This window comes from Acomys minous (assembly GCF_964271855.1).
Source record: "Acomys minous genome assembly, chromosome: 7".
NCBI lineage: Eukaryota > Metazoa > Chordata > Mammalia > Rodentia > Muridae > Acomys > Acomys minous.
Window position 1 is genome coordinate 55,348,836 of NC_140488.1, and position 72,089 is coordinate 55,420,924.

Here is a 72,089-nt window from a genome sequence, read left to right on the forward strand (position 1 = left end):
TCCTGTAATATCTTGTTATCTCCATCTATGGTTATTGAAAGTTTTGTTGGGTATAGAGTTCTGGACTGGCATCTGTGGTCTCTTAGGGTTTGCAAGACATCTGCCCAGGCCCTTCTGGCTTTTATGATCTCTACTGAAAATTCAGGTGTGATTCTGATAGGTTTGCCATTGTATGTTACTTGACCTTTTTCCCTTGTAGATTTTAATATTTTTCTTTGTTCTATACATTTATTGTTTTTATTATTATGTGGCAGGATTTTGTTTTGTTTTGTTTTGTATTTGTCTACTCTGCTTGGTGTTCCATAGACCTCTTGTATGTTTATAGGCATCTCTTTCTTTAAAGAAAGGGGGATTTTTTTCTATGATTTTGATGAAAATATTTTCTGGGTCTGGGAGCCGTGCATCTTCTCTTTCCTCAATTCTTATTTCTTAGGTTTCATCTTTTCCTGGTGTCCTTGATTTATTGGATGCTTTGTGTCAGGAATATTTTAGATTTAACATTTTCTTTTATAGTTACATCAAATTCTTCCATTGTTTCTTCTACACCTGAGATTCATTCCTCCATTTCTTATACTTGGTTGGTGATGCTTACCTCTATATCTCCTGTTTTCTTCTCTAACTTCTCTCTTTCCAGGATTTCCTCAGTTTTGTACTTTTGTTATTATTTCCATTTTTATGCACAGATCTTTCATTGATTTCCTTCACCTGTTTGCTTACATTTTCCTGAATTTTATCCAATGATTTATTAATTTCATCTCTATAGGCCTCTTTCATGACCTCTCTAAGGGCCTCAATCTGACGGTATCTTCCTGTATTTCTTTAAAGATTTTATTCATTTCTTCCATTATCATCTTCATTAGGAAAGATTTGTAATCATCTTGCTGTGTTTCACTTGTGTTATATTGTCCAGGGCTTATTACCTTGGGATAACTGGGCTTTGGAGATGCCATATCATTTTGGCTTTTATTGTTTGTATTTTTATGCTGGCCTTTAGCCATCTGACTCTTAGTGGCATTGTGTGGTAGTTTCTGATGTCCTTCACTAGCTGTTAGGAACACCACATAGGTGAATGGCTATAGGTTGAGAGCCCTCCCCTGTGGGGATATTGACACCCTTCCATGGATCAGTAGGGTGACCTGAGGTCAGATGGCAGAACTTTCCATGGACTGTCTGGATGACCTGATGTCAAATATACCTTTTTTTCCTCACCGCAGTGTCTCCTCTCAGCAGGGAGTCTCAGACACTAGTGTTTTATGGTCCACAGTTCAGTCTGAGACACAGAGTGTTAGTGCTATAGAGGAAGGCATGTTACTTGGCTTTGGAGCCTGCATGCACCTGGGAACTTTCTGTGGATAGGCTGGGTGACCTTAGGTAAAATCCACTTGTGTTCCAGACATGTGGTCTCTTCTGTGCTAGAAGTCCAAGCACTGGTGTTTTGTGCCCTAGAGTTCAGTCTGAGACACAGAATGCATGCATGCTGGCAGCTTGCTTGACTTTGGAGACTGTGCACAGGCCTACAGGGACCCAGGTGCATTCCTGTAGATTATATAGGTGGCTGGAGGCCAGACCCATTTGTGTGGGGTCAGAAGCTCTGCAGGGTGACCATCAAATCCAATGTGTCTAGACCCAGGAGGGTCTGTAAATACTGATGCACCAACCAATGACAATGCATGCAGAGAACCTAGAACTTCTGTTCAGATATAGGCAATGGGCAGTACATTTTCCACAGTTGGGAGAGGGAACAGGGACTGCCTCTGGCATGAACTCTAGTGCCCACCATTTGATCACTTCCCCTTGTGGGGAAGGCCCTGGGGACTGCTGGATTCCTGGTTGCTGGCATTCTTATGATGGCAATTAGACTTGCCCCAAGGAATTCAATGACCACAAAATAGTCTTGAGGTCTATGCCACTTTTCCTATCTAATCTTCTTTCTTACCTACCCCTAGTTTTGTGACGTTGGAAGGGATTAGTGTAGAGAAGGGTGATATATATATAGTAACCCAAATAAGTAGGCAAAAAGGCAGTTACAATATTATACATTTCCAATTCCAATTTTCATTGTTGGTTGTGGCAATATAGGCACTTGACTCTAGCAATGTTTATGTGGTACTGAGGATAGAACTCTTATTTATTCTTGACAAATACTATGAAACTCTATCTCCACTTAATTATTTAGCTTGTTATTGTGATCAATTTTGTTAATTAATTTTAAAACGTTGAACCATTTTATGCACCTGAAATGAATCAGACTTTGTGATGTGTAATTAATATTATATATTGAAATGTTCAGTTTGTTAATGTTTATTGTTGAAGTTTGTCACCTGTTTTCATAAAAAATCCTGATGTATATTTTTCAAGGCTTATATGTGTTTGATTATTATAGTTTTTTCCTCATAAAATATATTACAATATATTGCATTCTGTTTTTATGAAAAAAGATTGCAGAGAATTAGTGCCATTTCTTCCCTAGTAAAGTTGTGGCACCCATGCCACTGCGGTACCAAGTCAAGGGTGAGGAACTGCGGATGTAACTCATACACACACACACACACACACACACACACACACACACACACACACAATAACACAGTGGGTCCTTCATGCTAAGAGAGCAGCAGGTACAGCAGCAGCCACGGCAGCGGTTTATTCTTCTCTCTCCCAGAGTTCCAAAGAGCCTTCTTATAGGCAGCAAAACAGGAATCCTCCTCCCAGGAGAAATCCCTCAAGAGGTGATTGCACACAGGAGGAAAAGTCTCAAGGAAGGGAGGGGTGCATTCCCAGAGCAGTAAACATGACTAGCTAACCAAAATAAACACAGACATGGAAGCTGCTAGAAACAGGACATGAAACAGCAAGACAGGCAGGCAGCCCAGTTGGGCCTGGTTCCTACATAAAGTGATCTGATCCAGGTAATTTCTGTTTTAAAAAGACTATCAATTAAATGTTTTTAGAAACAAAGTCTCACTATGTCATCCACACAGGCTTGCAACTTGAGATCTTCATTTTTCAGCCTCCTCAAAAAGTAGAAGAATAGGTACAGACAACAATACATGGCTCTCATTTCTTTAATTATTATAGACATACTTAAGCTATCTAGTTTTCTACATTTTATTGTGTGAGTTTAAATAATGTGGTTCTTTCAGAAAACAACTTTATTGTATCTATGTTTCACTTACCTGAACACAGTTGGTTTTTTAAAAAAAATTTAAATACTTTTTAAGGTCAGAAGCTCAAATTTAATCCTTTCTTTTTGAATAAAAATAACCATGCTTTCATTGGTTCTTCTCATACTTAATAATTTGCTCTTTACTTTCCTTTGTAATTTTATTATGTTTTCTATTCGGTCTCTGTGTGTGTACGCACACATGTTGATGTTCTCCTTTCAATTTCACTGAATTCTATTCTAATTTTTATTTTTTAATAATTTTATGTTCAGCTTATATTTCAATTGATATTCCTTTTTTAATTTCTTAAGGTGAAAGCTTAGATTATTGATGTGACTAATTTTTTCTTCTCTAATATTTACAGTGAATTCTATAGACTTTCCTCTATTTTTTGCATCTTGAAATTTTTTTATATTTTTAATTTTCATATTGATTTTTTATGTTAGGGTTCAAAGAGCCTGTAAATATAGTGTAATTTTGCCATGTTTAAAAACTTAATGTAAAAGGAAAGGCTTTCTCTAGAATTTACCTTATCCCCATCAAATGATATTAGACCAGAAAGCATGATTACTTCCCAAACTTCCATTCATCTATGTGTTTTCTGAAATCCCATTATCAAAACAAAATCAAACAAAGTGACTGAAAGAAATAAAGAAAAGCAAAACAAAACAAAAAGGACTGAGAAATGACACCATGATTAGATGAACCTCACAATTTTTTAATTCCAGTAAAACCATTGCAAGCAGTGGGAAATTCCTCTTTGACTTTGCCATTAAAAATACTTCTATATTCCTCTTAAGATGTTCCCTTTAATAAATATGCTATTAAGAAAGAGATTGTTTAATCTATCAGTCTTTTGGGACTTTTCCATTTATCTTTCTGCTATTAATTTCTACCAACTTTTTCTAAAACACTGTACTTTTTATTCCTATCATTTTATACAGAATGTTGGAAATTTGTTTCTTCTCATGTTGAATATCTGTTTTTGCATTTTGTCATTTAGTTTTTATAGTTTATGTCAGAAATATTCTCCAAAGATTCATGTATTAAAAGACTTGCATCTTGATTAGCTTATAGGAAGTGCATTAACAACTTTCCTTATTATTGTGAAAAGTGGATTAAGGAAGGATGTACTTTGTCTCCAAGGCTTAACAATATAATGCTGATAGTTTTGTTGTAGTAGCAGAGTGTGTTCATCCAGGTGTGTCATGAGAAGGTGCATAGAAATTCGTCGTTCCACAACTTGAAGCAGAAGCTGAAGACACAGACAGGGTACCAGAGCTACACTAAGTTTAGTTAGTGAAGCCTGTGAAGTGCCACAATTCACAGCAGAACCTGTAGACAGAGGAAGGGGACTTGAGCTGTTCTAGGACAAGGTAGAAGGAAGAAGTAGACCCAAGGAAGAGACCAAAGCAGACCCATCATAAGGCACACACACACAGATAACATAACACATGGAAGAAGCTACAGAAAGTGGAAGACGGCCTGAAACAATGTAGGGTAAGGTGTTCAGTTACTGGAATAATCAGTGAACATGAGAAGTTGTAGAAGTAAGCATTGGGCCACAGCTCACTTATGGTTGAGAGTCACAGTAGATAGCAGCAGAAGCAGAGGCCAGCTACAGTATATTGATCTTTGGATAGTGACTGTTATTTCAGATAATAGTTGAATATCAGAAGATGAGGGATAGAGGGTGTGGCACTGAATAAAGAAGAAAAGGATATCTAGACTGCACCACAATGTAGTCCTTTCCCAATTATTGTAAGTGCTGCACTGAAAGAAAAAAAGATAACTTGAATATAAAAGAATTAAAAAAAAAAACTAACTCCAGATGCAGAAGTTCCAACACAGAAACAAAACAAGACAAAATATCTTTTCCAAATACTAATCTCATAATTATGCCCCTCCAATGAAATTGACATAGAACTTCCAGACAAAAAATTTAAAAGAATGATTATATTTATGTTTAAGTGACTCAAAGAAGACATAAATATACTCAGAACAAAAAGAAAGCTAAATATAATAAGGAATTCAGTTTAAGATATGAAATAGAATTCAATAAAGAGATAGAATTACTGAAGAAAACCCAAGCTGAAATGATGCTGGAAATGAGAAACTAAATGAGCCAAATAAAAGTTTCCATGGAAAGTCCCAACACTAGCATTGATCATGTAGAAAACATTATCAATACTTAAAGATAACATGGAAGAAGAATTCGGTAAAGAATAATATATATATATATATAACAGTATCAATATTTAAAAGTAAGATAGAGGAATTCAGCAAAAAATGTATGTATATATATATATATATATAACATATATATACATATATATATATAACATATATAAGAATTCATATATATTCACAAACACACACACACATACACACATGTGTGTGTATGTGTGGTGTGTGTGTGTGTGTGTGTGTGTGTGTGTGTGTGTGTGTGTATGAATGAATCAAACATGGGAGAACTTGGGACACTATGAAAAGACCAAAAAATAAAGCTTTTGACATAATGTAACATCTTTCATTATAAGAGTCATGGAGAGCTTAGGGTTGGAGTAAGTGCACTTCAAAATAATGAAAGCTATGCAACAGACCTATATCCCCCCATATCATGTTAATGGAGGAAAAAACCCTCAAAACATTTCCAATAAGATAAAGAATAATGCAAGTATGTCTACTCTCTCAACTCCTCCTATTTAATAGTTTTTGAAGTCTTAGGTAGTATAATCAGACAAGAGAAGAAAATGAAAAGGATAGAAATAGAAAAAGAAGTCAATGTGTTGCTGTTCACAGTTTATGCGATTCTCTTTATAAGGCTCTAACAACTACATTTGAAAACTCTTAGACCTGACAAATGCTTTCAGCAAAAAGCAGGATAAAAAATTTATACAGAAAAATCAGTAGTCTTTCTACATATGAAAGACATTCATATTGAAAAAGAAATCAGGGAAACAGCCATCCAATTCACCAACACACCAATCAGTACAAGTACATGGGGCATAAGGACAAATCTAGTGAAGGCAACAAAAGACTTCTATGTTGATATCTTTAAGACAATAAGGAAATGAATTGAAGAAGATATTAGAAGATGGAAAGATCTCTCATGCTCTTAGACCAGAAGAATTACTACTCTGAAAATGACCACCCTACCAAAATCAATAGCTATATTCAACAAAATTCCAACAAAAATTCCAGGACCACTCATCACAGATATACAAAAAAAATCTTAAAATTTATATATAAACATGAGAGGTAAAAAGAGCCAAAAACATTGAATAAGAAGAGTATTATAGGAAGCATCACCATACCTCATTTTAAGTTACAATAAAGAGCCATAGTAAAGAAAACAGAAAAACAGACAAATTGGACAATGGAGCAGAATTGAGGACCCTTATAAATGTACACAAATCTATAGCCACTTGATTTTTTTAACAAAGACATTAAACATACACATTAGGTCTAGATACATGTTTTGAGTTGATAATGATGAGATATGATAGGCATAGATTTACATTCAGAATTTTAGATTCACCAAGATAGGCAAGATGATTTCTTTTTTTAAAATAATACTTTTATTTTATTACACATGTATAAAACAAACTACATACAGCAAGGAGAACCATGTGACAATCATGAGAATAATGAGTTCTATATATGTTACATTCATAGTGACTAGGCCATCTGTATTCATCTTGTTTGAAGTAAGTGTTTTTTCTGTCTTGTTGGGTCTAGATTTCCGAATGAGATTCAATATATATATTATCTCAACTCTAATAGCTTAACTTCTTTAGCAAGATGATTTCTTCAAGGTTGCCAAATACAAATAGCCCTGGTGGCACTCAGAGGAAGGGAAAGCAGGATAGCAGGATGAGACCTGATAGGCTATGATCATATGATGGGGGAAGAGATCCCCTTCTGTCACAGGCCTAGAGGAGGGGAATAGGGTGAAAGAGGAAGGGATGGGGAAATGGGAAGATACAAGTGAAGGGATAACAATTGAGATATAATCTGAATAAATTATTTAAATTAAAAAAACAAATAGCCAAAACACTATGAATGTAGCATTTATATAATTCTTGATTGTTTTGTGATTCTTCTTGTTGTAGGTAGCTTATATATGTGTATATATATATGTGTGTGTGTGTGTGTGTGTGTGTGTGTGTGTGAATGTGTGTAATAATATGAGTATATATGTAAAAATGGAAAAACAATAAAATTAATAAACAAAGGACACATTGGAGAAAGGCAGCAACTTTAAGAGTTGGTGTTCTGAAACCTGGATTTCAACATTCAGGAATTGCAGCAAGATTCTCATCACTTGCTCTACATAAAACAACTCCAAACTGATCAAGGACTTCAACATAAGACCTGGTACCCTGAAACTGATATAGAAAAAGTAAGGAAAATGCTTGAATTCATAGGCATGTGTAAAAATTTTCTGAACAGGACAACAACATGGGAAGACCAACAAGTGGCTGACAGGTCTTATGAAATAAAAATATAATGGCAGAAAATCTTTGCCAGCTGTGCATTTGACAGAGTTATTATCTACAATATAAGAGAAGTCAAAGACTTAAACATTTAGATCCAAATCTTTCCATCACTAAATGGCCTAATGAGCTGAACAGATAATTTTAAAGGAAAAGACATAAAATACCTGAAAAGGTGTTCAACATCCCTTGAATCAGGGAGCTGCAAATTAAAACTACTTTGAGGTTCCTTCTCACTTCAGTCAGAGTGGCTAACATTAAGGAAACAAATGACAAGTAGTGACTTAAACCAGACCCAGAATTCACTCACATCTTCTTCTCTGTCATATGTAGATCATAGCTTCACATGTTTAAAATAAATGCTCATAAATAGAGAATGCCTATAGATATGGGCTGCAAAAAAAAAAAAAAAGATTATGGTGAGGAGAGAGAAGCTGAAAGTACAATGCATATGGTATGAAAATAGGAGGCAATACTAGGGGTACCAAGGTTTCAATAGGAATGGTATGTGGGAAATGGCATATAGGGGCACCTAAACTAAGACTTTAAATAGATGTCATATGGAAGCCAACTATAAGCTAATCTTAAAATATAGTTTTAAAAATACTTTTTAAGGGTGATTTTAAAGTTTTTATCTGAAGTATTTTATGTTCAGCCTCACAGCTTTAAACTTGAAATATTTTATTTTGTTTGAATTAAAGATTATTTCTATAACAATACATAGAAGCTGAGAAGTATACTTTGAAGTAAATGTATAAAATAAGTTCTAAATATCTGCTTAAAAGGACCAAAACTATTTAGCAAGTACATTATGAATGCTTTCAGACATACGTGTAGTCTTAAAGTCTCCCCTATGAAGTAGTGTTATTACTCATAACTCTTTTCCTAGAATATACTTTCATATTTGCCCAAGAACATAGTCCTAATATGTTTGTGAAGATGGCTTCATTGATTTGATTCTTTTTTTTTTTATTTTCTTCAGAGCAAGGGGATTACTGTAGAGATGCAATGCAAACAAATTATAATAAAAAATTTAAAGACTTTTAATGGTGGTGCCATGCATTAGTGGATCATACCAATACCAGAACTAAGTTATTGAATGAAAAATTTGTGTCCGGTTTGGGACACCTCCCAGAAATTATTGAACAGAATGTTACTAGATATCCTTAAAACATTACAAATATGGCCATTGTTATTGTTTGTATACTAAAACTTGATGGTTAGTCCCTCCTGCAGAATACAAATAAACTTTACTAGAGATGAGCTGGAAACTTTCTCCATGTTAGTCTTCATGCTGCTGGAAGTTGTTATGCAATAAGCTGGAGTAAGAAAAAACAACCATGATATTTTCCGGCTTTGGACCTTCCAAGCTATAACACCTTGCTAGACAAGAGATATTTACTGATACAATACTGAAAGGCCTATTGGGGTGGAGCACTACCAGTTTGGTTCCTTATTGCATCTGAAGTCTGCTCAATAGAATAGGAATTCATGCCTGGTACTATGGACCTTGGCTAAAGGCCATAGTATCAGGTCAAAATCTCTAGGGGTAGAATTATTATTTTTGTTGCTAAATGGATATGTTGTCAATCTTCCTCCTAAAATTTGTTTATACCCACAGATAAGTCTTGTCCTTGTCCTTTATTAAAGAAACTTTTTTTTTACAGTGAACTGTGGTTCATATAGAGACTAATGGATTGTTAAGATATTGAAAGCAAGTGACTGTTAAGTGTTCAGCCTTTAAGTAGACACCAAAAGCTCAAAAAACATTGAAAAACAGAGTCATAAATAATGTAGGATTTTGATGATAGCAAAAAGTGTCAGGAAATTATGTCTTTTTAAATTTATATTTTTAATAATTTATTTAGATTATATCCCAATTGTTATCTCCTCACTTGTATCTTCCCATTACCCCCTCCCTCTCTCTTTCACCCTATTCCCCTCTCCTACACCTGAGACAAAAAGGGTCTCATCCAGATAGCCCAATTCCCCTTCTTCTGAGTATCACCAGGCCTCCTCACCAAGGAGAAGTGGTCAAAGACAAGGCACCAGAGTTCATGTCAGAATCAATCCCCGCTGTCTACACAACTGTGGACAATGCACAGTCCCTTGGTTAGGTTAGAACTAAACAGAGCATTCTCAACAGAGGAATATCGAATGGCTGAGAAACACTTAAAGACATGTTCAACATCCTTAGTCATCAGAAAAATGCAAATCAAACGACTCTGAGATTCCATCTTATACCCATCAACATAGCTAAGATCAAAAATTCAAGTGACAGCACATGCTGGCAAGGAGGTGGAGAAAGGGGAATACTCCGTCATTGCTGGTGGGAGTGTAAACTTGGGCAACCACTTTGGAAATCTATATGACACTTTCTCAGAAAATTAGGAATAGTACTACCTCAAGATCCAGCTATTCCACTCCTTGGAATGTACCCAAAAGATGCTCCACCACAGAACAAGGAAATGATGTCTTAATGGACACAATATTGCTATGGTACTTGTAAACTCACAACAGCTGTTGTTGCCTACATAAAGCCTGTGTAAAAATGTGATCATATATATTTAGTCATAAATGCAGAGTGGTTCATGGTATTCTATCCAGAGGAGTTAATGACAGTAACAGATATGCTGAAGCAGACAGAGTTGTTTTCAATGAGGTAGTCACTGGTGAGTTACTCATGTTCTGATGATCAGATAGTTTTTTACTCATGCTTATTGAAAGAGCCCTGATTAAACCACATGCATCACAAGAAACAACAACAAAGCACAATGATGTGAAAGTGGAATGAGGATTAGAATAGATGATGATGAGAGCTGGTGGAGACTGTAGGAGAATAAGAAAGGGTGTAAGGATGAATGTGACCACAATGCAGTACTTATATGTATGTGATTATCAAAGAAAAATTAATTAAAATTAAGACTGCCTAAAAGGACACAAGGAATCATACTATTAACTATGTACCTAAAGATAAAAACCTATAATATATATACATACCTATATATAAAATGATATATGTATGCTTTTAATGAACTTTTTTTGTCTGGGCTGATAGTACTCCCTGAAAAGCCAAAGACACCTAATAAAACCACCAACATCAAATATGAGAAACGCTCTTTTGTGTTGTTGACCAGAGCTGTTCAAGTGATGCCCAAAACATACAGCCTCTTGCTGTTGTCCTTGACTGCTCCCCTACCCAGAGACAGAACAAAAGTACCTATTGGTGAGGACACACTATGTATGTCAGACACAGGTCATAGGACCATGGGATGAAACTGACCTAAAGGAATTCTCTCTGAGAACTATCTTTTAATAATACCAGAAGGTGCCATGCAAGCTTCCAAAGGGGGAGGCAACCAGTAATCCTACTCAGTTGTGATACCTAAAAATAACATCAATGACCAGAATAAAATGATAACCTTATGGATGCAGTAATGTTACATGTATTTTGGTGTTAACCAACAGCATTCTCATTGGATTTAAGACCAACTGAAGAAGGAAAAAAAAGCATGCCTGGTACTGGAAGCCTAGCCAGCTACTCAGTGCTGAGGTCTTAGGGGAGAACCTGCAACCACCATTTTACTACAGTAGCATAACACTTAATTACAATCTAAATATTTTTCCTAGTACCAACAGAAAGGTAGTCCTCACCCTCAGCTCAATGCCAGTGGATACATCTACGAAATACTCTCATACCTGAGGCTCAAGGAACATTAAAAAGAAGTGAGAAGGTTGAAAAAAAGGAATTTTCTGTGATACCATGTCTCCTAGCAATGTTAGAAGATATACTGATAAAATATCACCCACCTACTGCACAAATGTGAGCTGAATATAGATCACAGTGCACATGACAAAGTAGGTGGGGAAAAGCCCACATAAAGGCAATCGAGCCAAGTTAGGAGCAAGAGAAGTAATCTTTCCCAGAGAAGAGCACACTGACCAGTGAGAAATGATCAGCCCTGAAGTCAGACATACAAGCAGCACTATATGGTCTGAGTAGGTTGTATTTAGGAACACATGTGTATAGATATGTGAATGCAATAACAATTATTGGAAAATCCATGAATTTCTTTAATTATTTTTATTTCAGTAATTTATTCAGATTATTTTTAAATTGTTATCCCCTCACTTGTATCTTCTGGTTTCCCCCTCCCTCCCTCTTTCACCCAATACTCCTCCCCTAGGTCTGTGACAGAAGGGGACTTCCTCCTCCACCATATGAGCATAGCCTATCAGATCTCATCCTGGTAATGTGCTTACCCTTCCTCTGAATGACACCAGGCCACCCCACAAAGGGGAAGTGGTCAAATAGGGGGCACAAGAGGTCATATCAGAGTCAGTCCCTACTCTCCACACAATTGTGGAAAATGTGTTCCCCATTGGATAGATCTGAATAGGGGTTCTAGGTTTACTGTATGTATTGTCCTTGTTTGGTACAGTAGTTTGAGACGAACCATCTAGGTCTATCAGTAGAATAATGGATAAAGAAACTGTGGTACATTCATACAATGGAATACTACTCAGCTATTAAAAACAAGGAAATCTTGAAATTTGCAGGCAAATGGATGGAACTAGAAATGATCATCCTGAGTGAGTTAACCCAGACCCAGAAAGATACACATGGTATATACTCATAATTGGACACTAGCCCAACAAAGATGTTCCCTGATTGTCTTCCCTTGGCAGGAGATTGGGATAGATACTGGTACTTCCTATTGGGACTCCAGGTGAGAGAGGTATGGGAGAATGGGGAAATAGAAGGATCAAGAGGGTCCTAGAAATCTACAAAAAGACCATCAAAATCCGTGAATTGCAAACAGAACTAGTAAGGGTATATAGGAGAGTTTGGAGGGAGGAAATGGAAGGGAGAAATGCTATAATTAAAATATAACATAAAAAACTAAAAATTAAGAAGAGTAGCAAAAACATAGCACACACATACATATAAACACACAAAAACCCTTCTCCCTTGTTTTTGTTGCTTTTTCAGAATTTACTTAAACAAGGAGTTATTTTTATCCAGCATCTTGCATATTAAATCTTATTTTATAAATACATATCTATACAGTTATGGCAAATTTGTATCTGTACAATCAATCAAATCTCCTGTGGTCTTTAATTAGACTTGGTTTTATTTGTCTTAATTACTGACACTTAAAAAGCAATTTAAATAACATTTTAGAGATGATCTCAAATTTTCAATGACTTAGTTTAGTTTTCTAGGTTGTCCAATTAGTAAAGCTGAATTAGAATGAATGTTCTTTGTTAAAACTATGGATAAGCAGTGACTAAAGCCAGACTACCTGGAAGGAATTCCTGCCTTGCCACGTAAAAGTTTTAGGATCTATTGGTAAAGCGACAACACCCCTGTGCTTCAAACTCCATGTCTATGAAATTATGGAATACTACTCAGCTATTAAAAACAGAGCATTCCTGAAATTTGTGGATAAATGGATTGAACTAGAAATGATCATAATGAGTGAGTTCATCTAGAAGCAGAAAGAGTCAAATGGTATATACTCACTTATATCTGGACACTAGCCCAAGGGGCATGTCCCACGAAAGCCTTCACTTACCAGGAAAGTAGGTCAGAGGGGAGGATATCCTACTGGGTTTCTAGGTGAAAGAAGCATGGGAGAATGGGAAAATAGAAGGATCCACAGGGTCCTAGAAGCCTACAAGAAGAACATTATGATGGGCAGATCTGGGCTCAGGGGTCCTACTCAAACTATGGCACCAGCCAAGGACAATATGGACAGTAAACTTCAAAACCATACCCAGATCTAGGCAAAGGACAGTTGAGTGGAGAATGGAGTCTGACTTTCATACAAACTCTAGTGTGCCCCATATTTGACCACATCCCCTGGAGGGGGAGACCTGGTGGCAATCACAGGAAGGATAACAGGCTACCAAGGAGAGACTTGATACCCTATGAGCATATACAGGGGGAGGAAATCCCCCTCAGTAAAAGACATTGGGGAGGGGAGCAGGGGGAAAATGGGAGGGAGGGAGGAATGGGAGGATACAAGGGATGGGATAACCATTGAGATGTAATATGAATAAATTAATAAAATATTTTTAAAAGAAAGAAATTAGAGCAAAGGCAATTGCCCTAAAGAGTTTCCAACAATAAATGAGGTAACTTTGGATCTTTTAAAGTATCTGTCACACAGTAGTAACTATGTATACTTTTTGAACTTCAAAATTTAAAAATCAAAATTCCTCAAAAAATTAAAATTAAAAGGAGTCTTGCCATATCTCCCATCTCACCTAGCAATCAAACATTATATATATATATATATATACCTTATAAATTAACTGTACCCTATCTTTACTATAGCATTATTCATGGTAACTAACATCTAATCAACCCAAGTGATCATCAGCAGCTGAATGTATTTTATAAGGGTTTCCACACACATAAGCATGCAAACAAATGATGGAATTCTATTCATCCTCACAGTAAAAAGAAATACTGTCATCACAATAGGTATAAACTAGAGGACAGCATAGTAAGTGAAATAGGCCAGACACACAAAGACAAATGCTACACAAAAGCATCTGTGTATGAAATCTAAAAGAGTAGAACTTTCAATAGTTTTCAAGAAGTGGAGGTGAGGGAGCAATTGGAAATGGAGAGATTTTGGTCAAAATGTCCTTTTGTATCTTCAGTGAGACAGGATAAGCAGTTGAACACTGTTACAAATAAAGACAGTAAATAATAGTGCACTATAGAAGTGTACTGTGTACCTGAAAATTGCTAATTGAGTAGATATTAAGGGATGCTACCATAAAAATGCCAAGGATCTTGAATAACGTATTTTCTATATAGACTGTATAAATCGCTTCACAGTATACTTATCAAAATACTTTATATACCATAAATATATGTTTTATAATTTATACTTTAACAAATCCTCAAAACTTTAATATTTCAAGAAATTCCTCATGTGATGACACAAAATGTTTATTGTTTATTTACTTTGAAGTTCAATAGTCATACAAAGTGCACATAAGGGTTAAGATGGAATAACTGTTTGGTGTCTATGGCCTCTCAATGAGGCCAAACACCAACCTTTCTTAGTTTTCCTACTAATTTAATAATCAACTATCTCTTAAGACTCTAAGAAATTTCACTGGGTTCTACCAATGACAAAAAGAAGTACTTTGTTCCTTTTTTTTCAAGTAGACGAAAGCCAGAAATTATGCATGCTAGCCAAAATATTCCCTCACAGTTCATTGTCTACAATAGTTCAAACTAAAGAGTGTAAGAAATGCAGACATACTAAGCACAAAATATGACACTGCGAAATCCCACCACTAACTACCACTTGAAGGAATATAAACAAGTATGATTTCAAAGACTGTATATTTTCTTCCATGGAGTCTTTCTTTCATTTTGTGTGCAATCATCTTAAATACCATATATAATAGAAATCTTTACATCTATGCATCTGTAATTGAATAAATATTATGATAGTCATTAAAATCAAAACAACTGATGGTCTTCATCTCTTTTCTGAAACTAAGATATGCAACCGGATATTTGTTTACCCATAAGTCAACAATAAGCTTACAAAATAAATCATGATGGTATTCACTGTTACAAAGGAACAAATAATATTAATAGGAACAGAAAAGAACAAAATTGATCACAAATGCAGTTTATTAATAATGCTAGATGTTGCTACTTTGAAAAACTAATAAAAATTCTTGTAGCACAATTGTCCAATAAAATAAAAACAGGGACAAGTATACTGTAATAGGAATAAAATTCATATCATAATTGCAGCTACTATGAATATTCAGAGGCATGCAGTACTGAAATTTATATTAAAATTTACAAAGTAAGTGTAAAGAATGGCAGTAGAAAATTTATAACAATTTTAATATTTCCTATTTCTTTTTGATTCAGCTGAAAAGTTTATTGCTTATACAGCGAAAACTGTAGGTACAGATGGTTGTACTGATCAACTTTTGTTAGGCAAGATTTTAGGCCTAGGATCTTGCCCTTGATGTTATAACTATGAATGTGCTATGTTGAATGTCAAAGAACTTGCAGCTGTAATTAAAGTTACTAATTAGCTTATTCAAGAAAAAAGGAAACTCCTTCCTGCAGCTGCATGTTACAAAGTTCTGCCCATGACTTCATGACCCTCAAACTTGCTTCTTCCCCTAGAGGATTTTGAAGGGAGAAGTTTTGCTGAGGAGCCTTTCTGTCTGACAATCAAAGGGCAAAAATTTGCCCTGCCCACTTCATCCCTCATTACAAGATTGTGGTAAAAATAGATGGCTACTATTTTCAGCAGCAATGGTGCTGCTTTGCAGTGAAAGAGCATCTTGGCAATTGGGGAGCCAAGGAGTGCCACAAAAATCACACTAAACAACAGAACTCACAGAGGTCTTTTTGCAATTAGTTGTGCCCACAGAGGGAGAAAGGTAAGGATGAAAGGAGGGAGGGAGGGAGGGAGGGAGGGAGGGACAGAGGGACAGAGGGAGGGAGGGAGAGAGGGAGGGAGGGAGGGAGACAGAGACGGAGACAGAGAGACAGAGAGAACTATTACATATCTTTCTCCTAAGAAGAAGAATCAGTCATAAGAAACTATTTTAGGAGAGATAAATAAAGATAGCATTACTCCCAAACTTATTTTATGAGTCTGGCATGACTATAGTACAAAACCTGGGCAAAGAAGGTGATAGTTCCTTTCAAATTGGAAATTTTAAAGAAGACTCTGTCAGCTATTACCCTATTCACATGCTCTTTAAGTTGTTTTTCTATTTTGGTATGAGGTCCCATGCCTGGAAAGAACAAAAGTGGAGAACCTCTAAGAGTAAGTCACAAGAAGGTATTTAGGCACACTCTGGCACACAGGGCCACACATAGACAAGCACAAGCACAAGCACATACTGATAGGCAAACAGTTGTAAGACAAACACAGGCAGACTAGTGAATGTGGAGGCTCAGGAAAAGGCCTCAATCTTCAAAGCCCTATGTATACAGAGCCCTCACAGCATGGTATTCTGGCAGAACTGGTTTTAAAACAGATGAAATTACTGTTTACTATGGAGTCTCTTGTTTACTATAGTCACTTGTACCTACTCAAATCCCCACATCCTTGTACAGTGTCAGCTGTGTTTTAGCTGACTCATGCTGGACATCTATATTAACCATTACAACCTCTTGTTTCCAACACTCAGGTTCCTATAGGCAATAATTTCATGTTATGTCTAGAACCTGAATGGAGGTGGCAGTCTAAATTCATAATCTCACAGCCTTACATACATGCATATCTCTATTTTTGCTCTTGTCTCATTTAATCCTAACACTTCTGTTGGTTCAGGGAAGTCAGACTAGCCATATTCCTAGTTATGGCAAAAGTACTTGTAAGTTTCTTTTTCTTGATGTCACTGCCATTTTCCGCTTACTCTGGATATGGGTGGATAGCTAAATCCAGACTGTTGGCACTCCTAGAAACAAGGCTCTGGATGGAGGTATCCTAGTAAAAAGACAACTATGAAGAAGTTAGAAACCACTGGCAATTTTCAATTAGGAAATCAGAGATAGAGTGGAAGAAAAGTAGTAGTAAACTAAAGCCACTTGTGGTTTTAAAGAGCAATCCATCATGACAATGTTTTATCTATATGAAGAATTTAAGCTCACTTTACCTTTACTGTTAGGAAGCCAATAATGTAACTTACCATACTTATGGAATTGAAAGGTTAAAAGAATTATTGTGTGAGTTAGGAAAAAATGAATTTTTACAAAATTAACCATTGTGATGAAAACATCATCATCATCATCATCATAACAATATCTCATCAAATCAGGATTAGGATACTTATCCTAAATAGGACAGATTGGGATGTCTACCTCTGTACAACGATTCAATATTTGTTAACAGTTCATGAAAACAATATCGATTATAAATTATGTCTCAACAAAACAATGGACTATTATGTAGAAAATGAGAAGATATGAATTAATAGAAAAAAACTTATGCTAACTGAAGGAGACAAAAGCAATCCACACAGTCAGAAACTTTAGACTCTTAGGAGCAATGCCTCTGTTCTTCTGTTTTCTGCTGTCTCTTCCTTCCTGATGCTTATCAGCCATGCACATTAGAATTTTTTCCCACAATTTGGTTCATGAAGACCATGCTCTGTATATAGGTATAAACAAGGCTGCACTGAGAAGCTAAGAAGGATCTAAACAGAGAGGCCTTGCTGGTTTCCCCAATCAGTCATTTAAGCAATAAATCTCACTCTTGCTGTCCAATCAAAACTTCCAGGGTGTGTTTAACCTTTTAAAATTATTTTCCTTTTTTATTGTTTTAAAATTTCATACTCCTATACAATATATTTTGATTAATTCCTTCTTCATTCCCTTGCTACTAATTCTTCCACTACTATTTGTTTTTCCCAGTTTTCTATGTTCTTTCCACCTCTCTAATAAAATCCACTGAATATACTTAGATCTGACTGTGCCTGGGTGTACTGGAGTGTGGATAGCCTTTGAGAGGCCATATCCATAAAGAAAACTTATTTTCCCTCAAACTTTCAGTTGCAAATATATTTTCAGGTGCCCCTGATGGTATTATGGCTTACATGATCTTGTACAGGTCTTGTGCATGCAGCCTTAGCCACTAAGAGTACCTGTATGCAATGGCCCTGTCATGCCAAGCAAATAATGTTTTGATATTGTCTTACACTAACTGTTTCTCTTATCTCTTAAAGTGTTCTGCTCTTCTTCTGGATGATCTCTTAGCCTAGGGGGAAGGTAGTATGAGACAGGTGCTCCATTTAAAGACAAACACTCCATAGTCTTGTATTCTTTGCCTCTTGTTCAGTTCACTGCATCAGTCACCATTTAGTGCAAAAAGAAATGTCTCTGATGAAAGCTGAGAGATGCATCAATTTATAGGTATAAAAATAACACATGGGCAGTTTATTATTACATCCATGTAGTAGAATGCTAGTATTAAGTTCACCCCTATGGCTTTTAAGACCTAACCAGTTATATTTTTTTTTGGCTCAGTTAATAGTACCAGACATGAATTATGTTTTATGAAATAGGCTTTAAATCAAATCAGAGAGAGTTTGGTTACTCCCATGACATTTTTGTCACTATAGCACCTGGGATTATTTTAACAGGGCAGTTGTTATTATACTTCACAGGGTGCACAGCTAGAGATCACTCTTGTTTACTTTCTCCCCTGGTATACAAATACCTACCATCACTGTAGTGAGAATTTTGATGTCTTTAAAAACCCATTTATGGTATGTAAACATGTTTTTGTTTTAATACCAAGTGTGTGATATGGGACTGCTTCTGGTTGCCCACAGCAGCATATTATTTGCCTCATTCATGTTCTGGCAGGGGCTTGATTCTGCCAGCTGAAGAAAGTTTAATTCTGGGAACTCTACAGAGGGATAAAAAGATCAGAGCCCTAAGAGAAAAGATGCATCTGATCCTCTTGCAGGATCCTGACCTTGCTGTTGCTGTTGCTGGTTTGTCCAGTAATTGAGAGAAAAGAGATAAGAAGAAGTTGGAGGTATCCTGATGAGACAAAGATTAGATTTGACCCAAGGAGCTCAACACTTATAATCACCATGAAGTAGTATAAAAAGTTCTCAATGCTCCCTCTCCCGACTAACTTTATGTCTCTCCTACCTGGGGTGGATTTGTTGGAAGGGATTGTGTTGGAGAAGGGTGATAGTTATAAAAATCCAAATAAACTAGATTAAAAATACATCAACACATCATTATAAAAACTAGCCATTAAATAGTATTAGTAACAGCTTGTTTTTTGTTTTGTTTTTGTTTTTATAATTCCATGATCTATGACTCAAGTATGTGGTATCCTTAACAATATGGTTTACTCTAGAATGTTGGAGGGTAACCAAGCAAATGGTGCTGGTAAAACTGAATTTCTACATATGGAACAATGAAAGTTGAACCAGATCTCTCAATGGAAATGAAATTAAACTTGCAATGAATGAAGAACCTCAATTTAATACCTGATATCTTGAATATGATAGAGGTACCAGAGGTACAAGAAAGACTTTATGAACAAGATCCTGGTAATACAAATCTTTAGACCAACAATTGACAAATCTTATTCCATAAAACTAACAATATGTATACCAAATGATGCCAACATTCTAGTGAAGAGGCAGCCTACAGAATGAGAAAAATATCTTTACCAGCTATATATGTGACAAAAGGTTGGTGATAAGAATATACAAAGAACTTAAAAGAATAAATACCAAGAAAACAAATAATCAAATTAAAAAATGGGCAATTATATTAAATAGAAAATTCTCAAAAGAATAAAATTGAATGACAGAAAAAAATTAAAAGCATTTATAACTCTAAACCAGTGGTTAGAAACCTGTGGATCATGACCCATTTGATAAACCTCTATCTCCCAAACTATTTTAATTATGATTCATAATAGTAGCAAAATTACAGTTATGAATTAGCAACAAAAATGATTTTATGGTTTGGGGTCATGAGAAACTATATTAAGGAGTTGCAGCATTGAGAAGGTTGAGAACCATTGTTTTTTTTTTCTTTTTTTTAAATTTTTTATTAATTTATTCTTGTTACATCTCAATGGTTATCCCATTCTCCCCTCTCTTGCATTTCCCCTTATTCCCCTCCCCTATGACTGTTCCTGAGGGGGATTTCCTCCCCCTGTATATGCTCATAGGGTATCAAGTCTCTTCTTGGTAATCTGCTATCCTTCCTCTGAGTGCCAACAGGTCTCCCCCTCCAGGGGACATGGTCAAATATGAGGCACCAGAGTTTGTGTGAAAGTCATACTCCACTCTCCACGCAACTGTGGAGAATGTTCTGTCCATTGGCTAGATCTGGGTAGGGGTTTAAAGTTTACCGCCTGTATTGTCCTTGGCTGGTGCCTTAGTTTGAGCGGAACCCCTGGGCCCAAATCTGCTTATCATTGTTTTAAGCCACAAGGGAAGCACAAATTAAAAATACTTTGAGATTCTTTTTCTCTCTATTATGTATTCATCCACAAAACTAAATGGTAACAAATGCAAGTGTGGATGTGAAGAAAGTGGAACACTTATTTATTGTTGTTAGGACAGCAAACTGACAAAACAACTATGTAAAATAGTGTGGAAATTCCTCAAACTGCTTGAAATAGATGTATCATATGATACATGTACCACATTGACATATTTTCAATGGGATCTATTTCTAACCACTGAGATACTGACTTATACATGTTCACTGCTGCTCTATTCACAATTGCCACAAAATGGAAACAGCCTAGATGCCTTCATCTATCAGTACATAGTGAAAATGTCATTCATTTACACAGTTGAATATTATTCAGCTATTAAGACAAATGCAATTATAAAATTTATAGGTAAATAGATGGAGCTGTGAATAATCATTCTAACTGAGGTTACTCAGATCCAGAGGCATATATGCCACATGGCCTCTGTCTTAGTTAGGGTTTTTATTTGTGGAAAGAGACAACATGACCAAGATAACTCTTATAAGGAAAACATTTAATTGGGGCTGGCTTACAGTTCATTATCATCATGTTTAGTCCATTATCATGATGGGAAATATGGTAGCACACTGACAGGTGGTGCTAGAGAAAGTGACAAAAATTCTACATCTGGATTATCAAGCAGCAGGAAAACAAAGTGAATACCTTTGGAAACCTCCAAGCCTACCCCAGTGACACACTTTTTCTAACATGACCACACCTGCTCTAACAAGGGCACATCTCTTAATAGTGCTACCCCTTATGAGTCAATGGATCTATTTTCATTCAAACTACCACAGTCTCTCTTATATCGCAATGCTAAACTGAAACTTTAGATGTGTTTGTTTAACTTGAAGTACTAGTTGAAGTCAGGAAACCAACAAGGGTCTGTATGGTGGTGAGAAATTTAAAGGGAAGGAGTAGAGAACTCAGGTGGTGTGAAAGTGGAAATAGGTAATAATGGAATAGGAAGCTTTAAATGGGGTGTTGTAGGAGATGGCAGTGTGAAGAAGGAACTATGGGGAGGGATAATTAATATTAAAGTCATTTGAAAATGCTATATGGAAGTTTATTACCATAGAAGCTTCCTTAGATGAATGCATAAAGTGGGTTTGAATGGAATTACACTGTAAAGGAGGAGGAGCAATATGTCTCCCAGATACCATAAACTATAAACTAAAATATCCAGTGTGAGATATGGCATCCCTCTTTAAAAGGTGTTGGTCAGTGGAGTCTCTTAAAGCCCTGTTAAGCCTTACAGTTACTGCTCTGATATCCTAATATTTTGACATTGTTATTTGATATTGTCATCTCCAAAGTTCATGCTTGAGAATCATGTAATCAAGGTACAAAATTAAAATCTCAATATAATCTTCATGTTTTAGCTAAGTTTAAGATTTTTCTGTTGGGATGCATTCATACTTATTCTAGGGCGTATGCATATAGCTGGATACTTCAAGTCACAAAAAAAGATTAGTCACTAATTTTAGGTCATCAGAATGAAGATCCAGATAAGAATAAGATTTTGCTAAATGAAGCTGTTCTCCTTTTCTTCTTGCTAACCTGCCTGTTGAACATAACACATTGAGTTGGGTAGAAAATAGGTCACCCATCTTATCTCCCTGTTGTGTAGTTTTCTTCCTGTGGAAATATGAACAATCATCTATTCATCCCAGATAGGGTACTGATGCCAGAAATAAAAATGATGACCCTCAAGTCTAGCGTAGTGAACCAGCGAATATGTGTGAGGGGATTCTTATAGGAGCAGGTATGAATTAAAAGCAGTTTCGTTGTCCAAAAGACCACCCAAACACATGATACTACTCATAAAAGGTGAATTACTGGAGCTTCCTGTGTGAATTTGAATAAAAATAGCACAAGTTTAAGAGTCTTTCTCCCTAAACATGCTTACTGCTTATAGAAGTATGGGAAGAGGTATTATGAATCTTATTACTTTCAGGAGCTTCGTGTGACTTGTGAGTGGTTTATCTTTTGAGCTTTGTAAATTGTGTCTCCCTCTTGAATCTTGGTGATCCCCTTTTAAAGATGGCGTTATCAAATCAGAGGAAGTTGCTGCACAATTTTCTCTTATGATATGTATAGAACACACAAACCCATGCACGTATGCATACACAGGCACATGCACATGCACACATGCACACATGGACACTCACACACAGAAATGCAAATACATGCACAGTGCATGTTCAGTTTTGGAAATAACATCTGTGCTTTGAGGCATCTACATAGGTTCTTGAAATACATTCCCCATAGATGAAGAAAAATGCTCTAATTTATTTTTTTTAAGCTCAGTTCAGCTACTTTAATTTAATATCTATTCATCTTCTTTAGAGAAATAGCCCTTTAAATTCACTACCCATTTTTAAATTTCATTGTCTCTTTGTTGAAGTATAAATGCTATTTAGGTATTTTGGGTATTAGATCTTTATGAAATTTAGAGTTTGTAATTATTTTCTCTTATTATGTAAGCTTTTTAAATTTTCTTGATAATGTCTTCTGGAGCAAGAAATTATTAAATCTTTAAGAAATTAAATTTACAAACATGTTTTATTTTCTTATTTGTGCTTTAAGTGTCAAGTAATAGAATTGTACATGTAATGTCATGAAATTTATACCTATATATTTGATTAATTTTATAAATTTTGCTGTCATATTTAGAATGTGAATCCATGATGAGATAAGCTTTATATAAAGGGTAAGGCAAGGGGTCTACTTTTATTGCTTTAGAAATGGATATTGAAAAGAATGTTGGGGCTGGAGAAATGGCTCGGAAGTTAAGAACACTGCCAGTTTCCCAAAGGTCCTGATTTCAATTCCCAGCAACCACATGGTGGCTCACAACCATCTATACTGAGATATGATGCCCTATTCTGGAGTGCTTGCTCACACGCAGGCAAAACACTGTACACTTAATAAATAAATCTTTAAAAAATAAAGAAAAAAGTGTTTTTTCACTGACTAGTTATACACTCATAAAAATTCAATAAGCCATAGATATTTGAGATTATTTGTGTGCAAACCTCCTACATTTTCTGTTTATCAGTAATATTTAGTCTTTTGTGTTTTGTCCCTACTTTTTGTTGCTGTTGTTCTTTTTTCAAGACATGATTTCTCAGTATAATAGTCCTGGCTGCCCTTGTACTTGCTTTGTAGACTAGGCTGGTCTCAAACTTAGAGTTATTCAGCTGCCTATGCATTCCAAGTACAGAGCCACCTTGGTCGGCTCAAGTCCTATTCAAAACTCATTTTCCTATGAAGTTGAACATTGAATTCTTTGGTAACTTACAAAGGTTGTTGAAATTTTGATAGAGATTACATTCATTCATAGACCATTTTGGGTAGTGTTGCTATGATAAAATACAAAAAAATTGGATATTCTCTCCAAAACACAATAAATTTTTATTATCATTATTATGATATTTAAAAGTAGGGCTTTTAAGAATTGATTAGGTCATGAGGAGTACACTGTTATGAATGGAGCCTGGTAAATTAGATTACTAATTATGTATGTGATTTTCTTATAAAGGTACCTTCATATTTTCTTTTTTCTCTCTCTCCCTTTATCCTTTCTCTTTTCTCATTCCTATCATCTTTCTCTTTATCCAAGTGATGCTTTCAAAACTTTAATGTTGTAGAAAGGTCTTCACTATATGTAAATAACTTGATATTTGATGTTGGTATCTCCAGCGATATGAAAACTTTACCTTTTATTTTGTTATTTTTTCTACATAATAGCAATATAAACGGTGCCAAGATAAGTCATTTGATTTCTGGAACTTTTATTCTTCTAGACACAATTTTAATGTATTATTTCTTAAACTTTTTAATTTATATTTACTGGCATGTGCCATCTCCATTACTTTTATATGTTTATCTCATACTCTTCATTTTTGCACAATCCACTATAATTTTATGTATGAAGTGTGTAAGTAATGTAAGATATCACACATATGTATGTATGTATATATGTATGTATACATACATACATGTGTATGTCCCCATATCATTGCATGTAGAAATAATTTTGTTTCTAGGTTTTAATGTTTATAATCCTTTGTTTCTTGCTTAGTTACTCTGGCTATGACTGATAGAATGTTAAACAAGAGTGGTGAAAGTAAGCATACTTTCTCTCTCCCTGTCTTAAGAAAAAAAAATTTCAGTCTTTTACAGTTTGCATTAAGGTTGTGCAATGCATCCTCTAATAGGAAAAAAAAACCCACAGCAATCCTAAGTGGAGAAAATCAATTTCCAGAGTTTTTAATGTGATGATTTCAAAATAGTTGTTAACAACATCAGCAAAAATTGTTAGAGAACATAAAGAAATAAAAAATAGAGCATATTTACTAGGAAGAGGATATATTATTTATATAAGAGAATATACTATATATATTTACTGGAAAGAGAAATTATTCATCAATATAATCATGCATTGAAAATGATGTATAACACTTAAATATTCTTGGGAACCTAAAAAAAAAGGATGGGTAAAATCTCTCAATTAAAAAAATATATGTATAAGCAGTAGATGCCAATAAAGTGACAGAAAGTATAAAAATGAATCCTATACAAATTGCTCAGCTAAGTATAAAATATCTGTAATAAAAACTCACTGGAGGGGATAAACAAAAGGTTTGAGCATCCACAGGAAACAATTAACATACTTTTAAAAAGGCTATTTAAATATCTAATATGAGGAATGGACAGAAAAATATGAGGAATGGACAGGTTAAAAAATAGATACCTGTAACACCCAAAAAAATACTAACATATGCATTAAAAAATGGGCACACAGAGGTTTCAAAAGTATGTTGGCAAATTTCCCAAATTGAAAGAAATGTATGTACACACACATCCAAGAAAACTAAACTATATTACAGAGCATGTTAGAAGAATAAGACTTATGAAAACAGAAGTATGTCATTTCAAATCAATATTGTAAGACTGGGGAAATGAACGAGACAGCATATTCTAAAGCATGTGGCTGTGGTGTGAAATCAATATTGTAAGATTGGAGAAATGAAGGAGGCAGCATATTCTAAAGTATGTGGCTGTGGTGTGAATACTAAACTAGAATGGAAGTAAAGATGATAAAGAAGACATACTAGAGCAAATGAGAGGTTTGAAGGTAAAGACGTCCATCCTCAATCTTCTAGGGTCCCTGCTTTGAAATATATACTGACATAACAGAACAGACTATTCTCTAATCATGTTATTGATACAACCACTGACAAGATGACTTGAATATACATTAAATTGAGACACATAATCTTCTCTGCAAGAAAGATATATCTGTTTTTTTCTATATTCTTTCTTATTGTGCGAGTGCATACTTATACAACCAGTTTGGTAATAAATCTGTTGTTTTCTCAGGAAATTGGGAATAACTCTGCCTCAAGATAGAACAAAAAGTAGATTAGTGAATCTACTCCTCAACTTAATGCCTTAATTGTCACTCACAAGGTTATTTTTAATTCACTTGTGTAGAATTTTATATATAGATGCAAAATAAGTTTAATTTTAGATACAGTGGTACAGAATTCAAAGGTAAGATATTCTTCCCACACATTATATATATTTCTAATCTAATATGAGGCATTATATCCACATAATGCAATTATAATACAAGGTTTACTTCCATTTCTTTTAAAACACTATTGCAAGCTACTTAGAATAAATAAATTATACAAGTTAATTGTAAGTTGATCAAATCATGGCAATATCAATTACTATTCTATTTTTTATCACACTAATATACATCATAGATGCAACAGACATGATTCTATAGAAAGATAAGGTAAAATAGTTAGATAAGTCCTTAGAAACATCAGAGGCATACAGAATACAAGATTTAAAATGGTTTTATCATTTTAAAGATTCATTAACAATGAGACAGGTTAACTGCTGGCAACACCCAGCATACCTCAAAGAGAATGATGAGCGTCAAACAAACAAACAAACAAACAAACAAACAAAAAACCAAAAAAAACAAACCTCCTTATGGAGATAGCTTCAAATGTGGCAAACAAGCCCCTGCAAAAATGTCCTCATTTCTTCTTTTTCTTTTTTTTTAAAGTAATACATTTTAATGAACATTTTTAAAGAATTCTTTTCAAGATTTCTTAAGCCAAATCACATTATTTCTTTACAGATTTCTTCATTCCTTAAATAGGCCCTTCCTTGGCATTCAACTTTTTTTTCTTTTTTTTTTTATTAATTTATTCTTGTTACATCTCAATGGTTATCCCATCCCTTGTATCCTCCCATTCTTCCCTCCCTCCCATTTTCCCCTTACTCCCCTCCCCTATGACTGTTCCTGAGGGGGAATACCTCCCCCTGTATATGTTCATAGGGTATCAAGTCTCCTCTTGGTAACCTGCTGTCCTTCCTCTGAGTGCCACCAGGTCTCCCCCTCCAGGGGACATGGTCAAAGGTGAGGCACCAGAGTATGTGAGAAAGTAATATCCCACTCTCCACTCTACTGTGGAGAGTGTTCCGTCCATTGGCTAGATCTGGATAGGGGTTTAAGGTTTACAGTCTGTATTGTCCTTGTCTGGTGCCTTAGTTTGAGCGGGACCCCTGTGCCCAAATCTGCCTATCATAATGTTCTACTTGTAGGCTTCTAGGACCCTCTGGGTCCTTCTACTTTACCTTTCTCCCATGAGTCTCTCATCTAGAATCCCACTAGAATGTCCTCTCCTCTGTCTCAGTTTCCTGGTAAGTGAAGGCTTTCGTGGGACATGCCCCTTGGGCTAATATGCAGATATAAGTGAGTATATACCATTTGAGTCCTTCTGCTTCTGGGTTAACTCACTCATTATGATCATTTCTAGCTCAATCCATTTATCCACAAATTTCGGGAATTCCTTGTTTTTAATAGCTGAATAGTATTCCATAGTGTATATGTACCACAGTTTCTTTATCCATTCTTCTATTGAGGGACACTTCGGCTGTTTCCATGTTCTGGCTATTATGAATAAGGCTGCTATGAACATGGTTGAGCAAATTTTCTTGTTGTGTGCTGGAGCATCTTCTGGATATATTCCAAGGAGTGGAATAGCTGGGTCTTGAGGAAGCCCTATTCCCATTTTTCTGAGATATCACCAGATAGATTTCCAAAGTGGTTGTACTAGTTTGCATTCCCACCAGCAATGAAGGAGTGTTCCTCTCCACATCTCGCCAGCATGTGGTGTCGCTTGAATTTTTGATCTTAGCCATTCTGATGGGTGTAAGATGGAATCTCAGAGTTGTTTTGATTTGCATTTCCCTGATGATTAAGGAGGTTGAGCATTTCTTTAAGTGTTTCTCAGCCATTTGATATTCCTCTGTTGAGAATTCTCTGTTTAGTTCCATGCCCCATTTCTCGATTGGGTTATTTGGTTTGGTGGTATTTAATTTCTTGAGTTCTTTATATATTTTGGATATTAGACCTTTGTCAGATGTGGGGTTGGTGAAGATCTTTTCCCAGTCTGTAAACTGTCGCTTTGTTCTCTTTACAGTGTCCCCTGCCTTACAGAAGCTTCTCAGCCTCATGAGGTCCCATTTATTAATTGTTGACATTAATGCCTGGGCTGTTGGTGTTCTGTTCAGGAAGTTGTCTCCTGTGCCAATATGTTCCAAGCTCTTTCCCATTTTTTCTTCTAAGTGACTTAGTGTCTCTGGTTTTATGTTGAGGTCTTTAATCCACTTGGATTTGAGTTTTGTACAAGGTGACAAATATGGGTCCAGTTGCATTTTTTTAACACATAGACATCCAGTTAGACCAGCACCATTTGTTGAAGATGCTATCCCTTTTCCATCAAATGGATTTAGCTTCTTTGTCAAAAATCAAATGACCATATGTGTGTGGATTCATATCTGGGTCTTCAATTCGATTCCACTGATCAACCAGCCTGTTGCTGTGCCAGTACCATGCTGTTTTAATTACTATTGCTTTATAGTACAGTTTGAGATCAGGTATGGAGACTCCTCCAGAGCACCTTTTATTGTACAAGATTGTTTTAGCTATTCTGGGTTTTTTGTTTTTCCATATGAAGTTCAGAATTGAACTTTCAATGTCTTTAAAAAATTGTGTAGGTATTTTGATAGGGATTGCATTGAATCTGTAGATTGCTTTTGGTAGGATAGCCATTTTTATTATGTTAATTCTCCCTATCCATGAGCAAGGTAGATCCTTCCAACTTCTCATGTCATCTTCAATCTCTTTCTTTAGGGTTTTGAAATTTTTTTCAACCAGGTCCTTCACTTGCTTAGTTAGAGTAACTCCTAAGTACTTTATATTGCTTGTAGCTAATGTGAAGGGTGTAGTTTTCCTAATTTCTTCCTCTGCAAGCTTGTCATTTGTGTATAGGAAGGCTACAGACTTTTTTGAGTTAATTTTGTATCCAGCCAATTTGCTTAAGGTGTTTATCAGCTGTAGGAGTTCTCTGGTGGAATTTTGAGGGTCACTTATGTAGACTATCATATCATCTGCAAATAGGGATAATTTGACTTCTTCCTTTCCCATTTGAATACCCTTGATCTCCTTATGTTGTCTTATTGCTCTGGCTAGAACTTCGAGTACTATATTGAAGAGATATGGAGAGAGTGGGCAGCCTTGCCTTGTTCCTGACTTTAGAGGAATTTCTTTGAGTATCTCACCATTTACTTTGATTTTGGCTATTGGCTTCCTATATATAGCCTTTATTATATTGAGGAAAGTGCCTTGTATTCCCGATCTCTCTAAAACTTTAAACATGAATGGGTGTTGGATTTTATCAAATGCTTTCTCTGCATCATGTGGTTTTTTATTTTCAGTTTGTTTATGTGGTGGATTACATTGATGGATTTCCGTATATTAAACCATCCCTGCATGCCTGGAATGAAGCCTACTTGGTCATGATGAATGATATCTTTGATGTGCTCTTGTATTCGTTTCGCAAGTATTTTATTTAGTATTTTTGCATCGATGTTCATCAGAGAAATTGGTCTGAAATTCTCTTTCTTTATTGAGTATTTGTGAGGTTTAGGTATCAATGAGACTATGGCCTCATAGAATGAGTTTGGTAATGTTCCATCCCTTTCTATCTTTTGGAGTAGCTTGAAGAGTATCGGTATTAGCTAGCCCTTGAAGGTCTGGTAGAATTCTGCACTGAAGCCATCTGGCCCTGGGCTTTTTTTGGTTGGGAGACTATCAATGATTACTTCAATTTCTGTAGGGGAAATAGGGCTATTTAGCTTGTTTATCTGTTCTTCACTCAACTTTGGCAAGTGAAATTGATCAAGAAAATCATCCATTTCCCTTAGATTTTCAAATTTTGTGGCATATATGCCTTCAAAGTAGGATCTTATGATTCTTTGTATTTCTTCAGTGTCTGTTGTTATGTCTCCCTTTTCATTCCTGATTTTGTTGAATTCAATACTGTCTCTCTGCCTTTTAGTTAGTTTGGCTAATGGTCTGTCTATCTTGTTGACTTTCTCAAAGAACCAGCTCTTGGTTTTGTTGATTCTTTGGACTATTTTTTTAGTTTCTATTTTGTTAATTTCACCCCTGAGTTTGATTATTTTCAGATGTCTACTCCTTTTGGGTGTTTTTGTTTCTTTTTTTTCTAGGGCTTCCAGTTGTGTCGTTAAGGTGTTTATGTGCGATGCTTCCAATTTCTTTTTAAAGGCACTTAGTGCTATGAATTTTCCTGTTAGCACTGCTTTCAATGTATCCCATAAATTTGGGTATGTTGTTCCTTCATTTTCATTGAATTTCAGAAACTCCTTGATTTCTTTCTTTATGTCTTCCCTGACCCAGGTGTCATTTAGCAGAGAGTTGTTTAATTTCCACATACGTGTAGGCTTTTTGTTATTTCTGTTGTTGTTGAATTGCAGCCTAAGCCCATGATGATCTGATAGGATACAAGGTATTATTTCAATCCTCTTGTATCTGTTGAGGCTTTCTTTGTGAACTATGATGTGATCAATTTTGGAGAAGGTTCCATGGGGTGCAGAGAAGGTATATTCTTTCTTGTTTGGGTGAAAGGTTCTATAGATATCTGTTAGATCCATTTGACCCATGGCATTGGTTAATGATGTTATTTTTTGGCTTAGTTTCTGTTTCGATGACTTGTCCTTCAGTGAGAGTGGGGTGTTGAAGTCTCCCACTATTAATGTGTGGGGATCGATGTGTTGTTTAAGCCTTTTTAGCAGATCTTTTACAAATGTGGGTGCCCTTGTATTGGGAGCATAGATGTTCAGAATTGTGATGTCATCTTGGTTGACTTTACCTTTGATGAGTATGAAGTGTCCATCCTCATCCCTTTTGATTAATCTTGGTTGAAATTCTATTTTGTTTGATATTAAAATGGCTACGCCTGCTTGCTTCTTGTTACCATTTGCTTGGAATATTTTTTTCCAATCTTTTATCCTGAGGTAATGCCTATCATTATGGGTGAGATGTGTTTCTTGAATGCAGAAGAATGTTGGATCCTGTTTATGCACCCATTCAGTGTCTTTTTATTGGAGAATTGAGACCATTGATGTTGAGAGATATTAACGACCAGTTACTATTAAGAGTCTTAATTTTGATGTTGGTTCCAGTTGAGCTTTCGTGTAGTTGTGTTTTTGCCATGGTATAGTTATCTATTTCCTGAGTAGTTTTGGTTGTAGCTTGTCCCTTTGGGATGGAGTTTTCCTTCTAGTATCTTCTGTAAAGCTGGATTTGTGGATAGGTACTGTTTGAATTTGGTTTTGTCATGAAATATTTTGTTTTCTCCATCAATGTTTATTGATAGTTTTGCTGGGTAAAGTAGTCTAGCCTGGCATCTGTGGTCTCTTAGGGTTTGCAGGATCTCTGTCCAGGCCCTTCTGGCTTTGATGGTCTCTGCTGAGAAGTCGGGTGTAATTCTGATAGGTTTGCCATTAAATGTTATTTGGCCCTTTTCCCTTGCAGCTTTTAATATTTTTTCTTTGTTTTGTATGTTTTGTGTTTTGATTATTATGTGACGGGCAGATTTTCTTTTCTGGTCAATTCTATTTGGTGTTCTGTATGCCTCTTGTATATTTATAGGCATCTCTTTCTTTAGATTGGGGAAATTCTCTTCTATGATTTTGTTGAGAAGAGTTTCTGGGCCTTGCAGTCTGATATCTTCTCTTTCTTCAATGCCTATTATCCTCAGATTTCTTCTTTTCATGGTGTCCTTAATTTCTTGGATGTTTTGTTTCAGGAGTTTTCCAGATTTGGCATTTTCTTTAATGGTTGCTTCAAGATCTGAGATTGTATCTTCTAGACTTGAGATTCGTTCTTCCATCTCTTGGATTCTGTTAGAAAAGCTCAGCACTGTGTCATTCGCCTTCTTCTCTGAGACCTCACGTTCTTGTTTTTCTTCTTTCTGTGTGTTTATCATTGAATCCATTTTCATCTTCATATCTTGAACAGATTTTTTTATTTCTTTCATTTGGTTGTTTATATTTTCCTGAAAATTTTCCAGTTCCACTCTATGTGTTTCTTTTATGTCTTGCACCTGCTTCGTTGCTTCTTCCTGCATCTGATTTCTAATTTTAATTGTTTCCTCCATTACCATCCTCATTACCAAGGATTTGAGGTCATTTTCTTGTGTTTCCGTTGTATGTGAGTTCTCCGGGTTGTTTTCTTTGGGATAGCTGGGAACTGGAGACGCCATGTTGTTTTGGGGTTTTTTGTGTATGCTTTTACGCTGTCCCTTAGACATCTTGCCGTCTCTGTTTTTGTTGGGTAACTTCCAGAGTTGAGTGGAGGGAGTCTGGTGATAGATTCAGTTGTTTTCTCACGATTTCCGTAGGCTGGAAGCCCTGATACTTCACTTGTGTGAATGGCAGGAGGTTAGCCCTGTCGTTTTGGGCTCTCACCGCCAGGGCTCAGCTCCCCTTTGCTGTGGGTCCTGCAATCGTTCTGGGTCTCTGAATGATCGTTGGGTCAGGCCAAGGTATCCACAACCTTTTGGGTCCCCTGCCAAGTCCAGCCAGGGATACTGGGCCCGAACCACACGTGGAGCTCAGCTAGTTTCTCAGGGCCTGAACTGTCTGCCACAGCAGGAGAACTGCGCCTGCACTGAGCAAGCACCCAGGGTGGAAGTGAGCGCCCCGCCCAGTTTGTGTCACAGCAGGAAAACCAAGTCTGCGCTGAACACGCACCCAGGGTATATCTGAGCGCTCTGCCCAGTCCGTGTCACAGCAGGAAAACTGCTGCAGCCCTGAGCAAGCACCCAGAGTATAACTGAGAGCCCCGCCCAGCCCGCGTCACAGCAGGAAAACTGCCGCAGCACTGAGCAAGTACCCAGAGTATAACTGAGCGCTCCGCCCAGCTCGTGTCACAGCAGGAAAACTGCGTCTGGGCTGAGCCGGATCCCAGGGTAGAAGATGGCACCCCGCCCAGCCTGCATCACAGCAGAGGAGCTGCGCCTCAGGCAGAATTGCCCGCCGAGCCGAGCCCGCCTCTCCACAGCACAGCTCACTGAGCAAACCCAGGACTCCGGGCCAAACCGTCCGCTGAGTCCAGCCTGGGTCTCAAGGCCACGCAACCCAAATCCTGTCCAAAGTCCCCTTGCCCACCGCAACTCCCACCGTCCACCACACTAATCGCCTCCACTGGAAGGCTCTGAGCTGCAAACCTCAGCCACCGCCTCTGTCGCCGCTGGAGCCGCTGTTGCTGCTGGAGCCGCTGGGGCTGCCTGAGCCGCTGGGACTGCCGGAGCCGCTGGTAGCACTGCTGTCCCCACAGCCGCCACAGCTCTAATCCGAGAAAGTCTTCGTTCCTCCCGTGTGCAGGGGCAGGCAGGTCCTCCGCACCCTGGTCCCTCCGAACTGTGGAGCACTTCTGCTGCCGTGGTGTGGGGACCTTGGTGTTCCTGGCTCAGAAATCTGTGCAATTCCCTGAATTGTTCACTGGAGCTTTCAAACACGGTCCACACTGCTCGCCGCCATCTTGGATCCCCATGTCCTCATTTCTACCACAGATGGAATTCTGCCTAAAAAAGGACAAGCTTCAATGCAGGCAGAGTTGACAGCCAAACTTTGCCAAGACAGGGTAAGCAAGTCCTCAATAGTTCCTGCCTCATAAATATGTCTCTCAGATATATTGGGCCAGAAGGCTCAACAAGATGATGCTCCAACATTATAGAGAGTTTTGGGTGACTACTCAGGCAGCAAATTTTCTCTGACCTCTTCTCATTTGGGAAGCTGCTAACCTGCACTCCTGGCATACTCAGGTATTGTATTCCTTGTCAAGTCTCTGATGGGGTTGAAGACAAGATAGTTTGGTTTTACATTTAAGCTTAGTTGTTTACAGTTAAGATGTTTTTGGGTCTAGAAAGGTGTTTTAAGATGATAATTATAAGATATGATAGATATTTATTTACATTCAGAATTTTAGAGGCACCAAGATAGGAAAAATGTTTTCTTCAAGGCTGACAAGTAAAAATAGCTAAAACACTATGAATGTAACATTTATATAATTCCTGATCGTTTCATGGTTCCTTTTGCTAAAGGTAGTCTACTGTATATGTTTGTAATAGTATAAATTATATATAAAAATAAAAAAAATATTTAATAAATATTTGTGGTATGTTTTCCTTATTCTGTATGCTTTATCTTATTGTTGCACTTAAATATACAATTGTATCTGTAGTCATAACTAGAGATGAATGCTTCCAAAAAGCTATATCTTTACTGATGGACCTAAAGTTGTGTGAATGATTATTGCAGTATTGAAATTAAGTTTAAAATTTAAATAACAGGTGTGGAAGATAAAAAACAAAGTAGAGGGCTGACATATGAAAAAATAGTGAAAATAAGAGTAGCTTTTAGCTTTATCTCGAATAATTTTCTATATTTAGAGAATGACAAAGTTATATTCTTGAATTATAAAGCATGCATAAAATTATTTTAAATCCTTTGAAGAAAAATGATCAATGGACAAGATTTAGTCTCAATTAAGAATTATGAAGTTTCAAAAACATTTGTAAAGTTTCACTTATTATTATTATTAATTATTATTAATTATTTTGGACTTAAAGTTTAGTTTTCCCAAAGACAACCTTCTGTGCATAATACCTACTGAAATTGTAACTGGCAACTTTGAAAGTCTTTTTAGATAATGTAAATCCTATCATAAAGAGTGGTAATATTAATTTATTCTGATAATTTATTTCAAATATCTTTACTTATATCAAGATAGTATTATATGTCTTGGCAGCATTTTTCCAACTTTTAAGTCAACACATATACAGGTACTTCATAAGAATTTTTTATATTGGACAAACATTAATTAGTGCATTGGCTGTGTAATATATTTAAAAATGAGTATAGTTGCATATATTTAATAATACTGTGTTCACTTTTCTAGGCTAACAGAGACAAATATTTCACAGAAGGAACATACTTCTTCAGCATCATAAATCCAAACCATTTCTGTGCCCTGCCCCAACATTTGAGGGGATGTTGCATAATAAAGGACTATTGTACTTAGAAGTTCTTATGTAAACTTTGGAGAAGTATAATCACACTTATGTTTTAGTTACAGTACTCAGCTTATAGTTTGCATAAGTTATAAATGTTGTGATGGAATTACAAGGTTGTATGTATCATCATATGGTTATATCATATAGACTAATTATAAAATATACTGGATTATAATGAGATGAAAGGTTGCATGCCATGAATATGAGTTTGGCCTGACTGGATAATTAATGTAAATATCTACATATTTCAAATATTCATTATAGGATTCTGTGTCAGAAGTTACTAATATTCTCATATACAATAAGAATTCATCATCATTTGTAGAAATATATTCTCTTGTGCCTGTTAATCCTGATTAAAACAGATGTTTACTTTGTTTTAGAGTTCAAGGCTTAATCAGATTTTGATTTATAAAACCATTAAGGCAGAAACTAAGCTTTTCTAGAATGACTTCTTTTAGTATAAAAGATTAAAAGATTTAGAGTACTTCTATGACTTAATTATGCTATCTAGTTCTGAAGATGTGATGAGAAAATCAAAACTGTTAGATAACTCAAGAATTCAGTTTTAGCAATATATAATAGGTATTGAATCATCAGAAATTAAATTAAGTCTTGTATCATGTCTATGTGATTAAAAGGAATTATAGGCAGTTAGACATATATACCAAAATAATTTGTCTAAGTTATTCTTTTATTTTCTAAAAATAGATTTTTTTCATAAAATATATTCTAATTATGGTTTTTCCTCCCTCAGCCCATCTTAGTTTCTCTCCACCTCTTTCCTATTCTGTCTTTCAGTAGAAAATAAATAGGAATCTAAAGGATAATGATAAAATAAGATGATAAATTAAAAACTAACAAATACAATATTACAAATCATCAAAAGAAGATAGAAATATCACAAGAAATGCATAGAGAAATGGAGACACATGTTGGCACACATAGAATTCCCATAAAAACTACAAACTGGAAGCCATAATATATATGTGAAGGACCTATAAGGTTAAAATGCCCTGAGACAGAGAATCTTCATAGATGCTATTGGGTTTATTTAATGTTGGCCATTTACTGCTGAGCATGGGATCCACACTTAAGATTAGTTTCTTTTACCAGTGAAGAACCTTTGGTCAAATAGTTTTAGTGCAGATTTCTCCAGATGGTCAAAGAAGAGTTAATTCCTATACTTATCAAAGTATTTTACAAAGTAGAAATATAAGGAACATTGTCAATTTCTTTTATGAGACCAAAGTTATTCTGGTACTTAAACCACATAAAGGCTCAAGAGAGAGAGAGAATTATGGAAAAATTTCACTTATGAACATAGATGCAAAATTTCTCAATAATATATTTTCAATATGAATTCAAGAACACATAAAAGATTACCTATCATAATCAAGTAGCCTTCATTCCAAAGATGCCCAGATGGTTCAACTTACATAAACTGATAAATATGAAACAGCATATACATAGGCTGAAAGACAAAACCACACATGATCATTTCATTACATGCATAAAAACACTGACAAAATCCAATACCCACTCATGATACAAATTCTGGAGATATTAGGGATACAAGGGACATACTCACATGATGAATGTATTGTACAGAAATTCCATAGTGAATATCAACTTAAATGCAGAGAAACTCAAAGAAATTATGCTAAAATGTGGAACAAGACATGGAATAAGAAAAGGTTGTCTATTCTTTCCAAAGCTATTTAATTTAGTACTTGAAAATCTTGGCTAGAGCTATTAGACAACTGAAAAAGATGAAGAGGATACAAATAGGGAGAGAAGAGGTTGAACTGTCTCTATTTGTAGATGATATTATAGTATACATAAATGACCCTAAATATTCCACAGGGAAGTTCTTACAGTTGATAAACACTTTCAGCAGAGTAGCAGGATACAAAATTAACACAAAGGAATCAGTAGTCTTTCCTAATACAAATGGATTGAGGAAGAAGCAAGAGAAATAAGACCTTTCAAAATAGCTACAAAATATATACTATATTAGGGTAACTGTAACCAAGCAAGTAAAAGACTTGTATGCTACAAACTTTAAGACATTGGGAAAAGAAATTGAAGAGCATACCAGAAAGTGGAAAGATCTCCCATGTTTATGGATCAGTACAGTAAATATAGTAAGAATGGCCATCCTACCAAAAGCAATCTAGAACATAATTTGACATAGGACTTGAAAGGACAATTCTTAGCTTTTTAAGGAAACACAAAATACCCAGAATTGCTAAAACACCAGAACTCAAATTATACTACAGCTGTATAGTAATAAGAATAGCATGGTATTGGCACAAAAAACACAGATCCATGCTTATTTCCCTGCACAACTTCAACTCAAATGGATCAGAGAACTTAACATAAAATCAGATACTTGTAATTTGATAGAAAAGTAAGTGAGAGAATAGACTTGAAATCATTGGCATGGGAGATTCTCTGAACAGAACACTGATAGCATAGACACTAAGGTGAAAAATATAAAAATTGGACCTCATTGATTGAAAAGCTTCTATACAGCAAACGGTATCATTATTTTGACAAAGAGGTAGCTTACAGAATGGGCTGGTATACATGTGACCTTTCAGAAGTTGTGGCAACATGCACAGGGGCTACACATGTCTGCACCAGATGGGGTCTTGGACTAAATATTACCCATTAAGGTAGTTATTGATGACTAAGACTCAGAGCAAGAATTCACCTTCTGACCAACCAAAACTTTATTTTATATGTTATAAACTAGGCTACTTTAGGTTTTTGGGTGGAAAGAGAAAAGCTTTTATTGTAATGTGTTAGTGTCTTCTTCTCACGAATCAGTTCAGCTACTCCTTGCTCATTTTCTCATTAATGAGGTCTTAGGCAGAGGGACACTAAAATTATAATGTATGGAGCAAGTATCAGATGCTTCTATATTTCAGTTTCCTTACCTTATAAAATATTCACAGTAATATATTACTTGTCTAAAGACAAGTAGCTTTTAGGGTCCTTCTGTTTTTACGATCTTTGGTTCTATAATTGATAAAATGGTAAGATATATGACCATTTTCTGAGACCAAAAATATTACTGCATCAAATTTTTAGGACAGATTATGATACAAGTCTATTTAACTTCATTTTATAACATATCTACATTTAATGAGTACTTAATTGAAAATTGAAAACATGAATTATATATCAAATTTTATGTCTCTCCCATGAACTCATGTTTTGAATAGTGAGAATACAAAATTTTAAATTCTAAGAAATAAAACAATATCATTGATTCTTTTTATTGGCAGTATTCATATCCATAATCAACAGTTTTGTAGCACTTTTAAAAAAGTTCTTGTTCCTTTTTAGTTACTAATCACAGAAAAAGCAAGCATTTGTGTACAGTAAGAGTTTTTGAGATTACTCTCTTCAGCCCATGAGTTTATTTACTTGTTCTGAGTAAGTCTCTATGATACATAGCAGTAGGGTAGTGAGTGAATAGTTTTCCCATGTCTTTTAGTGTCAGGACAGAATAGTGGTGTACTAGCATGGTGATACCTACAGTGTAAGTGATGCTTCTTGGTCTTGGGTTCATCCTACTGCTAGATTAATCATGCTGTCTAAATGAAGTTTACAGTGTATTTGAAACCTTTTTATTATGATTGTACTTGGAGCACTGGCATTGCTGTTGTGCCCTGGCACATTCAATCAATATACATATTCATCAATATACATCTGATTCAGTGACAAATAATCAAAGTATAAACACAGCCTTCACTTTAACAAAATTTTATTTTCTTCACTAGTTATTTTGAATCTATTAAGTCATTAATGTAATGAAATTGTGTTGAACATGTCACTATTGACATATTCTGTTACACATTAACAACTAAAACCAAGAAACAGTTTTGTATTTTGAAATTCAGAGCAATTCTTAATTTATTAGACACTAAGCAAAGAATTCCATTTTATTGATGGTTAGAGTGTAGTTTTTACACAATTTTTAAGAATTTCTGCCTGACATTTTTGGCTCACTTAGATTTCATATAGGATAATATTGTATTTTTATTATATGGTTAGAATTCAGTTAACATGAATTTCAGTGTGAAATATGCATTCTTTGTTTTTTAAATTTTTATCAGTTTTTATACAATGTATTATATTTTATTAGTATTTTCCAGATTCTGAAAAAAGAAATAGGACTTCAAACCTTGTGTCAAGTTCTGCTAAAATTATACTTTAGAAAGATAGCTACAAAAATGCTTTATTTAAACAGAGACAAAAAGACCTTACATTTGAAACTTTCTAAGACATTTTAAAAGTTAGTGAACGTTTCTTTAGTTTTTGTCACTGGGTCAACAACTTTTGTTCTGAAGTAAAATAATATTATCAGATTATGATAGTGCTAGGAAACCACAGCAGAATACTACTTGGTATTTCATCTAGATTGCTGAAGTCAAGTGTTGGTTCACTTGGAAGATTTAAATATTGTTTCTGACTTGGCATAAGTCTTACTCCCAGATGTAATAGTTGCATATAACAGTGCCAAAAAACACAGTTGGAAAACTAAGAAATATGATCCAAGTTAACAAATACAATTACAGGCATATTTTTTACCTATAGAGTTTCTATCTAGAAGTGAAAAAAGTAGTTTTAGTTAAAGATTTCCTCTGCCTAGGCTCCTCTTTAACTAATAATTTTCTCTGCTTTAGTGTGTGATGAAAACTTTCTATTTAAACATGCCTTTTTAAATTAGGTTGGTCTTTTAAAATTAAGCCTTTTGTTCGCTTTTTCTTTCCAAGAATTTATTATTCTATAAATGAGGTATTAGTTCCAACATTTACATAAATGAACATAGAATTGACAAGGGAGAAATCAGTTTGAAGTATTAATGCCTTTTCAAATGCAAGGAGACTCCTAGGACATACCTGCTTTCCTTAAATGAAATGACTGGCTAGTCATCTCTGCCCAGTTTACAAATTAAACAATCCTAAGTGAACAGTCAGAAGGGCCTCCTCTGAGCTATCTTCTGAAATATTGTTTTCCATATACTTACTTGTTTTAGAGACAAATATAAATAAACCAGGGAATATAATTTCAAACATATCATAATCAGGTTTCACTTCAGTAGTTTTACTGTATTAATGTTCTTGGCTAATCATAAATATAATTTGTTTCAATGTACAATATGATGGAAATAATTAAGGGATCAAAGTTTCTTTGAACTAAGTATTTCAACCTTAGGGCTAACAAAGTCTCTAGATGTTTAATACTAGCCAAATAAATTTTAAATACAAATTGAGCTATCATCATATGATATTGGAAATGATTAAGTTTTGATATAATTAATTTCATATTCATTATTCTGTTTTTAAAAGATGCTTTTGGCAGCATTCAAGTTGGAAGGAAAAGAAATTCTTAAGATGAAAAAAGTATGTACATGTCAAAAGCTTTGTAGATTACACAATCCTTCAACTTTCTGATCGTTCTACTGGAACAATTAGTGATTGAAGTCACTGAATTAAGATTAGAATGTAATGCCTAGCTTATTAAAATTACAAGTTAATGAAATCACAACGCCTCAACGCACATCTCAATGTAGCTCAGAGAAACACTCAACCTGCTCAGAGAAGCACTGAATCACTCAGCTAATAACACGTGCTTTAGCCATGGTAGAGAACCTCGTGCTCGCTATTACCTGCTTATAAGAGGGCCATCTCCACAGACATATCGTCTCTTAAGATTTTGGTAGTCAAATGTTTTAACCTAACCTATTGGCCCTCTTAACTGAATCTTTAAATTATGTTAATACAAGAAACAGAGACACACTTACATAGGCATGTGCTTACACACACACACACACACACACACACACACACACGCAGAGAGAGAGAGAGAGAGAGAGAGAGAGAGAGAGAGAGAGAGAGATCTTTGATATTTATCCAATAGAAGCACCAGAAGGATACTTGGTACCTTTCATTTCTGGTATGGAATGAACTGTATATACTATGTAGTCCCTATTTCTAATTGTGAAGCCCTAGCTTCCAAGGTTTGAAGTATGAAGATGCAACTCTTTTAGAGTAGGTTAGGTTATATAAGGTTGAGTTAAGCTAATAAGTGTGGGCCTTTATCATGGGATTAGTCTCTTTAGAAGAGACACTGTTTTGTCTTTTTTTCAAGAGTACTCTCTGAAGAAAGACCAACGGCATATACATCAAGAAGATGGCCATTTATTAGACCATGCTGAAACTCCAATCTCAAAATTCTTATCTTTATAGCTGTGAGAGAAAAATTTTCCATTAAGATTTAACATCTACACTATTTTGTTATATCAACCAACTCTCTATAAGTTTGTATGCTAAAAAGTTTGCAATAATACACACACACATACACACACACACACACACACACACACACACACACACATATAACTAGTTCATGTAACTAGTCCACCAACCAGTCCAGCTGGTCAGTTATTGGGGGGCCGAGGGGGGTCGCAACCTGTAGTTAAAGATATGGGCGAGAGAGACGTAGAGCTCAAGCGAACAGTTGCTTGTCAAGAGCCGTTTATTGAGGGTAATGGCAGGCTTTTTAAAGCCTGCTTTAGGGAGGGCGGGGGTACGCAAGGAGAGTAGTGGAAAAGTACAAAATCTTTTGGGTTGAGCCCCGGGAACATTTGCAAGGGGAGGGGTCATCCAGGTGAGACAAAGCAGGATGTCTCTGTGGTTATCTCAGGATCAGATCGCTGTCTTCTCAGGACTAAGCCGGATGCCTTGCATGCCTAATGAGTGGCCCAGCAGGATGTTTGCTGCAAATGCTGAATGGGTGGGGGTCGGCCTCAGGCTGTTTGGTCCCTGGCATCTCATCCCTTTTTGTTTATTTTGGCCTGAGGGAGACCTTACAGCCCAGCGAATGACCTTTAGGAGGTCACCAGTCATTGTTACAGGATGGCGGTATATTTGAGAATCACTATTGTCCAAGTGTTTCAGGACAACAGTTATTCTGGACCGGCCAAATTCCCAAGGAAAGGGGGCCTCGCGATGGCCTGAGCCTGCTAGAGGATCGATGCTCAATCTTACCACGCCTATGGTCTGTCCTCCCACCAAGGACCGACCGACGTCTGATAACCGAGACTTATTCGATCGCTCCGTCTCTGACTTACCAGGCACTATCACGGGTCAGGTCAAGGTGGGCTCAGGCCAAAAGATATAGGGGAGGGCTTGCACAGGTTTACCAAAGGCACGGAGGGCACAACCAGGCTCACCATCCAGCATTCTGCATCCTCGGGAACTGCAAAGGCCGCCCATAGGAACTGCAAAGGCCGCCCATAGTTAACCGACTGAGGCGTAGGTGAAATCTCCTGGATGGAAATAGAAGTCTCATTTGGGTCCTCAGTCTCCAGGCGGCGGTAGTGAACCTGGATATTCTTGGTGGCAGCTTCAACCTGACTTTTAACAAACCCTGTAAGACGGTTTAAAGTCCATGGGCCAAAGGATAATAGAAGGAGAACACCAACGAGGGGCCCGAGCAGGGTGGGGAGAAGGGTAGTAAGCCAGGGGGAGGCAAGGTTAGGGTTAGGGAAATTCCCCCTTCCAGAAAATTTAAAAATGAGTCGGGGTCATGAATAGTAAAACGGGGAAGAAGAGTAACAAGGACACACCAGTCTTTGGAGGAAAGGAAGGTAGGGGCATAGACGATCGAGGTTAAACCAGAGGAACAAGCAAAATGGGTGTTATTTGGCGCGGGAATGTAGGGGAGGGAGAGGTCGGGAATGACAGTCTGGGCGCAAACGCCGCTGAGGGGAAGAGGAGGGAGCATATGGGGACCCAGGAGGCAAGTACCTATGCCGGAAACGGACTGGAGGGTAATGCGATTGTCGGGAGCTAAGCCGGTGAGGGTGGGGTAACATTAGTAAAGAGCAAGGTGGAAAGAAGAGCAATACCCTCGTAAAAGGGCGGGGAGGGGGAGAAACACATCCAACATTCAGGAAACGACAAGGAGGAGTCATTTTTAAAGGCCCATATGGAGGCATTTGCCAACTGGAGAATGACATCAGCCGAACTGGGGGGGGCCCACGGGGAGGGTAGGTCAGAAGGGAGGGGGTGAAATGGACTGAAGGAGGACGTCCGAGGGGGTGGGCGGGGAGGGAGGCATGGAGGTGGCAGGTTTAGGCGGGGGGCCAGGAGCAGGAACGGGAACAGGATGATGGAAAATATGATTAGGCCCAACCACTGCAGTACCCTTATTGGGTACCTTTTTCAGGAGGTGCAACCTGAACGTAAGTCCAAAATCGTACTGTGATTTATAAACACGGAGGCCCCATTCAAATCCACGACCCGTCCAACTGGCACGTTTACCGGGCTCAGTGAAGCGAATGGTCAGGGGGTTGCACCAGCCATTGGTGACTGAACGAGCTGCATTGCAAAGGTCTTTAACGGCCTCACCATAGGGCTGAGGATGAACCCAGGAATCGACAGTGATGTAGTCCCAAGAAGAGGATGGCTTCCAGTACGTGTTGCCAGTAGTCTCACACCCCCAAGAGGCACAGTAAAAATCGTGGGCCCCACCACAGCGGTGGTTATCAGGACGGGGCCGATGACAGGGTCCCGGACAAACATAGAGTCCTCCGGCCCAAGCAATCCCATCCTGGTGTAAAGTTTTGTGGAGCATGATGCGCTCCAGGTCATTACGGCAGCCGGGACTGGGACCACCAACCGAGCGAGAGAAAGGGGGCGTCTCCTCGGGAGCCTAGATTGTTTAGTAGGCCAAAAAACGTCTTCCATGCCCCAAGAAGAGGGCCCTCCCAGGGCCAGGGCACAGAGGTCAACCTGTAAATCGGGCCACTGGGGGTTAATGCCCTGAGAGGAGGAGGAATTAACAATATCTCCTGCTTGGTTAATAATGACCCAGGTAAAATTATAGATTGTATAAGGCTGAGGTTGGCACAGGAATGCGGCGAGAATCACTTCAGGAAGGCAGAGGCAAAGGAGCGACGCGGTGAGTAGCAACATGATGAATCGGCGGTATCTTTTTTTAATCCTAAAAAAGAGCACAATTACATCTTTTCCTCAGGGGAGTTCCCTGGGAGAGGGGGGTTAAAAGGTTTGATTAGGCGCTCAGGTAACCAGCGCGCATTTTGTTCTTTCTGATCATAAATGCAGGCATGACCTTTGCCCCAAATAAGGACTGGGTCGGGTCCATGCCATTGGTGGGTCAGTGGATCCTTCCACAGAGCCTTGGCATAGGTGGAGGAGGTGGAAGAGTGCCAAAAGCGATCGGCCGCCGAATGGCCAAGATCATCCTTTTGTAGAAAATTTAGGACGAACAATGCATGATTGAGAAGCAGGTGAGGCCCTGCTGTAGAGGGATATAGGATTCCTTTGGAAAACTGTAATTTATTAAGCATTGTTTTAAGTGTCTGGTGGGCCCTCTCGACAATTCCTTGTCCTTGGGGATTGTAAGGTATCCCCGTAACATGTTTAATCTGCAGTTGGGCACAAAAGGACTTGAAGGCAGAGCTTGTATACCCAGGGCCGTTATCAGTCTTTAAGGTAAAGGGTTTGGGGGCAACAGTAAGGCAATACAAAACATGATCAATAACATCTCTAGTAGCCTCTCCAGCGTGCGGAGAGGCGCAAATAAATCCACTAAAAGTATCTATAGACACATGAATATACTTAAGTTTCTTAAAAGAGGAGAAATGAGTAACATCCATTTGCCAGACCTGTCCAGGCATGAGGCCACGAGGGTTGACTCCCGTATGTGGCTCGGGAAGAAAGGTGACACATGCCTGGCATTCTTTAACAATAGCCGGGGCTTGTTCCCGAGTGATGGAGAACATGTGGCGAAGGCTTTGGGAATTAAGGTGGTGGAGGGCATGAGCCTCCCTGGCCATAGCAACGGGGTCGCTGGCGGATGGAACGGCCAGCCCTGAAAGCAGGGGGCGCGTGGCTGAGTCCACCTGGGCATTAAGTGTAGTCAAAGGCCCTGGCAGGGTAGAGTGAGCGCGAATATGACCAACAAAAAAAGGCTGAGAGCGCAAAAGAATAAGCTGTTGGATACGGGAGAAGAGAGGGGAGGCATTAGTAGCAGGCTTAATACGAGGAACCGTCTCAAGGAGTGGAACAGAGGACGCGACATAGGCACTATCAGTATATAGATTAAAGGGAGTATGGGGAAGCAATGTAAAGGCGTGTGCGACAGCTTCCAGCTCAACAAGCTGAGCAGAGGTATGGGGGGTTTGTTTTTGCAGGATAGCTCTGTCCACAGAGAGGGCAGCAACCCCGGTAGAGGAGCCATCAGTAAAAACGAGGGAAGCTTGGGGGAGGGGTCTGGAGCGGGTGACTCTCGGGAAGATGACAGGTTGTCGCTGCAGGAATTGAATTAGTTTATCTGGGGGATAATGATTATCTAATAGGCCGCAAAAAGAAATACAGGAGACCACCCAATCATCTGAATTTTGAAAAAGCCACCTTATTTGTGTGGCCGAGTAAGGCGTGATAATAGAGTGAGGGTCCCTTCCGAAGAGCCTGGTGGCCGCTTCCCGCCCCTGCCGAATGAGAGACGCAACCAGAGTAGGATAAGTAGGAAGGACCTTAGTGGAGGAGGAGGAGAGATGAAGCCAAAAAAGAGGGGCCCGTTGCCAGAGCAGTCCTGTGGGGGCAAAGAGGGAAGGAAAAATTATGAGCGCGAAAGGCTGGGTAGGGTCATAATAGGAGATGGACTGGTGGAAGATGGCGTCTTCGACCTTTTGTAGGGCCATAGAAGCTTCAGCAGTGAGATTGCGTGGTGAAGAAGGGTCAGAGTTGCCTTTTAAAATATCAAAAGGGGGTTTAAGCTCTCCAGTAGTGAGCTTAAGGTAGGGGCGCAGCCAGTTAATGTCCCCCAAAAGCTTCTGAAAGTCATGAAGTGTTCTAAGGGTGTCTCGGCGGAGCTGGACCTTTTGGGTCCTGACCAAAGAGGTCCCAAGTTCATAGCCCAGAAAAAGAAAAGGGGTGTGTTGTTGTATTTTGTCTGGGGCAATTTTAAGTCCCAGATGACCCAAACTCTTAACAAGTTCCTGGGTGACTAGAGAGAGCTCAGCCGTGTTAGGGCCAGCAAGTAAGATGTCATCCATGTAATGAATAATATATAAATGTGGGTACCTAAGGCGTAGCGGGTCGATGGCCTGGGCTACATATTTTTGACAAAGAGTGGGACTGTTGGCCATGCCCTGAGGAAGTACCTGCCATTGAAATCTGGGTGAGGGCCCCACATGATTAACAACAGGGAGGCTAAAGGCAAAACGTTTGGAATCGTCAGGGTGTAGGGGAATGCAAAAGAAGCAATCTTTAAGGTCGAGAACAAGTTTATGAAATCCTTTAGGGATAGCTACAGGAGAGGGGAGACCAGGCTGCAGAGCTCCCATGGGCATCATGGTCTTGTAAATTTCCCTGAGGTCCTGGAGGAGTCGCCAGGCACCATTCTTTTTTTGGATGACAAAAATGGGGGTGTTCCAGGGGGAAGTAGAGGGCTCAACATGGCCTGCATCAAGTTGCTCCTGCACCAGCCTTGAGGCTGCGGCCAGTTTACGGGAAGGAAGGGGCCACTGATCGATCCAGACAGGAGAATCAGTTCTCCAAGTAATTTTATCGGCCTGGAGTGCAGGGGGAGAAGTGGCCCTTATAAAAAATTTTGTTTATATCCCAGCCCTTGGCGACTAATCCTAGGCATAGGGACAATGGGCTCGAGACGCCCCTGTCCCAGCTTGCCGAGGCCCTGGCCTGGCAAATAGCCTTGATCCAAAAGCTGATGCGTGATAGGAGAGGAGGGGCTATAGATAAAGACCCCCATCTGAGAGAGTATGTCCCGGCCCCACAGATTAACGGGTAACCCGGGGACAATGAACGGTTGCACCGTCCCCGTCTGGCCATCAGGGTCAGTCCAGCGAAGGACCTTAGAACTTTGAAGGGTGTTGGTAGATATTCCGATGCCCTGAAGGTGAGTAAGGGAGGGCTGACAGGGCCAAGACAAGGGCCAAGAAGATTGGGACAGGACCGTCGAATCTGCCCCGGAATCAATGATGCCTTCAAAGGGGCGGCCATCAAGCCTTAGTGTAAGATGGGGTCTATCAGAAGTTAAGCGTTGGACCCAAAAAGCGGAGGGGGACAGGGAGGGAGTTGGGGCGGCGGGAGGAGAGACAACAGAGTCAGCCAGGGTTAACGGAGGGGCCCAGGCCAAAATCTGACCAGGAGAGATGGAGAGAGGGCCCTGGGTAGCGGCGGCAAGGAGGAGCGTAGGAGAAGGGAGCGGGTGTTTCAGAACGAGGGGATAGATGAGTAGCCCGATAAGGGCAGAAGAGGCACGGCCGAGGACCAGGAGGGGAAGAGGGGGAGGGTTTCCATAGAGGGAGACAGGCAAGGACAAGGTTCCATCCTCGGGCGTCAGTATTGTAGAGGTGGTGGCACGGAAGTCCAATCCTGTGGGGGAGGGCAAGGGGCCGCCGCTGGAATGGGAGGAGGTTGGGTTTGGGAGGTGGGGTAGGAGGTCTCTGGATGGAAGCAGGTCTGTAGATTGGAGGGAGCCTGTGACACCGGTCCCGACGCAGGCTGGAATTGGATAGGGTGAGGGGCCCGGGACTGGCTCCCAGAGGAGTTTCCCGGACGCGGGGGGAGAGGGTTACCCATGGCATCAACAGTGGAACGGCAGGTGTTGGCCCAATGACGACCTCTATGGCAACGAGGGCAGAGCGTAGTAGGGGGGGGCCGGGCCACAGGTTCCCGGAATCCAGTGGGTGGCGGAACGACCGGTGGCTGTCCAGCCTGTGAGGGTGGGCGATTACGCTCATTTGGGCAGGCGCGGGCAAAATATCCCGATTGGCCGCACCGGAAAAAGGAGGCCCCGCTAGGGAGGGCTCTGACGGCCATAATGGCCTTGGTAAACTTATCAGTTAGGGGATCAACCTCTCGGCAAAGCTGAATCATCTCATCAAGATCCCTGCCCTTATATTTGTGTCTAAGAACTGCCTTACAGGCTGAGTTGGCATTTTCAAAGGCCAATTGTGTGAGAAATTTACTGTCTGTTTGGCCTGGACCAAGGGATCTTTCTGAAGCCTCCAGGAGGTGCGCAACGAAGTCGCTGAAGGGCTCCTGAGGTCCCTGAAGAATCTTGGTAATAGGGGACAGGGCGGAGCCCGTGGAAGCAATAGTTCTCCAAGCAGCGAGGGCGGCAGAACTAGAATGGGAAAGTAAGGAAAAGGGGAGTGCACGCTGTTTTTCGTCAGTGGCATATTTGCCCTGGCCAAGGAGTTTGTCAAGAGACCATTCACGGGTCTCGCGATGTCCCTGCTGTACGTTTTTTCGGATAAGGTCACGGCAACGATCAGCCCAGTCCGCCCTCCAAGAAAGGAACTGTCCTCGAGTGAGGACAGTCTGTGCAGTGGTGATCCACTCGTTGGGCGTTAGATGGCCTCCATCTGCCAAATCATCAAGGAGGGAGAGTGTGAACGGCGCATTAGGTCCGTAACTACGGACAGCCGTGTTAAGTTTTTCTAGCTTTTTAAATTTGAGTTTATGATAAGCAGTGGGGGTAGGGTCAGGAGCCGTTCCACCACCTTTCTGTTCTCCCTCCGAACCTGAGGAATCATGCTCACTATCAGAATCTACAAGGGCCGCGGACGACTGGGAGGGTGTAGGGGCAGGTGGCTCTCCCGAAGCAGCGCCTGAATCAGTGGCCTCGGTTTTTGCCCCGCTCAGGGCGGGCTGGCTCTGGGAACGGGTGACAGGGAAAATAAACGGGGCTGTGGAGGAAATGTGCGTTGTTAAAAGTGAAAGCCGTTGTTGAAGTTGAAGAATCTTCGTCGCATGGGAGATCTGGTGTTGGAGATGGGCCTCCGTCTGGCAAAAGCAGTTTGGGAGGGAACAAGGTGGCGGGAGCCGGGAGGCAGGGTAGGGCTTAGTAAGGGGAGGGGGAAGAGTGAGCAAGGTAGAGTAGGGAAAGGTTGGCGCCGCGCGGAGGAGGCCATCATCGGAATGATATCGAGCAGCCTCCTCCTCAAGGGTGGCAGCAGCATCCGGATCCAAGGGCTCATCTGGGGCCTGAGAAAGGAAAATGGCGGAATGGCGGGAGGCGCGTGAAGGGGCGACCGACGGAGGGGGAACAGGAGAGGCTGGCGGACCGGACCGGACAGAGGGTGCCCTTTTTGGGGGAAAACAGGGGCACAAAGTGGTGAACACCCGCGTTCCATAGCGGAAATGGGGTCCTCATAGGTGGGAGGAAGCAAAGGATAAAGACGGCGGGGGGAAGGGGAAGGATTTTTTAAGGGCTCCGAGGATGTAGGAGGAACAGAATCAGGGGACATGTCAATGAGCGTAAGAGAGGAACCCTGCAAAGAGGAACAGGAAGGAACATGAGAAGGAGGGAGAGATTCGCGCAGGCAGAGTTCAGCCACGGAGAGGAGCTGCCTCTGTCCGCTTTCGTTTTCGCTGGACTCAATTATGTCCCGTATAAGGCCCCAATAAGAAAAAATACTGTTCGACACCGCTGTATTACCATCTTTTTTAATAAGTGCATTAAGCTCACGCCCCACCTTTTGCCACTTTTCAGAATGAATAGTAGGTCCATCAATCATGAACCAGGGACAGGTCTGGTCAATAAAAACAAAAAACTCAACCAAATGTTTCTTTTTTACCCTAATACCCCTCTCTCTGAGTACATCCTTTAAGCCTCTTATGAACTTTGCTTCCTTGGACAGCGAATGGCCCATTCTTGAGATATGCGAATGGATGACTCACCTAATGACGAAGCCGGCCGGGCGAACTCGGCTGGTCATGAAAACTCCTGTGGACCGGTCCCTTAATCCGTTCGGGGAGAAACCCGCACCTCGAGTCCCATGTCGGGCGCCAGATAACTAGTCCATGTAACTAGTCCACCAACCAGTCCAGCTGGTCAGTTATTGGGGGGCCGAGGGGGGTCGCAACCTGTAGTTAAAGATATGGGCGAGAGAGACGTAGAGCTCAAGCGAACAGTTGCTTGTCAAGAGCCGTTTATTGAGGGTAATGGCAGGCTTTTTAAAACCTGCTTTAGGGAGGGCGGGGGTACGCAAGGAGAGTAGTGGAAAAGTACAAAATCTTCTGGGTTGAGCCCCGGGAACATTTGCAAGGGGAGGGGTCTTCCAGGTGAGACAAAGCAGGATGTCTCTGTGGTTATCTCAGGATCAGATCGCTGTCTTCTCAGGACTAAGCCGGATGCCTTGCATGCCTAATGAGTGGCCCAGCAGGATGTTTGCTGCAAATGCTGAATGGGTGGGGGTCAGCCTCAGGCCGTTAGGTCCCTGGCACACACATATATATATAAATATAAATATAAATATATATATATTTCCTTTGGGTACATATTGCAAGACTTTTCATATGCAGCCAGCAATTTAATGCTAAGGCAGAAGTAAGAGATGCTTTTTAGAAATGAGAGGGATGACAATGCTTGAAACAGTGGCAACAAACAATTGTTCATCTGAATTATGGTTTAATGTTTTACAGAAAGTAGACATTTTGAAAAACAAAATAGGCCAAAATTAGTGGAAGTAATTTTGTAACAGTCTTAAAGTAACAGCCGGGATCCCTCTGCTTGCCTGGAGTAAAATGTAAGAGATAAAGAAGAAATGAAGAAAAAGTTTCTAGAAGCAAAATGGACCAGAGCTTGAAGAGATGGAAAATTCTCAGTCTACTCAAAAACATGAGAAGCCTTGCTTAAGAGAACATTAGAAAGGTGGCCAAGGAAATGTTTGCTAATACACAGACATCATGCCGGTTTGGACTAAAGTAAATGAAGATGTAATGCAATGAAGGAAGGTGGTTACATTTCATGGACTCATTAGGATACAGTACTAGGGCCACAGGCTACAAACAGAGTTTCTTCATCAAGAAGATGGAAAAGTGACCCCCAAAAAAGATTCATCACTGATCATAACGGCAATTCCCTTGGATTTCAAATAGATAGATGTTCTTTTTTTTTTAAACAACTTTTTACTGATTCTTTGTGAGTTTCACATCATGGGGCCTAGTTCCACTTTCATTCCCTCCCTTTACTCTCGCAAGCTCTCACACAAAATGAAATACACACACACACACACACACACACACACCACACACGTGTGCATGTGCACACATGCATACATGCACACACACAGCATAGAAAAACATCTCATAATGGAAGCTTTAACATGTCACAGTGTGCCTCACAGTATATACTTCTAGACAGATGTCCTTAGTCTAAAACCTTGGGAGAAAGACTGCCTTATAAAGCCATGGGAATGGGGCCACCTGGAATCTTAGAAGGAATGTTCCTAACACAGTGAGTATGGGATTGGTTAAGAGGACATCATGAAAGTCTGACTTTAATTATAGAAATAGGAAAAACACAAAGACAATGTTTCCATCCCTGTATTGTATATATGTATGTACTGATTTCTGTCTCTACCTATCATATCATATTATATCTATCTATCTATCTATCTATCTATCTATCTATCTATCTATCATCTGTCTGTCTGCCTATCATCTTTCTATCTATCTATCTTTCTATCTATCTATCTCATCTATTATATACCTAACTATCATATCTCTCTCTGAAGGAGAGATAAATCTGTTTTTGTTATGATCCCAAGCGTGGGATCAGAATGATCTTGTGAGAACAGGTGAGGTTAATCCACTAGAAGACAAACCACCTTGTGGGGGAGCTTGATTGTTTCCAGCTGAAAAAAATCCCTGAACAGACTCTGGGAGGAGATATATAAATGAGCCCAAAACTGGAGGTGGGACTTTTGGAGACTTGGGATAGTTTTGGCTGTTCATCGCTCCATTTCAAGATGCTCCTAGAGAGAACCAATCGAGAGAAGGCTTCGGGCTTTGTGCTTCTGCTGAGGTTCTAGGTTCTGTTTATTCCAGGTTCCAGCAGAAGAAATCCTGCTGGCAATGCCAGAAGAATCATTCATCGGAACTGTTATCCTTATGGTTTTGTTATTCTTTAATCCTCTTTTTCTACTGTTTCAGGTAGTCGGGTTAGAAGGGACGTATGCTCGATTAATAAGTTTGTAATAAAATATGTTCGTTAAGAAAACTGAAGCAACATCTCTCTCTCTCTCTCTCTCTCTCTCTCTCTCTCTCTCTCTCTCTCTCTCCTACTTGAAGACAAAATGAGACGATGGATACTGCAAACCCAAGTCTCACAATGTATGATGCCTATGTTCAAAATTTCAAATTCTAGAATCAGAAAAAAATTAAATTTTTATTGTTTAAGCCACCTAGTTTGTGGTGCTATGCTACAGTTGCCCAAGCTAACATATTTTCACAATAAGTACAAATCATTTTTATCTCAGAATAGCAAAATACAAGAGAATGTGATTTGGGTAATTGATGTTTTAAGTTGATAATAACAAGATATGATAGAGATTGATTTACATTCAGAATTTTAGACACACCAAGATAGGAAAGACATTTTCTTCAAGGCTGTTAAATACAAATAGCAAAACACTAAGAATGTATCATTTATATAATTCCTGATTTTGTCATGGTTATTCTTTCTACAAGTAGTTTATTGTATATATGTGTAATAATATAAATGTACATGTAAAAAAATGTTTAATTAATAAAAAATGTTTCCTTTAAGTCACATGTTTCCCTAAGATTATAAACTGTGTTTTAGGATTCTCCAGAGGAACAGATGTTATGATATAGTTATATTTATATATCATATATATTTATATGTATATATTTGTATAAATATGTACATACATATTTATATTTATAAAATGGCTTACAGGCTATGGTCCACCTAATCTAATGATGACTATTCACCAACATAAAGTCCATGAATCCAGCAGCTGTTTCAGTTCACATAGCTAGATGTCTCAGCTAGTCTCAAGAAGTAGACTCTAATGCCAGTGAAGGATTGAACTTGATAGTGATAGCAAAGGAAAGCAGACAAAGAATAAAAACGTCTTTCTTTTCTGTCTTTTATTTAGACTGTCAAGTGAAGATGTGGCCTAGATTTAGGGTATGTCTTCTTACCTCAAATGATCCAATTATCTCAAAATCCCTCACATGTGTGCCCAATGACTTGGATATTTTAGTTAATTCTAGATGTAGTCAAGTTCACAAGGGAGACTAGTCATCATCACAGACTGTATATCCTTAAATTGTTATATAAAATAAAATAAAAAATACCTTACCATACTTGATTTTGTCAGGCATGTTGTCACAACAAAAGAGTAACTAATATAGAAAATTGGTACGGAATAGTGCATATGCCCTTATAATAACCTATGTGATTCTTAGGTCTTTGGAGTTGGTGTGGGAAGTATATGAATGTGTTCAGAACTATGGGCTAGAAAAGCACATCTTAACAGGTCATTCTGGCTGGCAAGTATTAGAGGGGAAAAAAGGCAGAAAAACATATGGACAGTAGAGGTCCCAGAGCTCATGAAGTTTCAGAGGGGAATGAGGCCTTTATTGGGCCTGGGCTAGAGACCATTCATGCTTGCCATATTCTGACAAGGTAGAACAGCATTTTGCTTATGTCCTGAGAACTCTAATGAAACTGAACTCAAAAGTAATGGACTTACTAGTTAGGCATGGAAATTTCAAAACAAAGTAGCATCGAGGCTTTCGTTCTTCATCATTGCCCCCCACTCTAGTCCTACAGTAAGCAAGAGTAACAGGTAGAACAAAAGATATGTAATCTGGTGAGGAAACCAGGAATTTTAAAGTTGTTGATGAGGTAGATACAGAAGAGCAGCTTAATTATTAAAGAGATTAATATCATTAGATAGAAACCTTTTGGTCTGCTCTAGAACAATAAGGAAGGAGCTCAGAAGGCTGATTTTAAACGTCCACTTGCTACAACTTTGCATCACCTGACCACTGAGTGACTATCTAAATCAGGTTGGCCTGTGGACAGTATATAGGGAATTGTCTTAGTTAATATGGAAAAACTCACCCCAAATGTGGGTGGCATCTTCTGATAGTGGCCCAGATAAAAGAGGATGCAGAGAAAGGATTAATATCTTCTTTTTGCTAACTTGGCCTTCCTTCTTACTGCCAAGTTAATTTACCCTGTTGTTCTTGTTGAGATCTTAAATGATATTAGAACCAGATTTTCTAGGCTTCCAACACTGATTCAGGAACCACCTGGGGCCTTAGCTGCAGATTGGCAGATTGAGATTGTTGAGGTACCCATTTGGTTCTGTTCCTCTAGGTCAGTGGTTCTCCACTTTCCTAATGCTGATACCCTTTAATTTAGTTCCTCATGTTGTGGTGACCCAAACTATAAAATCATTTTCACTGATACTTCATAACTATAATTTTGCTACTTTTATGAATAATAATGTACATATTTTTAAGTAGTGGTTTTTAAAGGAGTTGTGACCCACCAATTGAGAGCTGTTGCTCTAGAGAATTCTGACAAATACATGTTGAAGACCCTATTCATTGACACCTCCACCTTAGGAATATGTAAATTTTGAAAGGAATAGTTCAGAGCTGAGAATGCTGATGAAGGGGTTCGTTTTCCTGGATGTATAGAGATGAATTCAGGTTTGGCCCAAGGGGGTAAGAATAAATCTTGATCTGATAATGGTACTTGACAACATTGTCCATGTGGCATTGGTTTTGCAAACATATGGAAAATCTATGATGGAGGTAGGACGTAGAGGATATTGCCAAGTTTCTAGAGAACCAGTGAAGCCAGACAATGCATGGTAGTGTCAGATTCTTAGTAAAAATGCCCTGATAGGCAACTGAAAGTAGTTGTGAAAGCTAAGCCGAGGCTGCAGTGCAGACTCAAGGATATTAGAGATGCCATGGGCATAAGATATCTGCCAAGGGAAGCTATAGGCATGAAATGGAGCTAAGATGGGATAAATATTGTGTTGTAGAAAACAGAGCAGCAGGGCTGGGGCTACACAAAACTGTTGGATTCCAGATAATTCCACCATAATCCAAAGATTCTAGATTTGGGTAGCAGATTTGGTGTTTGTCCTGTTGAATTTTGATCTTGTCTTGTTTTTATCATTCCATGATATTGCCCCATTTCTCCTTTATGAAATGGGAAAGGATACAACTTGGCTTTTGATTTATATTGGCTAACACATAAGAGATTGACTTAAGTCTTAAGAGTGACTTACACTTTGCACTTTTGAATACTGTTGAGACATCTACAGACTATAGCAAAATTTGAAGTTGAAAGGAATACAATTTGAGTTATGAAATGGACAGCTACCTATGGAAATCAGGGACAGAATGCTGTGTCTTTAATGTGAAATGTCGCCTCCAAAGGCTCCTGTGTTTAACATTTGTTACCCAGCTATTTAGGTAGTGCTTTGATAGGATATGAAACCTTTATGTGGTAGAGCTTCATTAGAGCAAGTAGATCACAAGACATGAGCCTTGAGATTTAACGACTTAGATCTGTTGTTCTGCACCTCCAGAATGAGACTTCCATGTCACAAGATCTCCGGTTCGGTCATGGGTGGGGAGAAAATATTTTCTTTGCAATAAGTATTACGTCTCTTTTAAAATGGCCTCTCTAGCAGCAGAAGGTTACAGATCTTTTAGCTAAGCTGCCGGCCCCAGGTCAGATGACAGCAGGGAATTTGGAGGTCCAACCTAGCCAAGCCAAGTGGCTTCAGGAGCCCAACTTGTCTCGGGCAAATCTGGTGGTTGTGTCAGGAGTAGCCAGAAACCTGCCTCTACCCCTGTAGATGAAGTATGGAAACAAGCACATTCGGCAGAGGCAGCGGCAAGACAGGAGCTTATGCCCCAAGCATACTTAGCTAGGCAGGCAAGTTCAAGGCTTTAACAATGGAGCATAGAGTCTCAGTCGTGGAGGAAGAATGGAATGAGACAGAGAGTTTATTTCTTGAATCAGGGACATTATGAACCTTAGGCAGTTGGAGGGGCTTGGGAGTGAATGTGTTTCATTGGCTGTGGATAGGAGTGGCAAGGATACTTCGTTTGTATGCAACAGTACAATCATATTGAAAGAGGGGGAATGCAATACATAATCATCCTATGGGCAGTGGGGGCTAGGAGAAGAACTCCAGGTTAGAAGTATGGAAAATTGTTATTGGTTGCAAGCCAAGGTATCAATACATCTCATTAGCATGGAAAGATTGTTTCCAGGAATCCCTAGGTTCACAATGAACAGGTTTCATATTGGGAAAGGGTTTGGCCTATAATTTTTCTTGAGGGCTGTATGACACTCCTTAGAGGATCTAGGGTTTCCTCAGATCAAGTGGAGAGTAGGGAACCCAGCAGAGGAAAGGAGTCCATCATTTTAGCACAGAGCTCAGGGACTATTTCGACCTTAAGAGAAGTGTCTAACAGGATCCATTTCCTGTTAATTCTTTGCTTCCTTTCTAATGAACCAATGTGGGGTATACCTCACCCTCCTGATCCAATGGATTTTGTACTCTCGAGCTCAGTGAACTCTGTCTTAAAGTGTCAAGGATAACAACTAATAGACAGTTGAATAGGTGAATAGTTTTTTCAGTTGAATGAAAACCAAAATAAAAAGAAGAAATGACATAATTTTTTAAAGTAAATGTGAACAAATTTTGCATTTAGCCTGTTATTCTTAAGTTCTTTAGCTGCCATGATTGAGACCATTAGAAAATTCAGAGAAATTTGTCCGTTACCCACCTATTCTTGGGCAGCTTTTATCTTCCATCATCTCAAAATATTAGGTCCAAAATGGCACTTCAAAATGGCAGTGCTGGTGACATTGTCATAAAAAAAAAAAGAAGACATTGGATGGGTAAACAGAAGGATTGTCATCCAGTAAAGAATCCTAAATATGAGGTTTTGTATACTAGAAACCTCCCTTAGGTTCTAAAGGTCAGCATCCACGGACAGAAGAATCTATTTCTGGGTCAATCCAAGCAGCCTGTATCAACTCAAAGAACATCATATAAGATCTGCTTGTTTTATTTATTTATTTATTTATTTATTTATTTATTTATTTATTTATTTTTACCATTTTGTTCTTCTCTCTGCCTCCTACCCCCAGAGATAATCTTGGCAGTTAAATACCCAATTAAACATTTCTTTCTATCCAGGGAATGGTCTAGTTATATGGTTTCACTGTGCCCTCACATTCACAAAACTTTGTCCTCTACTATGTATATTTTCAAAACATACTGATTCTATTGAATATTTCAGGGTGGTACCATCTGCAGTGAGCTGGGCTCTTCTATATCAATCGATCATCAATCAAGAAAATGTACCAAAGACTGATTCACAGGCCAATATCTTGGGAGTATTCTTTCAATTGCACTTCCCTCTTTCAAAATGACTTTAGCTGTATCAAATTGACATAAAACCATCCACCACAGATGATGATGACAATAAAGAACTTTTTGAATCAGTTCTATGAGGAAATACATCATTCATATTTACTCTAAAAGTTTACTTATGAGGCACAGTATAATACCAGTGTATAAATGAGAGCTATTTTATAGTTTACACCATACTAAAAGTGTACTCCTCGATGGTGGATAGTTTTATGTTAATCTGACACAAGCTATTCATTTGAGAGGAGAGAATCTCAATTTTTAAAATGCTTATGATCAGGCTGTACACAAGCCTGTAGAACATTTTTTTAAATTAGTGATTGATGGCTTAGGGCCTAGCACATTGTAAGTGATGCCATCCCTGGGTCCTATCAGAAGGCAGACTAAGCAAATCATGAGGATTAAGGCAGTGAACTGTACCCTTTTATGGCCTCTGCATCAGTCTCTGTTTCCAGTTTCCTGCCTTGTTTAAGTTCCTGCACTGTTCTCCTTCAGTGCTGCACTGCAATGTGGAAGAGTAAGGCAAATAAACCCTTACCTCTTTGCTTTGGTCATAGTGTTTCATCATATCAATAGAAAATCTCCCCACTTATTCTCCCTACTTATTATATACATTAATATGTTGTAAACAAAGTAGATAAAAATACTTGTTTGATTGCATAGTTTAAATATTAAATATGTAAAATCTGCATTAACATTAAAATATGAAGGTGGCATCATAGTCTGATCTTCCCTAATCACCATAAAAATAGTTATATCTTTTCAAATCTAATCATTTCTGTAACAAACTTGAGAACAAATATTCAACAAAATGGCAGATTTTCCTTACAAACACTAAACCTTAGGAGAGTTTCACTGAGCCTAATCCATTCCTCAGGTAGAAAACTCAGCAACACCTGGAAATAACAATCTTTATTATTTGTAATTGAAGGAGCAAAACAGAGTTCATAGAAGAAATGTCATTATTTTTATTTTGACTTGTATTGCCATTCTCTAGAGCACTGGCTCAAAAGACTATCCTTATTTCTCCTAGTTCAGAATTGGCTTAGTGTTCAACCTGCTTCTCAGTGGACAGACATTGAAAATATTTACAGCCAAATATGTTAGTAGCTTCTACCACTGGTAAGAGATGAGAGGTAAAACAAACAATAGACTAATAAAAAGCTGGGGATAAAAAAACTGGAGATGAGAAACTCTCAGTGTCTTTGAAAATCAGCAATAAATTCAACACACTGGGATTCTATCCTGAAGATTTAGTCACCTCCCAAGTTCTCTACTTCCTAATGCTATGACTTTAGTTACTAGGTTTCAGCATATGACCTTTTTTGTTGTTTTGTTTTGCTTTTTTTCTGCCTAATTTCATTTTTGAGGACAGTGTCCACCTTCTTATTTTATTTAATTTTTATTCTTTTATAAATAATCATATCCCAATTGTAGGTCCCTCTTTTGTCTCTTCCCAGCTCTACTCTCACTCCTTCTTCACCCCTCTCCTTTCCCTGGTCATCAGAAAGAGCTAGCCTTCCTCTCATATCAACTGAACTCAACCTGTCAAGTCTCTTCAGGACTGCCTGCATCCTCTTACTCTGTGGCCTGGCAAGGTTACACTGCCAGGGGAAAGTGACCTAAGAGCAGAGAACAGAGTCCATGTTAGAGAAAGCCCCTGCTCCCCTTACTAGGGCAACCACATGGAGACTGAACTGCCTATATCCTACATCTGGACAGGGGCCTTATATCCTCTCCATGTTTGTCTTTGGTTGGTGCCTCAGTCTTGCAGGTCCCTCTAGGCCCAAATTTATTGGATCTTTTGGTCTTCCTGTGGGGCTCTTGTTCCCTCCAGGCCCCTACTCTTCCAACAGACTCCCTTCGCTCTGCTCTAAGTTTGAATGTTGAGTCTCAGCATCTGCTTTGATCTCCTGCAGGGTAGAGTCTGCAAGGCAAAGGACACTGTCAATAGAATGTAACTACAGCCTACAAATTGGGAAAAGAGCTTCACCAACCCTTCCTGTGACAGACGGCTAATATCCAAAATAATAAAGAATTCAAAAATTATACACCAACAAACAAAATAATCCAGTTAAAAGTAGGGTATAGAACTAAGCAGGGAATTCTCAAGAGAGGAATATCAAATGACAGAAAAGCACTTATGAAATGCTCAGCATCTTTAGTCATTAGGAAAATACAAGTCAAATTAACTTTGAGATTCCACCTTATACATATCAGAATTACTAAGCACAAAAACTCAAGTGACAGCACATGGTGGCCAGGATGTGGAGAAAGGGGAACACTCGTCCATTTCTGGTGGGAGTGCAAACTTGTACAACCAATTTGGAAATCAATCTGGTGCTTTCTCAGAACTCGGGAATAGTGCTACCTCAAAACCCAGATATACCACTCCTAGGTGTATACCCAAAAGGTGCTCTACCATACCACAAAGATATTCATTTAACTATGTTCATAGTGGCTTTATTTGTAACAATATATGAATTTTTGAGAACACAAATATTCAGACTACATGACTAACAAACTAATTAAATCCCAAAAGCAGAGGATCATATTTTTGAAAATAGGAGGTGCTAATGTTTGGCCACCTCTCCTTAAAATTCATGTTTTAGAACCTTAATCTCCAACTTAATTTGTTAATGTTATTTGCAGGTGAGATCTTTAGATGAGTTAATGGTTGGTGGGTTACCATAATGTGAGGACTTTTGCTATGGTATTGTGTTCTCAGTGGCTACCTCATAGATGGCAGCACCATTCTCTGAGAATTCCAGCGTCCACAAATGTGAAGAAAATGAACATTTTTTTTTTTTTGGTTTTTTGAGGCAGGGTTTCTCTGTGTAGCCTTGGCTGTCCTGAATTCAGGACCAGGCTGGCCTCCACTCACAGATCTGCCTATCTCTGTCTCTGCCTCAAAAGTGCTGGGATTACAGGGGATTATAGGTGTGTGCTACCTGAACTTCAATTTTGTTGATTACCAATTTCAGGTATTTTGTTACAGTGATAGCAATTGGACTAAGAGATTATAGATATAAAAGTATTATTATTCTGAAGATTGTCAATAAAGGTCATCTCAAAGAATTGATTGACAAAATAGTAAAATAAGTTAGATTCATCAAAGTAGACCAGAGCCCAGTATATTTTATCTGAAAAGGACCATCATATAAACACTTTATACTTTGAGGACCTTCTGGTATCTATCATTTGCAACTACTCATTTCTGTTAGAATAGTCCAAGAGTATCCATGGAAACAAGCAATTAATGAACTTGAATGTTTGACAATAAATCTTTATAAGAATGGATAACAGGTGAGATTTGACTTAAGGGTCATAGTTTGATGACTACTGAAACTGAAAATTTAATTCTCCCAAATTCAGTAATTATTAATTAGATATAGCTCCAAAGAAACCATTCTGTCTATCACTGAAACAAAATAAATCCCCAAGCATATTCTTAGGAGAAAATGTGTAAGACTGATATGCCACAAATATATTGTATTCAATAGCAAAAATGGCCACATAATAACTGAATAAAAAAACCCGAGGTCTTTGATTAGAATCCTGTGTTTAATAATACAGTTCTCTTCAGTACATCAGCGTTAATGAAATTCAAACTTTATTTTTAATGATAAATATTCTAATATTTAATGGGCAAAAATAAACACATGGGAGCAAATAATTTCTGCCTCCAGATGGAGAGAATGAGCTTAGTGGCAGAGTGTAGTTTTGGTTTGTTTGTTTTGTTTGTGTTTTCTGGCTCCAAACAACTGAAATCAATCCTAAAATATAAGGAAACACTACTTCATATAAGTGTAATTTAGAGTCAGGTCATCCTCGATTTATTCTAGTCTTTTCAACCTATTTCTCAGTCATTCTTAAGGACAGTAATTTTGAATTCGGATTGCTTTATCATTGCAGAGAATATTTGGCAAGGCTTAGAGATATTTTTGATTGTTATTGTTATAACTGGGTATGGGGAAAAGTCATGGTGGGCAGCATAGCTTCTGGCTTTGATGGATTGAGCAGAGGCCAGGGATAAAATAAAAAAAAATACTGTAAGGCATGAGACAATCCTTAGTAGCAAATAATTATCTGCCTCCAACTGCAATGAAATTGAGACATCTTGCCCTATCATCACTTTGAGTTGTATTTATTCAGATGTAGTAGCCTTCAGAAGCAAAGGGGTTTCTCTTTTCTGATGGTACTTCACTAATAGGAAACCATATTTCCAGGGTCATAAGTTGAGTTTAGAGTGTTCTAACTTTTTCTAAACTGTAATATGAAATAGCTTTTTATTTCTTGAAGGAATCACTGTTTATGGATTTTCTTTTTAGCCTTTTATATGTTTATATCAAATTCTATTTCATACACTATTAGAATGACTATCTCAGCTTCATTTTTATTAATATCTACCCAAAATACTTTCTAATCGCTCATTTTAAATGTTTATCTTTCATATTTTTAGGTATGGCCTTTATAATTTGCATACGGTTTAATATTTTAAAAATCCAATCTCAAACTATATTTTCTACTGTACAACTTTAGTTATTTTACACTAATTATGGTAAGAGAAATAGCTGGATATATTCTAGTGATCATAGTTTTGGAAGAGTTGAAGATTCTTTATTTTTAGTGATTTTTACCTCCTCACTCCAATACTGATACTCTTTTGTTGATACATTAGATAGGTTGTTATTATTTTTCTTCTATTTGGAATGTAGCATCTCTATTTCCAGTCTTTTTGGCTAAATTTACTCTAAAAATAATCCATACTTTTGCCAGGTGTTGTGGAGCATGCCTTTAATCCCAGCACTCTGGGCGCAGAAGCAGGCTGATCACTGTGAGTTCAAGGCCAGCCTGGTCTACAAAGTGCATCCAGGATAGCTAATGCTACACAGAGACCCTGTCTCGAAAAGCAAAAACAAAAAACAAACAAATAATCCATACTTTCTTGTAAATTGTACAGAAAATCAACATTTGCAAACATGGCCTGAGCCTTAGCATTTTATCTTTGGTCTTCAGAGCTGCCCTGTTTGAGAAGGCATACTTGTGAAATACTTGTGAATACCATTTATGATATTGGAACTGTTTGAGAAAGTGATTCAACCTGTCATCTTGAAAAAGATTTAAGGCTATAATTGTACAAGTGTCTCCAAAGATGCCGAGTGCAATGGGCATAAAGATTTGTGTATAAAGATGTCCATAGAAAAACTATTTCTAGAACAAAGAGTCCATTAAAGTTTACTAGCAAGGAAATTATAAATAAGTTAGTCTATACTAAAATTTTACTGGTCATTCAAATACTATTTTAAAATTTCACATTTATTTACTTATTTGTGTTTTCTTATGATCACACATTTGCTTTATTATAACTAAAATACACATAGAACTGTTAAAGAGAAAATCTGCTGTACATTCAATATGATCAAACTCAAAGCTTTTGAAACATTGTTGTTAGTTTATTTTGTGCTAAGAGCACATAGATAGGAGTATATACAGTTAAATTTTGCATTTTGTTATTGGAACCAATTATTTTCCTTGGCTAGCCAATAACTAATTGGGATGTCTAAAAACAAAATAGGAGTTTCTTATTTTTAAAATACTACTAATATGATCATTACTATTCTCTTAGTTTTAAAATACTACTAATATGATCATTACTATTCTAACATTTTATCATTAGATCATTTTCATTAGTCAAACCCATACACATATACTACCTCCAATTCAAAATACTTAAATATATTTCATTTTGGTATGAATATTTTCATGGATGTGTGCCTGTGTTTGTGTTTGTACACCAAAGTGTGTTTCTGAAGACTAGAGGGCAACATGTAGTAGATGGTTTTGGCCTTCTATCATCTATGTTCTGGGGATTGAACTCAGGTTGACATTGACGTCAGGCTTGATGTTAAGTGCTTTTACATACTGAACCCTTTCACCTGCCATCAAGGGTGACTTTAGGAAATATTTAATTTATAGAAAGACATAGACAATAATATTAAAGACAAAAGTTCATGTCTCTGTGAAAAAATATATAACTACACAAAATAAAAATAAGGGATATATCTGAATGAGGTAATTAACTACTGTTCTTTTTGTTCCTGTTTTGTTTCTAGATTTTAAAAATGCAGATCTTGTATATGTTGAAAAATAAATAGAACAAGTTATGTATACTAGTCCATATCTGTAATCCCATATGCAAAAGCAGAGGCAGGTATGAAGCCAGCCTGGGATACCTAAATGAGTTCAAGGTTAGCTTATGCTACCTTGTGTGATCTTGTCTCAAGAAAATAACTGTATTTAATATATCTGACCATGGCTTTTAGAGTGAAGACATAAATATAAATTCTAATTTTATGTATATTTTAGTGAGTAGCCATTGTCTTTTTTCTACATCTGAATTTGAAATATGATACTTTACTTCAACAAGCTGTTTTGCAGAAACAATTTAAGTTTTCCCATAACATTAGAGACACATTTTTTTCTCTAATTTTTATAGATTATCTGTTTTTCTATGTTCACCATCTGTTTATGTCAATAATCCCCATCCATTTCTCAACTTTGGTTTTATTTTGTAAGATCATTCAGTCTAATTTTCTCAGTCTCTTATACTTGTCACAAGGATTAGCCTTGTTATTTTCCTGTCCTGGACCACATTGACTGAATGTGACCATCTTTATATTTTCTAGAATATGGAGACCTCTGAGGACATTGAAAACTAATATTTTTCTACATTGTGACTACAACTATCTCCATTTACACCTAATATTTCTTGGTAGGGTTAGAAATAAATCTTGGAAGGGCAATATAGAACATTTCTCTTATGATCTTAGTATCAGTGAGGTTGAATTATCTGTATACCATCTGTGATCTTTTGTATGAGAAATGTCTTGCATATGCTCATACATTTGAATAATTATTTCCCAGTTAATGGTACTCTTTGTAGAGGTTATGGGACCTTTACATGATGTAGACTTGCCAGAGGAAGTTCATCACTGAGGACAGACTTTGAAAATTTAAAGCCTTGTTCTTCCTGCTCCCCCTCTGCTGCTTGTGTGGATAGAAAAGTAACTAGGAAGCTTCCTGCTGCTATGCCATGCCATCTATAACAATATGGACTCCAGCTCTCTGTAGCTGTAAACAAAATAAATGTTCTTCTAACTTGCTTTTGATCATGGTGTTGTATCACAGCAGCATAAATATAACTAAAACATAGTCTTAGGATTTCCATTGGTGTGAAGAGACACTATGATCAAGGCTTACAAGAGTTTGTAAAGGAAAACATTTAATTGGGGGTGGTTTACAGTTTCAGAGGTTTAGTCCATTATAATCATGGTGGGAAGCATGGTAGCCTATAGGCAGGCATGATTCCTGAGGAGGAGCTAAAGTTTCTACATCTTGATCCACAGGCAGCAGAAGGGGAATGTGGTCCACACTGAGTGTAGCTTGAGTAATAGGAGACCTCCAAGCCAGTCTCCACAGTGACATACTTTCTCCAACAAGGCCACACCACTTAATAGTGCCACTTGCTGTGAACTAAGAATTCCAACCCATGTGTCTATGGAGGCTTCAAACAGGAACTTTTTGGTTAACCTTGCAAGTACTGAGATCACAGGGATATGTCAACAGGCCAGATCTGATACTTCCTATTCCATTAATGTGATAAAATACTTATTTGCTGTTTTCCCTATGTATCATTCAATTATATGCCTCTGTGCTTCTGCTTTCTACAAGGCTGAATGGTCCATCCTACTTTCACAAGTGAGGGAAATAATATTCAAACTTCAAAGCTCAGTACCAATGTCTGATCAAAGTCTTAATAAAGTCCTCTCTGATCTCTCTATAACATTGATGCTAAAAAAAAAAAAAAAAAAAAAAAAAAACAGGTAGTTTTGCAGGCCTGTACAAAATAATGAAGAACTTGGGATTCCTTAAGCATCAGTTCCAGGACACATTCTTTTTATTCCGTATTCTCTCTGGAGACAGCCATAGTCACACTTTAGGTTTCAATTATGCTAAAGACTCTCAAAATAACACTTCTAACAGAAGCAATTCAGGTGACCTACAGACAGCAAGGTCCAGCTGGCTTCTCTTCTAGTCCATTTGTATGTTTCCCAAACAACTCCATCTCAAATATATATTCATGTATCACTATTCATACATTTGTTGAATTAAGATGAAAATCTATCTAAATAACCATTGAAGATTTTTGTTTCTTTCCTACTGCACCATAACTTGCAATCACCACTCAACTGTGCACAAATAGGCTATCTTCATATTACCATGCTGCTTACACTCTTACAAGGGGATGCTTAGTTCTGCTTCACTCAGTGAGCTCTTTGGCAATCATGAAGAATTCTTCTACACCTGATGTGATACACTGCAGTAAGTCCAAGCTTTGGAATAAAGTGTTTTGGTTATAGTGCAACTCTACCAGTTTTAAGCTCCACGACCTTGAACAATAGTCACTTGTCCTTTATGACCCTTATATGTCTCATCAACAAAATAAACCCACATCTATGGTTTGTTTTCTGTAAGAAATAAGCAGATATAACAGAGAGCCTCATGGATTTAAATTTTCATTTTATTTTCCTTTCTACTATTAAATGATTAATAGTTAATAAACACCTGTTGCTTGGTTGTTTGTTTTCAGACATGGTTTTATGTAGCTCAGGATTACCTCAAACTCAGTATGTATTAGAGGATGACCTTGAGTGGATCCTTCTGTTTCTGCTTCCCAAGTGCTGGGATTACAAGCATATGCCACCACACTCAACTTACACTTTTATTTTTAGCATTTCTTCTTTTTCTCTGCAATGTAGTTGCTTATATTCTCTCTCTCTCTGAGTAAATTTCAAGTTTCTTGATGCTATGTAGTCTATGTTTTAAACAAAGAAGGCCGTATATTTATCTGTATGTACTTTCAAATGAATGAACAAATGTATAAACTATAAAAGAGTGGACAGATTCATAATTATTTTATCTTTCGGTAATGTCGGCTTTTGTCAAATTTCTGCTCTATCAGGTAAGTAATTTGACACAAAAAGCATTTATTTACCATATTGATTTAAGAACTTATACTGATGATATTTTATATACAAAGCTGGGAATTCACACATTTTAAGACTTTGCTATTCAAACTCACAGAAATCCTGGCTGATTAACATGGATCTTCAGAGAATTTTCATAATTCTCAGTTTTGTAACAAGTTTTTAATTTGCTTGTGGTCTAAAGATTTGTACTACAGCTTTTTTTGATAATCCAAGCCCTCCTGGCTATTGATTTAAAAGTTAATGAACATGAGTTACAAATCATATGTCAATTCTTTACACAGGCCATTGCTTATTTGTTTTTAAGTATGACAATAAGTTTAAAAGTTTCCTTGGCCTTTACTAATGTAAAAGTCAACTTGTCTTGCATTGACATGAGTCTCAGAAATGAAGGAAACTAATTATATGGTTCTTTTGAGCATGCTATCCTCATTAAGTGTAATGTAGAAAATGAATGTCACACTATACATAACTCCAGGCTCTTGGCTGCATGATTTACTCCAATGTTTTCCCAGAAACTCTGATGGATTGTAAAAAGGAGAAGACACTCCCTGAAATTTATTGAACCAGAAATAGACTGTTCTGTGAGCTGCAAACAAAAGCAAATGTTAAGCTATTGAATAGCAGTTTTGTTTTCTGTGGCCTACTACAAAGGGGCTTTATTTGAGCTACAGCATTTTAAGTTTGCTCCTTCATAGATTGAAAGAGTTGTGCTAGGGAAGGTTTGAAAATTTGTGCTTAGCAGTGATTACCAATGTGAAGCCTCAGGGTGGCCATGTTTTTTTTCTTCTTAACAAAATGTTCCCAGAGGCTTTCTGTATCTTTGGAGTTCCTCATTTCCCATCTCCTAATACTGGCTGCAGGGCATAAAGGAGGCAGCAATTTTTGGAGTTCAAAATGAAGAAAAGATTGTGGAGAGTTCAATCTGGTTAGTCAGGCATGTTTTAGAAGGAGATATTTGTGTTCCTTTAAGGAATTTAGAGAAATGTTCTTTTCTAACATTTCCTTCCTCCCAGATTCTTACAAGGCTTTCCTGGGTTGGTGAGCCTCATCTAACTACTGCAAATCTGAATGGGCTCCCTGCTCTGAACATTCCCAACATATGATGCCTTTCATTCATTCTACCCTTGTATACTGCCTTGTAACAATTGGTATCTAAATATTCTATTTTTACATCTCTGATGACATTATAAAGTCCTTGTTTTCTAGTACTGTATCTTACACAACCTTATTGTATCTATCATGTTGTTTCTTATCAACTGTACGTTGTTCTCTCTCCATCACTGTGAAATAACGGGATTGATGCAGACTAAGCAGCATGTGTGATTTTACTATTTTAATTAATAACGTATATTATTTGACCAGATCCATAATGTGTGCTCTTCACAATGTATTTTCCAAACAACCATTCCAATTCTGGGTAAACGTAAATACTCTAAGACACTAAATTAGGAAAGCAATATATTACTAGTACCCTAAATAAATAAATAGTATTCTCTCTCTCTCTCTCTCTCTCTCTCTCTCTCTCTCTCTCTCTCTCTCTCCTTCCCTCCTTCCCTCATTCCCTTCCCCCACCTTGGATGAATGGGCTTGAATTCTATACATCTGAGGAATACCTTGAATTTCTGATTGTCTTGTCATCATCTCAGTTTGGATGCAGAGATTATAGATGAGGGGACTCTGGACAGCTCAAGCATGGTGAACATATCTCTGACAGACCTTGACCTTGTCCCCCATTCCTTCTGCCTTGCTAAAACCCATTAGATTACATTCCTAAAGGTAACCACTTCTTTTGCCTGAAGCTGAAGATGGACCAGGGTCCATCTATTAAAGTATTGAAATCAACAATCAAAAACTTTGACTCACTTAATTAACATGAACAATTAAAATTAAACACCTCATTCTAGCTCAGGGTTTTTATCTTATTCGTTCTAAACCTCCATTTTCCTATGGGCCAAATTGTCCATCTCCTCTCTATCTAGAGTCAGTCATTCCCCTCGCTACTCCAAGACAAACACCCCTTCTTCTCTCTTGTCCCCTTTCCCTTCTCCCTTGTCTTTTAATTTTGGTCTTTATTTCTTATTCCCTGCCCTCTGTCCCTCTAGGACAAATAAGTTCCCTTTGTGCTGAGAACTTAGTCTTGGAGGTCTTGAGTCAATACTTTATGATGTATATCTTGATGTCATTCTGACTGCAGAGAGATTAGATAATTGAGGATGATTTTCTTCCACTATATAGGTGAATTCTTTCTCAATTGAATTTTCTTTGTTGTACAAAAGGTTTTTAACTTATGAAATAGCATTTGTTTATTGTTTATTGTTTCTGTTATAACATTCCTATTCAGAAAGTTCTTACCTACACTTGTAAGTTGAAGGAGACACCCTAATTTTTCCTCTGGCAGCACCATAGTATTAGATATTATATTGATGTTCTTGGTATATTCAGATTTGAGTTTGGTACAGGGTGAGGGATAAAGCTCAAATTTCTTTTTTTTTATATCTTGAAATTCAGATCTTGCAGCACCATTTGTTGAGGGTGTTTTTCTCTGATGCCTATTTTCATCATCTTTTGAAAAATCACAAAGCAGAACATGTCTGAGCTTGTGTCTTAGTCCTCTATTTTATTCTGTTAAATTGTCTTTTTTAATGCAAATCCCATTTTGTTTTTATTGTTATTATTCTGCAGTATAATTTAAAATTAGGTATGGTGATACCTCCCATGATATTGTTTATGCTCATTATTGCTTTGACTATCCTTGTCCTTTTGCGCCTCTCTATAAATTTTGTAATTATTAGTTTTATTGCTATGAAGAATAGTCCTGGAGTTTGTACTGAAATTGAATAGAATATGTAGTTTATTTTGATATGATCAAAACATTAATTCCTCCAATCTATGACCAAAGAATGTCTTTTCATAGTATTTTATCTTCCTCAATTTTTTCTTTAGTGCCTTAAAATTTCAAAGTAGAAGTCTTTCATAACCTTGGCTATGCTTATTCTGAAGTATCTTATTTTATGTCTATTGAATGAGACTGTTCCCAGGTTTCTTTTTAAGGATGAATGCCATTGGTATAGGAAAGCTACTAAGATTTTTTTGCAGGGAAAAATTTTAATAGAATTGGTATTAGTTTTCTTTTTAAGTTTTTATAGTTTGAAGAATATTTATTTTTGTTTCATTTTACTTGATTGTTATGGCTCTGTTGAAATTATTTATTTTATCTAACTTTAGTTTGTTTTGTCATATACATCTAGAAATTCATCTTTTCCTTTTATTTTTTCCAGTTTCATGAAGAATAGATTTTTAAGGTATGTCCTTATGATTATCTGAATTGCAGGTTACCTATTACAATGTCTCTCTTTTCATCTCTAGTTTTACCTATGTAGAGTCTTCAAGTAAAGCTTTGCAAATCTTGTTTATTTCATTTGAGTCAATAAAAACAACATTTAAAAAATTTTAAAGATGTATTTATTTATTATGTATAGAGTGTTCTGTCTGCAGGCCAGAAGAGGGAACCAGATCTTATTATAGATAGTTGTGAGCCACCATGTGGTTGCTGGAAATTGAACTCAGGAACTTTGGAAGAGCAGCCAGTGCTCTTAACCTCTGAGCCATCTCTCCAATCCCTACAATTCTTTGTAACTGAACTTTTCTTTTCTTTTACCAGTTTCTGCCCCACTATTGATAATTTTCTCCTCTACTGTTTTCTGGTTTGATTTGTTCTAGTCTTCCTAGACTTTTAGAGATATCACTAAGTTAATTATCTGAGTTCCCTCTGATTGTTTTGTTGATAATTTGTTATTTGACTGCTTCACACATGCACATAATGAATCGTTTTTGTACATTTTGGTCTTTTATCTTTGAGGATACCAATTTAATTACAACATTTCTTCATTCTCTTCACTCCCTCCAAACCATCCTTGGCTGGCTGGATAGTTTTGTCAACTTGACACAAACTATAGTTATCTGAATGTAGGGAAAAATCAATTGAGAAAATGCTTCCATAAGGTCCATCTGTAAGGCATTTTCTTAATTAGTGATTGATGAGGGAGGCCCCAACCCATTATAGGTGTCTGGGCAAGCCAGTAAGCAGCTTCTACAACAGCTTCTGCCTCAAAGGTCCGGCCTTATTTGAGTTGCCATCCTGACTTCCTTCAGTGATGAAGAGTGTTGTAGAAGTGTAAGCCAAACAAACTCTTTTCTTACTATGTTTCTTTGGTCATGGTATTTCATCACAGCAACAGGAACTCTCAGACACCTACCAAATACCTATTACCACTCTCCTTCAAATTCATGGTTCCTTCTTTCACTAATTGTTATTGAATGCACGTAAGTATTTGCATGTACGTACATATTCTTAAATATAACTTGTTTAGAGCACATAATGCTACCTGTATGCACGTTTTCAGGGATGACTGTTTAGAATTGGACAATCAATTGTTGTACTCTTCCCTGAGAAGGACCACTTCTCCCATTTCTAGCTTTCCTCAGTTACCTATAGTTCTCTCTGTAGGGTTGAAGCCCAGTGGGCTTTGCTCTGTTCAGTTTTACATTTTCATTAGTGCCATCTTTGTTCAGCTCACATCTGGGCTGTCTTGTTGGTAAGACTTTATGTAATATATTATTCTTACTCCTCATCACCCTGCTATCCCTTAAAATACCTCCATTTCTATGAATCTTATTCCAAGATTCATGAATTTAAGTTTTATTTTGTTACTCTTTTTGTTTAACCACATCACCTGCAAGACAATTATCAATGGCTACATAATTGAAGACAATGATTTCCTATTTTCTTAAATCTATTAGCAAATAGTTGAGCAGTGAATGTAGGTTTTCTGATCTATTTATCCTGAAAAATCTTGAGACTCAGCTGACCTGTATCACTTGTCCCACCATTGAAAAGGTTACATTTTAGAGGTTCTTATTTTAAAATATCATGTAAATAGACTTGATAGAATCTTTAAGGAACCCTCAAAACTTCCCTCTGAAATTTCTCAAACCAGGCCTACATCATTTACTCTGCTCTCAGCAGTGTCTTCTAAGTCTCCACAATAGCTCATTAAAATCTGAATGCTCAATAGGTTTTCTAGCTCCAAATTCCAAAATCCTTCCACAGTTCATCCAAAAATGTATGGTCAGGATTGTCACAGCAATTCCCCATGATATTTTTGTTTTAGTTACAGTTTCCATTGTGTGTGATTAAAAAAAAAACATGAACAAAAATAACTTGAGAGGGAACAGGTTTATTTCACTTTTACTTCCTGAAGGAACGGACTGAAGCAGAGACCATGGAGGAAAGCTGGTCACTGGATTACTATTCATGGCTTGTTTAGCCAGGTTTTTTATAGCACACAGGACCACTAGATCAGGATTGGTACCATCCATGTGGGATGGGCTCTTATACATCAATCACCAATCAAGAAAATATACTACAGGCTTGCTCATAGGACAAGCTTATAGGAGAATTTTCTCAATTGAGACTCTCTTTTCTCAGATAACTCTTGATGTATCAGGTTAACAAAAACTAACCGGGACATCTCCCAAAGACCTCTTATCTAGCTT